A 72,089-nucleotide genomic window follows, 5' to 3' on the forward strand; every position below is an offset into this window, starting at 1 on the left:
AATTCTATCTCTCAACATTGTTGGAGGGCCTTTTTTGGCAATATATATACCACACCAATCACAAATATGGGATTAAACTGGGACAGTATTGTAGCCGACCACAATGTGAACTTTGATTGTGATGACATACTTTTTTTTATATCGAAACTGAGCGTCTCAAGAGCAGCCGGGCCAGACGGTTTACATAATGCTATAATAAAACAAAACAGACATTTATGGTCTACCATATTACATCTCATATTTAGGAATATAATGGCTACAGGCTCCATTCCCCTGAATTGGAAAACATCGATTGTTCTCCCCATATTTAAAAAAGGCGACAGGACTAATCCGGCCTCTTATAGACCTATTGCACTGTTAGATTGCCCGGGGAAAATCTTTGCCCGTATGATATTAGGTGAGTTTAACAAATGGCTAAATCATCTAAGCCACAGAGATTCTTTTCAGACAGGGTTCGTTCCCGGTTTGGGAACAGCTATTAATTTAATCACCCTGAACTCTATTATTCAGCAAAACAAACAGTATCATCAACCGCTATATGTAGCATATGTAGACTTTAGGTCGGCTTTTGATCTTGTTCCCAGGGAATTACTCTTTAAGAAATTGATGGACCTTGGGTGTCCCTGGCATATACTTAAATGGATAATTGAGCTACATACAAATACATCAATTCAGATTCGCATGAATAATGATGGGTTGCTCTCTGACCCTATTGACACCTCGAGGGGTTTGAAACAGGGTTGTCTGTTGGCTTCTGCATTATTTAATTTTTTCCTTTTAGATTTTGGACTTAGTTTCAGGGGGTTGATTATTGACCCACCAAAATTGCTTGGAATAGCCATTAATTGGCTTCTTTATGCCGATGACATGGTTCTTTTGTCTAAAACACCAGCAGGCTTGCGCACTATGTTGAAGGCGCTAGTTACATACGCCAAGAAAAATTATATTAGTATTAACACTACAAAAACACAAGTGATGCAATTTGGTGTCAAAATAAGACAAAAATCATGTAGTTGGCAATTACAAGATACTGATCTTTTGGTTGTAAAATCATATATTTATCTAGGGGTATGTGTGAATAATCATACATTTGACAAACCGTATGAAGATTATCTTCAGCTGAAACATCTCAGTGCAATATCACAAGTCCGGATAATTCGGGCAAAATATTGTAAATTCACTATAAACCCCATGATTATATATTACAGGCAAAAATATATCCCCACAATTCTGTATGGGTCAGAAACAAAAAAATGTCAAGCTTATCATTATTGGACCAAATATGAAAGTGCTTTTTGGAAAAAATCACTCATGTTACCCAATTCAGAATCTATGCCGATTATTAGACATGAAATGGGTTTAATATCAATCTATGCAGTATATAAATGGAAAGTCTGCCAACTATACAGAAAATGTATTATGAAAGATAATACTAATGGGTTACTCACCATTATATCTCAATATCTACTGCTAGCAAATGATAATTTTGCAAAAAAATGGCGAAACTGTGCTAAAAACTTTCTAGATGGGGCTGATATTACTGAAATTTTACTTATTGAAAACCCAAATAAAGCCAAATCTAAACTGTGGAGATCGGATTGGATTAAGACCAGGGAAGCGTGCATGAAAATATCGAAATTCAGTTTGAATCCGTTTGATTTAAAATCACAGGGACTTGTAGAGCAATACCTGAAGCAATCCCCTGGTCCTGGCCACCGATCAGATTTCCTACGCTTTAGATTGAATATATGGCCCACAAGAGAGATATTATACAGATGGAAGAAAATATCAGACCAAAGTTGTCGTTTTTGTAATCAAGAGGTAGAGACGCTAAAACATTTGGTAGTTGAGTGTGTTAGTTTGTTAACAAAGAGAATATTTTACTTCAAACATTTGTTTAATGAGACTGCAGTTATTATGCAGGAGCAATTATGGTTAGTATTGTACACAGGACATTTAAAAAAATCAAGGTATGCAGTTGTAAATTATCTAAATTCCCTGAAAATTAAGATACATGATACAGCAGATGGCTAACCATGTAATTTATACTTAAACAACCGTTATATATGTGAAGTTGAATGAAAGCGAGAGCGATTAATGTAATGATGATCAATATTTTGGTTCATTGATGTATTAATGTACTAATATGTGTAAGAAATTAGAAAATGTTTTTGTTTTTCTTAAAAAAAATTTTTGTAATAAATTTGTTGAGAGGTCGGGTTTAACTGACCAAAACAACAATAAATAAAAAAAAATAAAAAAAAAAGACTGGCTGACTGACAAGGACAAAAAGGTGAAGTGTGAGGTGCTTGAGAAATGGTGTCTCGACCACCAACCTAGGCATTTCAGACAACTCTGTCCAAAGTACTGTAGGGAAACAAAGCACAATGTCACAAAGAATCGCCCCCAAATGTCTCTTTTTTTTTATAAACACTGGGCAAATATTTAGGACTACCACTCAGATCAGCTCGACACAGGGAATTCAATTGAGAGGGTGATGTGAGTTGAAGTTTGACTTTCCCCATGATTCATAGGTAGAAACTTCAAAGCCTAATTGCATGGCTTTGGTACGCATACTGTGGGAAATATATATTAAAAAAAATAAGTAAAAGCAAGGGATACATGAAAACAAAAAATAATAAAAAAGTTATAAAATCTACTGTTCAAAGAACACATGAAAAGTAACAGAGGTGGAGCAGATGAAATCCTAGGAACCAGTAAATGTAGGGGACCCCCAATTTAGGTGGTGTTCACCAAGTTGATGAGGCACGCAATAGGTTTAAACCATGGTCCTCAATTTATCATGGTAAGCCATATATGCATTCAATCATTTTTCCATTACTGCTAGTCAGATCAACAAGCACCAAGCACCTACATTCTACTTGAAAGGATGCCAAAGTCACATTGTCCTCCCCCTAACAATAGACCTGTGACCAGGTCCATTAAATGAAGTTGTGGGTGCTTCATTCTTGTTGAATGGCAAGGAAACAGTGGTGAATTTATGTTCTTGCTGCACTTCTGGGAGCGTGGGGCAGGTGGGCTGAGACCAGTTCTAAGTGCACCAACGAGGAGGCCCAGCAGACACTGAGTACGGAAAGGTCTGCCTGGGCCCGAGCACCGCCCACGCTCAGGTGGAGGTGCAGGCCGTGGGGAGAAGACTCAGCACAGAGAGGACTCAAGGATGTCTAGAGCACATGAGTGTACCCTGACATGAACGTGTAGCGCCGTGCATGTGCGCACACTGCAGGGATTTTTATGGTGTATAGGACAGATCCTACAGGGGAGAGGACAATCGCCCATACTAGTCATAGATATTAGTTCCAGCCCTACGATAGGGAGAGGGGGTTTGGCAGGGACATCTGTAGTAGAATTGAGGAGTGTGTAGATGTCGGCAGACTGGTAGATTAGGAATATTGTGGTGTATTGTGTTGGCCGAGGTGGAATGGCTGGTGCAAGACTGTTGCTGTAAGTAGTACTGATTAGTGGATTGTTGAAGTAGCTTAGTGGCCTAAGGAGGAGGAGGGGCTGGGTATTTATATATTGACAGTAGAGTAGCAGGTAGTTAAAACTGTGTGAGATTGTGGAGATGGCCATGAAGTTTGATAAAGAATAAGTGTGCGGGCCTGTCGAGAGGGCCAATCAGTTTGATAAGAATAATTGAGCGGGCCTGTGGAGAAGGCCATTAAATGTTGTTTTTGTGTGATTGATGTGAATAGAATGTGTGATGGTGTGAGGCGAGGGGAGTGTTGAGTGGGGGTATAAGTGGGTGTTTATTGGGGGTGTTTTGATTAATAGTTGGAATTTGTGCAAGTAACAAATTGCGATTTGCTTTTCATGTATATACAAAATTGGGATGAGAGCTAAATTGCACGAGAATAAGGGGAGGGAACTCTTGACTGTGGTAAGTAAGTCAGAGTGGGTGTTGGGAGTCGGGTGGAGGATTGTGTTCAGTGGGATAATTGCCAAGCCCATGGATCATTTATGAAAAACTTGTCCCAGTAACGAGATAAAATATAACATTATTACTTCCAGTGGGTGCTGGATACCACTTGGCCGTGCTTTCGAGAATGGCCAGGAGAAGGAATGTCTGATGGTGACTCCATAGGAATCATGTTCTCATATTTGTTAGTGACATATAAAGGAGAAAAAAATAAAAAGTAGACAAAACATTCTTGGCCTGTGTAAGCTCTATGAAGAGAAAAACGAGGAACCCACCAAAGAGGTCAGGGAAGGTAATGACACCGGCCATCACACTGTCGCCTCCCTTTTTGCTGTACCCTATGCAGAAGCATGCAGCGCGACACATGAACCTACAACAGGTGTCCCCCAAGTATGGAGAACGCAGAAAAAGGAAAGAGAAAGCCAGAGGCTAGAGTCACTAGTACTGAGATAACACCCACCAGTAATAAGAAGTAATGGCAGACATACAATAAAGGGTGCTGTAGTAGTTAGAAACTGTGCTCAAAGCAGGTGAATGGGTGATAGAGAAGGAGGTCCAGAAAAAGTAGGAGGAGCAAGGGGCGGCAGGAATAACGGATGGCTGGACATCAGGGAAAATGATGCTTACATTAGAGAAAGAAACCCCAGCAGAAGAGGAGGCAAGCTCTGTAGGGTCCGAAGCGGACCCCGAGGACACCAATGAGGAAAGAGAAGCATGGCTGAGAAATGGGATGACGAGCAATGGGACAAAGACAGAGAGAGGGAAAGGGAAGAGGGGAAAAGATGGAAGAAAGAAAGAGAAAGAGAGAGAGGGAGAAAGTAAGGGTGATAGATTGGGGGAGCAGTAGGGATTGGTCCCAGACCCTCTGAAACAGGGTAGGAAAGATGGTGGTTGATAGTACTGCAAAAGGTAGGGCTGTCCCCACCCCATAAACCCAGCTGCCCCTGTAGGAGAAAGGTAGGAGAGGAGCACAGAATGTACAATGGCAGAGCATAGACAGAGATAACCTAATGTATAGCTTGCCATCCATCACAGTGGGAGCAGGCAAATAGATATATACTCTCAAGAAAGAGACAGCAGGGGTTATCCTAGTGATTGGCAACATGAAGAGCCTATTTGCAGCCATAATGGATGAAAAGGGGGATAATATAAGGGAGCAGGCAGAATGGGAGCAGGCAGACAGTAATGGAGTAAAATTGAGTAGAAACATACACTGTGCATCCTTTAACAACTGCTGCAGACACGTATGGACCGTATTAAGGACTATGTACCCAGATACATCAATCATGGGGGCCATTTTAGCATGCAAAATGAAACCAGGCGAGGGCCCCACAGAATACATACAACACACGCAGGATATGTGGACATTAGAGACGTGAGAATCATGGGATGTAAACATACCAATATTCTATCACATACTGGTCTAAGGGCTTCCTTCAGATGTGCAGAAATACCTAGAAAAGGTGGTTGGGATTGAGGCAAATGGATGGCCAGAAATACAGACCACCATAGTACACTTTTGTAAGAAGAAACAGGAAAGAGAGCAGGACACATCAGACAATACAATTAAGGCAGAGCCAGAATGAGCGCAAATGAAATTAGCAAAAATATCCATGGAATGGGCTTTACTTACCAACATTGTCCCAGGACAGTTTGAGGTTGCCCCATTCAGAATAGGGATATCCACAGCAAGAGGGGTGCCAGCAGCAAGGAGTGTATCCCCAACAGGGATCTGATACACTCACTGTTGGGGATACACTCCTTGCTGCTGTATCAGCAACAGGCATATTATCAGCAGGAGGGGTACCACACAAAGATGGGATATTACCAACAGGGTAAAGGATACTAACAGAGAGGGAGGGGGTTTTAGATATGGTGAAGCAAGGCCCCTCATTTGGAGGACCATGTATGTGGGCAGAGGGGACACTTTGCATGAAAGTGTCAAAATGGACAACAGCAGCAGTATGGCCGGGGAGGCACAGGTATATGCTCAACCCATGCAGCCACAGGATCAACCTATGCAAGCATCGCTGCAGCCACCTCAAGCACAAATGCCACCACCACAGGATAAGGCACCCTTCAAACAGACAATGCAACCTGTAGGACCGGAAGTTGCCCTGACACGACAGGTAAACACATAACAGCAGACAACAGTACCACAGAACACCTTACAGGCTCAAAAACAAATATACACACAGGGAGACAGCACATTGCTAGCCCAGAATACTATGCCACATTATACGGGAGTGACGGCTCTTGGAGGTGACCCATTTCCATTTTCAGGACAGGAGCTAAATGCCCAATAGGCCAGCCCATAGAAAATGCATGTGTGTCCTATCCTTTCAATAACTGAAGACCCCGATGAGGAACCTGAGGTAGCAGTGACCATTAGACAAAAAGATTTCTCATTTTTGGTTGACACAGGAGCCACAAGATCCTGTATTGAGGATAGTGTATTTCCCATGTCAGACAAAGTAATGAACACACAGGGATTTTCTGGGGCTGTTGTAACAGTTCCTTTAACGGAAGATGTACCAATCACAATAAGCACACAGCAAATTGTAGCACCCCTATTGTATTCAAAAGACACACCGATCAATATGTTAGGAACTGATATGAATAAACTAAATGTGATCATTTCATTTTCAGAAAAGGGCATAGTATGCTCGAAAGCCAGTATTTTTTTACAAGCAAGTTGTAGCCATCATCCAAGCATTTTGTGCACACAGCACTTTACGTGCAGCACGCCATCCTGAGGTATTCCTTTATGGGGTACAAATATTGTTGGGCTAGGTACCCAGATAGAAATATAAGGTGTTTCGATTGGTCACAAAACTTTTGTTCAGACCAGCCATACAATAAGAGATAGTAATAGCAACAACACTCACAATACATTTGGAAGCATCACTCATGAGGAAGGATATGGTAATATTGTGTGGCACAGATGAAGACAACACAGAGTGACACACAGTCCTCTGCATGACCCAACATTAAGACTAACAGTTTTTCCTGATGAACAACTGTTCTCATAGGGTGAAGAGGAGGGGGATGTGGTATCTCAGATATGCATCCCATGTCAGGCAGACATAGAGGAGAGACAGTTCCCCCACAGGATGCAGATAGTTAACAAGGCATCAATACACGTGCGGTAAGATTTGAAAAAAGTACCAGAGGCACTATGGACCAGTGGCCCCCATGATGCAGGGTTATTGAAGGGAGTAGGGGTGATCCTGCATAAAAGTTCAAGAAGGGGCATTGTTACCCCTAGTTAAACAGTACCCATTATCACGTGAAGCAGACACAGGTATATAAAACACACTCCTCGCACTATGGTAACAGGGCATAAGAAAAATGTAAGAATCCCCATGTAATACAACTATCTACCCTGTCAAGAAATCAAAAGATGGGGCGCAGAGATTTACACAAAATCTCTGCGCCTTGAACAATGTAGTGGAGGCAGAGTTTCCACTCGTACCAAACCCAACCACAATATTAGGCAATATACCCACAGAAGTGACATGCTTCTCAGTCATTGATTTAATGAATGTATTCTTCTCCATCCATTGCATCCGGAGTTACAGTATCTCACCGCGTTCACTTATCATGGGACAAGGTTCCAACATAGTTGGTTACTGCAAGGGTATTGCGAGTCACCTAGTGGGTTCAGATGGACCTAAGCAACTTAAAAATGCACAGCACATTCATTTAGTATGTGGACCACCTCCCACCTCCAGGTGTGCAGCACAACCTAGTACCAGTGCTGACAAAGCATTCCGTGATGTGATACAAGACTATTAATACAAATAGAAGAGTCTGTTTCCGTGACGGGCATGGGAAGGGGCCATTGTTGCAATATAGGGTGGAAGTATTGGTAGGGTTCGAAGAAGATGTAGTGTGTAAAGTAAATACCAGATATTTCACAGTTTGGAATAAACATGTTCATGCTCTAATGTGGATAGATAAGAAAAAACAATCTTTGGACATAAGGAATTCACATGCTTCTCTTTGTGTTTCACTTCCACAGGCTCAATATATTTGACGAGAATCCCGGGTGCTGCAGAGCAGGCCTGCAGTTATCATGGATCTATGGTGGGCTTGTGGGACCTAAGCATATGCTGAGCTCCCTCCAGATTAGGGTGGCACATGTTCCCTCATCAAATTGCACAGCCCTGCCCTGGTGGTGCCCTGATCAGAATGCATTCCATTCAACAATCACCCTGCACTTTGGAATAAAGATTTACACACTAATAAAGTACTGAGCAGGAGGGTGCATACACGACCAGCCCGATCCTTGAACTTGAAGAGAATTCGTAGGGACATCAATTATTGGTTGAAAAAGTTAATAAAGCATCAAATTTGTTGGCGTCACTATTGCTTCCAGTTGGCCAAATGGCAGCCATCATGAAATGGCTTCAAATCATCCGGTATGAAGTACTACAAGTGGCGAACTCAATGGAGAAAGGGCAAAATGCTTTGAGGGAAGAGTTGAGGGCAGTAGGTTAGTTGCCCTTCAGAATAGATACATTTTCGACAGCAGTGAAGGGTGGCATCTGTAAGACAATTGGAAGTAGTTGCTGTACTTTCATTTCTGAAAATGATGCAGCAAACAGAACTTTGATGGAGGCAATTGTGACCATGACAAAGTAAAAGAGCACAGTAACATTTGACAACTGCTCTATAGTTTATTTGCCTGGGTTCCACGTGATTGGTGAACATTTTTAAGAAAACTGTACCAATACTTGTTCTGGTATTAATCACTTTTTGTGCATGCTAATTAAGATTAGGAACTTGAACGGGAAGCAAGGGGAGGGTGGATATATGATGCCACTGAATGTTGACAGGGCTCGGAAAACGACACCATGTGTACGACACACACATACACAAACAGAAATGCCTGAATATGCTCCACCAAGAATGTTCACAGTGCCACCCTTGGATGTAGACAACTAAGAGGCCCCCATGGTAGACTGTTCAGTTGATGGGGAAGTGTGTATGATAATGGGTTGTTCGTCAGAGGAGTATGAGGCTCAAAGGGAGAGTTTGTGTAGGGTAACAAGGGTATGGATGCAGTGCTGGAAACGGGAAAAAAGTAGTTGGGGAACCCACTCAAACTTGGAGGGGTGGGGCCATGGTCCCAGGCCAGGTCACGCAATGCAGTATCTCTTCATAGAACCCAATCCTGGCAATTTTCATAAAAACAAAGAACATTTTGGGAACATAAGTAGTATTGTATTGTATTGTTGTCGTCATTTATATAGTGCCATTTTCCCATTTGTATGGCCTCAATGTGCTTTTTATGGTTGGAATGCCCTCAGGGGCTGATGAACAGGTATGGGAGAGTTCTAAGAGTTTAATTGAAGATGTGTGCATGCATTCTGTCAGTATTAGAATTTAGTAGGGCTGGCTAGGCTCCAGTAAGAACTCCAGAGGTCAGGCACGTGGGTGGGTGTTGTTGGTGGTAGATAGAGTGCTAGTGCAGGAGACTTGATATGTGCCCAGCTAGACCAAACTTTTACATAGGTTGTCGCTGTATACTAACAGTAGAGGTGTTTAGGCATGTCAGGGGTTTCAGTGTGGATGGCTATGCGAGCTGCTAGACCAGATTTGATATAGCTATATCTAAATTGTAGAGTGCATGGATGGGGAGCCGTGCCTGTGGTATGTCTCCACAGAAGTGGTGCAATGTATACATACCTTAGACTCAGATGGATTTTTCTTTGGTGTTGTTTTCCCAGGAGTCTCAAAATTATAAACTTTTCATCCTAGTGCATCTTCTGGCCGGTTAGCATACAACCTTTGGGAAGGAATTGGCTGGTGGCATTCTTTTGGTACAATAAGAAATAAATGAAATTAAATCAATGTTGCCACCTATGGCCTAAGACCAATGGTATCATTCCCACCCCAAAAGGAAAAAAAACATCAAAGTGTGTCTTAGTCCATCTCTATTCCTACAGCCAAAAGCCATCAAAGTGTGCTCTGTGTCCAGTACTGCTGGTTGACTGGCACATCTTCTCTCTACCCCGAGGGAGACCTATGGTTGGGAATTCTGAGTGCTGGGTAAGCTCCTTGATAATTAGGCAGGGTCATCCAGCTGAGTGCGCGACCATAGCTATCCATAGTGGTCCATCTGAATGACCATTCTGGACAGACACCTTTTAGAGGCCACATCTAAGGTGCAATCCGATTTACAGGAATTGTTTGGTAACCAGTTTGCACCAATTATAGAGTTGGTGGTCCTTGCAGGGGCCAAGAGGAGAGACCCGGTGGATGGGGATGAAGTAGGATCGTCTGTGGTGGTAGTGGGGAGCGAGTTGATCACAATGTGCTGCTGTGAACGATGACGCCATTCATGGTGGTTTGGAAGAGTAGGTCTTTTGTTGGGTCAGTCCAGCACTTGAGTAAGAGGGGCAATCAGCATAGAGTGGTAGAGGGTTTCAAGAGGAGAAAGGAAGGAAAAAAGTCAGGTTTTATGGCCTTTCTGAATTCGAGGTGATTGTCAATGCTGCATATTTGAGGGGCAGAGAGTTCAAGATGGTGGGAGCTTGGATGTTGAAGGAGGTTCTGCTCAGTCTGGTGCAGTTATATTGGGGATAACTAGGAGAAATGATGCACTGGATCTGAGTCTCATGGAGGGTAAGTGTGAGTTTGTTCTCGAACAATTCCAGGCGGGTGTTGTGATTGGCATGGTGAGTAATTCCTGTGGCTTAAAGGGTTATGCGTAGCCCATTAGTGAGCCAGTGGAGGACTCGCAGTGTGGGGCTGATGTGTTCTCTCAGAAGGGATGCCAATGAGTAGGTGGGTCACAGCATTTTGGATTCTTTGCAGTTTCCTAAACTGGAACGCTGGTGCACCTAGATAGAGGCAGTTTGTATAGTCTGAGTGGAAGAGGATGCTGGTGAGGGTGGTAGAGTGAGGATAGGTGAGGTGGGGGAAGACACACCTGAGGATGAGTAGGCAGAAGAAGCAGGTTCTGGATGCAGAGTTGATGTGTTGGGAGAGGGATAGATCTATGCGCAACATGCTTCAGAGGTTTAAAACTGAGGTGGAGGTTACCAGAGGGGCAGGGGGACCTAGATAGTAAGGCCAGGGCATAGGTTGTGGAAGGACCACAGTTTTTCTGAAGACTAGGATTTCTGTTTTCCCAGGGTTGAGAATGAGGTGGTTGGTCATCATCCAGTGGTCAATATCGGAGTGACATGATGACAGATCTGGAAGGGTTGAGCCTGGTGTTTGGGGATATTAAGGATGATCTGGGTATCATCTGCATAATTGTAGCAAGTGAGAATGTGTGAGTGAATGAGTGCAGGGAATGGGATGAGATATTGAAGAGGAGGGGATATAGGGATGTGTCCTGTGGGGCCCCTTTCAGCACTGGATGGGTTGCAGAGGTGAAAGGGTGGAGGAGCCTGATTTGAGAGTGATTGCAGATTAAGGAGGAGATCCATGTGAGGCAGACTCTTTGATTCCTAAAGATTGTAGCCTGTCTAAGAGGATGGTGTGGTCAATAGTATTGAAAGTGGCAGATAGGTCAAGGAGAAAGATTACAGCACATCCTTCCGCATCCGTTGTTCTTTTTAAGTCCTCTCAAATCGACACTAGGGAGGATCAGTTCCTCTAAGGGGTCTGAAGCCAGATTGGGCAGGGTTGAGGAGGTTTTTGGCTTTGGTGAAGTGGAAACATTTCTTGTATGCTGTGCAGTCCATGGGTTTGGCCATGAAATGGGTGTTGGAAATGGGGCAAACGTTCTGGGGATGGCATGGGTCATACATAGGTTTTTTGAGGAGGGGTTTGATATAGGAGGGTGTGAAAGCTTCCCGGAAGTTTCCCAATGCAATGGATTGGTTAAGGATTGAACGTGCAATACTGCCTGCACAGGTTGAAGTTAGGATGTTTTTGAGGAGAGTGGGTGGACAAGGGTCCTCAGAGGATCCTGATGGCTGGCTTTGTGCTAGGAGAGAAGGGAACTCCTGATGTGAGATTGAGTCAAAAGAGGTGAAAGTTTGCATCGGGATGGAGTTGGTACAGGGGACGGGAGGTGTGTGTCGAATGTGAGGGGGCATTATTGCTATTTTAAAGATGATGGCTGTATGTGTGACCATAGTGGTGTTGTGAAAATGTTCGGATTTGAATTCAGAGGTTATTCCATGTAGTTCCTTGCTTGGGTTGTGAGTGTTCAAGATTCTTTTCCCATAGAATGCTTTTTTGGTTTTTATGATTTCCGATCTGTAGGCTTGTGTTAGTCTTACCAGGTTGATTTTGTTTAGAGCAGTCTGGTTGGTTCTCCAGGCCCGTTCCAGATGGTTCTTTAGACTTTTCAGAGATTTGAGGGGGGGTGTACCATGTGGGTATGGGGCCAGTTCTCTGAGAGATCCGTTTTGTTGGCATGAGGGGTGTGAGGGCACTGGAGAGCCAGTGTTCAAAGAGTTTGATGGGGGGGCCTTCCTGGAGGGAGAGTACTGGGTGTGAGTTGAGGAGGGAGTTAGCTAGATCGGGGGTGATAACAAAGTTGTTCCAAAGTGGGGTGAGGGTGACACAGGTTGATGGTGGCAAGGCATGGCCACAGGAGGGAGTCAGGGATGAAGATAGTGAGGAGAAGAAGAAGATTGCAGAGTGATTTGTCCATGTTGGGGGCACGGAGGCAGAAGGGATATGATGTTTGTGTCGCTGAAATGTGTTGAGGATGTGGCTTGCATTGTGGGTGGGCAGAGAAATGCATTGTCAGGTTGAACGCTTCTAGGTTATCTGTTAGAATGCAGATCATGGGGCTTGAAGAGGCGTCAAAACAGATTTTTTGTGTTTTGTATGTAGGTTGAAGTAGGTGACACAGCGTCACTAAATGCGTCTGCAAAGTTTTTGTTGTAGCCTGGTGGTCTGTACATGAGTAGGAATCTGTGGGAGGTGGAGGGTGAGAATTGATAAGATAAGAACTGGAATTTGGTGTTTGTGTAGGATTGTGTAGGATGGCTACTTCCCACCTCTTCTTGCTGAACAGCTAGGTTGTAACCAGGGGGAGGGCCTCATGTGCAATCAGTTCATAGTCATCAGGAAACAAGCTCTCTGTGATGAAATACCTCAGAGTGATGGAGGTGGAGGAAGGGACTGTGTGATGGGATGGAGGGTTAGGAGTTTGGGCTGTGCATGGAGGAGGGATCGGGTTGGGTGAATTGGGCATCGTTAAGCATACTGAAGCACCAGTTCATAGATTTGTGTTGCCTGACAAGTGGGAAAAACACCTACATTTGAGATGCAACAGTAAGTAGAAACCACTTTGTTTTCAGATACCTAGGAGTGGTAAAAAACATTGGCCCTCATTACGACCCTGGCGGAAATCGAAAAACGATGGCGGAAATGTAATACCGCCATCGAATACCGCTCGGTGCGATTATGACCCGTCACCGTAAAGTACGATGCCATCAGCGACACCGTAGTGAACGCCAACGCTAACTGCACCAAGTACGCGCACGCGCGCCATGCAAAACCGTAATTACCACCATGGCGCAACGGTACGCGAATGCTGACCCTAGCGGTCATTTACTTAACGCCATCAAGCATGGCGGAAAGTACCATTCCGCCATGGTGAGAATTACGGCATCGTGAACCAACCGTAAATGGCCCTACTGAGTGCCTGTACACCATTCCCTGCCCACATTGCACAACACCTCGTAGGTGCAATGAAGTTACACAATGCAACCAGTGAAATGTACAAGTCACCCATGCATGCCAACGAACAAATGAATGTAGGGGCTCCAAGTGCCTTGTGAGTGGCCATCCATATTTGGCATGTCACCATTGCCGTACTGATGCAGCACAGGCACGTGAAGGTTCAAGTACAGCAATATGAACTGAAACATGAGACAAAACAACAACAGGCCCCCATCGCTTGACACCAGTGTAAGGCAACATTCAAAGCAGTATCCTGAGGGAGACTGCACCAGCCCTGTACCCTTGCCAGTAAACAAACCAACCATCAGCATAAGCATGTACCACACAAGTTGGCAGAGTGACTGAGCAGCCAGGCTCATCTCAAGAGGGGCCAATGGGAGCTGCAGGGCACAGATGGCACGAATACAGAAGCTATTCCAATGGACATGACCTCAGTCTCCCTCCAAGAAACGCACGCAAACACAGGCACCTGTGACCAGCCATTTTCTGATAATCACATCATTCCACCAATCCACCTGGCTGACCGGCATCTGTTACACAAAAGCTAATCCCCCGCCCCTGAGCATGACATCATTAAAACAGTCATAATGGCAGGCCCCATCCCTGACCTTACTGGGCTTCGTAGGCAAACGCGGCCAGTACAGTACCACGCAACTATACTCAGAAGCCGGAACCCAATGCAGATCTCCTCACAATACACCGCTCCACAAATAGGAATATGCTACATTACTTGCAAAGAATAACGCTACACGGTTGAAATCAGAATCAAATTTTAATGCACATCAAATTCACCAAGCCCATACAGCTATTAGGTCATAAACTCCAAAATATTTTTCATTACTGTGGGCTGCATCCGCAATAAATGACCAGCTTCTTCTTGTGTGACGCCCTGTTCCTTCATGGTACACAGGGGCTACATTCACGTTCAAAAAGGCAACATGGAAGCGCCGAGAACCGCAGGGCTGTCCCATTAGGTAGGCACTAGTCCAGCTGAAAGGTTGATATGTAGCTCCTAGCCACTAGTACTGCGTAAGGGCATGTGGCCCATTGGCGATCGTCCCATAAGATCGTAATGGTGCTCCACTGATTAACTCGAAGCAGCAGGTGTCGGGAGTAAAAGCCATCTGCAGGAGTGGCATACAGATGGCAGCGGCAAAAGGGGAGGAGATACCTGTCACCCAAATGAAATGAAAAAGAATAGCATGGGCATCAGAACTTCATTCGTATTACTCACTTCAATGATCACACTAAATCTACAGCCATATGCATGCTAGCCCACTCAAAAGGATTATTTCCACCCAAAAATCACTTGCGAATCATAACTATATAAATCGAGGTGAAAACACTATTACAAACGAGTGTTTGTGTGCATGCGTCTGTTAAGACAGAATCCATTAGATGGGATTAGTAACGTGCATAGACACAAGTGTCTGAAGGCGCGTCGAGACAGGGAGGGTTCAACAAGGGCAGATAGACGATGGTCCCACTATGGCAGCTCTGCATCACATAGCGCAGGGGAAGGGGATAGATTCCGAAAAGCCATGTACATGGCAAACTCTCAATTAAATCATCTGTCCATGCATCCATACATCATTCCCTCATCCCGGTATGAAAACGCCTGATTATTTACTCACATCACATTTGAAATTTCCATTGAGTCTGTGCGTAATGCAGTCTGCAAAATCCACTGTGCTCCAGCCCGGAATTCTAGTGTTGTGAAGTAACATGTATTTGGGAACGTCCTGCCTTATCGTCCACTACGCTATTGCGCATCCCATACTATTCATATCAATCATTGCATTCTCGCCATGGCCCCTGTCCCAAGGACATTAAACAATAGAACGTTATATTTGCAGTCAGACCTGTGGGCGTCTCCTCGCCGCTAGCTGAAAACCGAAAGCGCTGTCCTTCGAATTCCTCATTTGCAACATCACGTCGATAAGGCATCTGTGACCGCTTGAAATCACACATTCATCCATGTAGTGCGGCAGTGTGTGAAAATGGCAACTGGCTTCACTCACAAATGGGACGCCCCGCCCGTCGGTGAACCTCGGTACAGTGCTGCATGAGGGTCCACCGTTAATCGAGTACTACATTCCACTGACCCTTCACAAATTTGTTCGCGACTGCAAAGATAGTATGTGAAACAATGGGACCATAGCAGAATGAACATATAAGCCAATATTTCACTGCCATCGGGATTAAATACATGATTGTAATAGCAAGATGCCATGCGTCACATTGCAGCGTTGTGTGCGGGACGTGCTCGCCCAAAGGGGATTGCAGCTGGCACAGGTGGAATGAATCACCACAGGTGGAGGCTATACAGCCTGAAAACACATAAATTGCACACCCAACCCCCTCCCACAACCACACCCACTCCAAAATGCTACCGGCAGGACTAGCGATGTTGGCCCTGGGGGACCTGATAGCACTGCAAGTACTACAACTTCAAGAAGAAGACGAACACCAACTACTACAACAACCGGCCGCACAGAGGAGACGCAGGAGGAGGAGAAGGGCAAGGCAGGGCCAGCAAGGGCCACCAGCACAGCCACTACCACCACGCAGGCAGCCCGCAATCCCACGCCTCCGAGCTCATCCGTTCAACCTCACTGCTGAGCAGATCCACACCCTCTACCGTTTGGACGGGGACACCATAACCGCCATTGTGAACATGACACACGCTGACCTTGTCAGCATGATAGATAGCCCAACCGCCATCCCACCCCTACTGAAGGTGGTGTCTGTACTCCACTTCCTGGCCACAGGCACCTACCAGCACACAGTCGGACAGTTGCATGGCATTTCACAGCCACTGTTGTCACGGACACTATCGCAAGTGCTCGATGCCCTCCTGAAGCACGCAGACGACTACATCTCTTTACCACGCTCGGAGCAGGAGATTACAAACACAAAAGTGGGATTCCATGCACTGGCCGGCATACCGGGTTGCATTGGTGCCATCGACTGCACCCATGTGGAATTGGTTGTCCCACATGCCATGGAGGCCCAGTACCGCAACCGGAAACAATATCATTCTCTTAATGTACAGATGGTGTGTGACTCCAACAGGATCTTTACACATTGTTGTGCCCGATTTCCTGGATCAACCCATGATTCTATGGTCTTGAGGAACTCTACAATACCACGCTACATGGAGCGACACGCAGGGAACAGATCCTGGCTACTCGGTGAGTCTCATTTCATGCATGATAATGTGGGGTATGTGATGCGGCAATGACCTGGCAGGAAGGGGGGGGGATGCGTACGTAGCAATGTCATTCCACAAACATCCTTTATTGTCCACATACAGGTGATGCCGGGTATCCACTGAAGAGATGGCTCCTTACACCACTCCGGAACCCACAGAACCAGCATGAGGAGGACTACAACCATGCCCACTCACGTACCCGTGTAGTCATTGAACAGGCATTCGGCCTACTGAAGGCTCGTTTCCGCTGCCTCAGCAGGTCTGGCGGGGCACTCCTGTACCACCATGAGAAGGTTGCAAAGATGGTCATGGCATGTGTCATGCTACACAACATGTGCGTACGTAGAAATGTGCCCATGCCCCCTGACGCAGAACTACAAGCACCTGAAGATGGTCATGATGAGGGTGGGGATGTGGCAGTACCTCAAGGAGTCCGCGAGGCACAGGAGGCCCGTGAAATTCGTCATAATATCATAGATTCATGCTTCTAGCACTCACGCCTCGTGGCTGATACATGGACACGGGACTTGTGGCACTGTGTGTGTCTGGAACATGCACAATGTGGACTGTACGCCAATAAAGGCCTCGTACACAAAGATCAATGTCCACACATCTCATTGGATGATTATGTAATGTTTATAGCATATGTGAAATTATATTACACACCCCATCGACCCGCCACCCAAGAAAGCCCAACGTCCCCCCTCCACCCTCCTACCTCCCCCCCGAACACCAGTGTCCAAAGATGCTCATTGTCAGTGGGCAGACGCTATTGCAAGCCCCCTCTCCGGGTATCAGGGGCACCCCTGCCTGTGGAGCGCAGGTTCCTCCCAGATCTACGTTGGGGGCTGCCCTGGACGGAACTTGCAACGGATGATGTCTCTGCCTGCTCACGTCCATGCATGTCCCTAAGGGTTTGTGAGAGCTCAGTGAGCACACGGCGCACAGCGGCAAGTTCACCACATACGTCTTTGGACGTCGCATGCAGTTCCCCCCTCAGGCTCTCGGTGCTTCTCTCCATTTGTACCCTTAGTGTCTCTGTACTTCTCTCCATTTGTGCCCTAAGTGTCTCAGTAGATGTTTCTATGACTGCCTTAGAACCCCCACATTCATCAGCATGCTCCTTGAGGAGCGTGGCCAGTTGCTGCTGTTGCACGATAACCTGGTCGAGGGACTGTTGCCTCTGCTGGGCCATGGCCATTTGCGGTGGTGTCACAGAGGGGCTGATCACCTCATGTTGCCTTGCCACAGGGCTTGTGGGGGATGGCCAGTAGTCGTCTTGTGGGTGCCCCTGCGTGGTATCCTCATGGTGTACGGGATGAAACAAACAGGGGGATTGAGACAGGTCATGGATGGGTCCTACATCGACAGCACCGTTTTCTGTGTCGGAGCATGCTGCCATTAATGCAGTGTCACCTATGGTGCTGCTGCCACCAGAAGCAGTGCCTTCTGTGGCATCCATTGGGGGGACCTGTGGTGCTGCTGTTGTGGGCATGCTGGCTGCTGGGGTGCCTGTTGAAGTCCCCTCCTGTGTGCTGCCACTTGATTTGTGCTGCTGCCGTGTCTTGATCCGTGCAGCTGAGGTGGAGGGTCTTTGGCCGTTGGTCTTGGCCCTCTTTGCAGGTGTGCTGGTAGGGGTGTCCTGGAGCTCGTCGTTTGAATCAGACCCTGTGGTGGAGTAAAGGAGGGCGAGCGTTATTTATGGGTCTGTGGAAATTGGAATGGCAATGTATCACATGCATTGGGGTGGTACCTGAGGGTGATTTGGGTCAGGGCCTTGGAGGTGGTTTCATTTTTGTGTGGATTGAGGATGCAGTTGTTTTGCAGCCTGCAGTTAGGGTGTGCATGCTGCACGTGTAGAGGGTGTTTTTAGGATTTTTAATTATTTATGTATTTAATGTGAGTTTTAAAGTGCGCTATCAGGCCAATGTATGTGGACGTTCTCCTGGACATGTGTTTCTGTTGCACTATGTGGACACATGGTACTTTCACATGATTGGACATTGTGGATTTAGCATTGTTTTATTTGGCCCACCTACCTGATTCTTCGGATGTCTGCACTCCTTTCTCCATCCCTCCGACTCCCTCTATACTCTCCATTCCAATGGTGGAGGCACAGATTTCTTCCCAGGGGGTCAACTTGATGTGTGATTCCGATCCTCCCCCGGTAGCTGTGGCAATGTTACGGTTGGCTGATAGTATGCTCCGTACGCGTATCCGCAAGTCGTCCCATCGCTTTCTGCATTGTTGTGGGTTGCGGGGTGCGGTCCCCACCGCACTTACCCGCTGTGCCACCAGGGCCCATATGGCCTTCTTGTTCGCAAGTGCCGTCCTGGTCATTTGCGTCGAGAAGACGACGGCAGCATTCTCCTGGAGGGTCTCTGTGAGCACGGTGAGTTCCTCATGGGAGAAGTGGACCTGCCGCTTGCGTTCGCACGCTTTTTTAGCAACTTTTCCCATTTTGATTGTTTTAACTAGGGTGGCTTACGGGTTGGGATGTGTCTCAGGGTCGGATTTGTAATGGTTGTGTTGGGATTCTGATTTTGTAGGTGTACGGCGTGCTGTTTCCCGTTCCGGCCCCATGTTTTTACTTCCGTTTCCGTATATTTACGGTCACCGTATTTTGCGATTACCGCTCATTACGGTGACCGCTATGATGGGTGGTGGAATTGCACCTAGGGCGCCGTACGACGGCGGTGAGGGGCGTTTTGGGGACATTTCCGCCATCGCGGACTTTGCACTTCCGCCATGGCGTAATGCTCGTGCCCGATGGGTCGGAATTAGCCGCACTTTACTCCATCGTGCAATGGCGGAAACGCTATTTACGCTATGGCGGTCAGGTCAGTTACTTTCCGCCAGGGTCGTAATGAGGGCCATTGACATTTGCAATACAACATTAAGTAAAAACACCTAGATGTGCGATAACTGGTAAGTGGGGAAAATGCCTATATTTGAGAAACAACAATGAGTAGACAACACTTCGAATTTTCAATTTGAAACATGTCTTATTGTGATTCAGTAAGAAACCCTATTGAGAGAATAATGAAAGTTGGTCTCTGCAGTTTTAATTGGTCATACTACTTGCACTAAGAAAAAATGTCTCTACATTGCAGGACATATATACCAGTCTGGACAGCTACAACAAGTATGTGGGGCTTTCACTTGCCCATGCTGAGTCTACTGAAAGTGTCTATTTGTTGAAACATGGGTTGGAAGATCACCAGCTCATGTGGAGTGAGGTGATGTTCATGGCCTGGCTGCTTGTGTAATGCAAATAAGGCCAAAGCAAGAAATCATAACCTACCGTTTTTCAGAGTCTCTTTTAGCTTGGCCATTCTTTCTTTTAAGGAAGGCATTGATATGAGGTATCTCATCATGACATTCAGTGTAGTTGGTGCAATCATGCACATAATCTCCCAGTTTCACTGGTTCTGCTATGAATCTGAATGTGTTCACCACTAAATACCTGACAATTTTGATAGATCGATTTGATATAATCACTTCATAGCCAGAGGCTCTCTGTGTTGTCAATTTGCTTTTGGGTTTTTCAAGGATCGCAAAAAGCATGTTCAACATAAAATGTAACTGAAGAGCCCATTGCTATGTTTGATGATTTCTCAATTGCAAAAGCTGCTGCAGCCAAAGCTTGCCACATGGCCAATGGCGTTTCATCACTGGATCTAAGGCCCCACCATAAAATGCTAGTGGTGTGTGCCCCATGGTAGTTTGCTGTGCAAGGATAGCCATCATCACTATTCCAATTGAATGGGAAAATAAAAAGAAGTCCTCATTATAATTGGGGATCCATAAATCTGGAGTGGTGTTAATTGCTCACTTCAAGTAATCAAAGGCATATATCATCTCACCTGTCCAGGTTATTTCACTGTTGTCTTTCTGTGCTTCCTTAAGTCCTTTTAAGAGTGGGCTAACATATGTGCTATAATCAAAGACACATGCCCAACAATATTTGCAAAGGCCGAGAAATTGGTGTAACTCTAACTGTCTCTGGCCTGCCTGTTTTCATTATTTCTTCTGCTCTTTCAGATGTTACCTTCCTTCCTTCTTTCGATATCAGCTGACCTATGTATAGAACCTCCTACTGACAATATTGCATTTTCTGTTTATCAACTTTATACCTTTTCTCTTCCAATGCAGTCATCAACGTCACTGAGTCTCTCCTGCACTTTTCCTCTGTGATGCTGCACACCAAGATATCATCTACATATTGTATTACTGTGCTGTCAAGTTGTACATTTCCCAAATCCTTCTGCAGTACTCAGTTAAAGACGAGCATGATTCACAGTATCCTTGGGGCACACAAGAATGTTGCAACTTAATTCTGCGGTATGTGAATGATGTCAAATACTGTGACTCTTCATTCAATGGGATTGAAAAGAAAGCATTATTTAAATCAATCACAGTAAAATGTTTAGCTTTGGATAGTATTTTACACAATATTGTGGCTGGATTTGGCTCCAGTGGAAATTCGGTTTCAAAAATATTATTCAGAGGGCGTACGTCCTGGATAAATCTCCACAACCCCCCATTGCCTTCTTGATTGGGTACAGAACCATGTAAAATGGGGATGCTGAACACACTAATATCCCTTGCTGCTCTAGGGAAGCAATAGCCTCATAGATACCTCGTCAGCTTCCTTTGACATGGGATAATGTTTTTACACGGTTCAACTATCTCCCTTTTTGAGTTTAATCTTGCCTTCCCTATCTCTTTTAATAGACCAACATCATATGGACTGCTGGTTCACAGTGTGCTCGGTTCGTGTGTCAAATCTTCTTGGAGAATGGGCGATACTGTATTCGCTAATGACATTCTCAGGGAATTTCTCTGTTCTAAATATTTACCCAATATTTACCTAAGACTGATGTTAAACATCACTTCATGATCTGAGTGTTTGTCTGTAAACAATTCCTCATCTGTTAGGTCAGTCAGTCTTTGTGCTTCATCAAGCGCTATTACTGTGCACCAATGTACTCCTTTCTGGCCCATCACATGCAAAGTTACTCTGTCTTCCCTTACTATTGCTGCTTCTAGTTCAACTGTAATTATTCCACGTCCGTGGGTGTTTCTGGTCTGAATAAAAACTCTGCGGATAACCTCAATATTGTGTCTCATCTTCAGAGACACCATACCAATAACATGTGCATCCCAAAAAGGGATACTTACAGGTCCAGTAGAACCTCTCTCTGTGCTTTGTGACTGTAAAATGCTGTTATGAATTCTTGTGCATTCACTTAATGGATACCTGAGATAAAACACATTATCCCCTAGTCAGTAAATCATATTATAATGTTTAATTTACTCATCAAGCTTCTTCAAAGTATGTTGAGTGGTGTCTTGTGAAAATATAATAATGGCATAGAAATGTTGTGTTCTCATATGATGATGGGAAAATTGTCTGTAAAACGAACCATAGTTGTCATCCCAGAGAATCCTTGTGCATTCATGGCAATGCCTGACATTAGGACTTCCTTTCTTTTCCACAGGATCAAGTTGTCCCCGTATCTACCAAGAAGGAACATGTTTTATCACCTATGGTCACTCAGACCCTCAGTTCTGCTTGTGGGTCTGGTGTAATCGATAGGAAGTAACACATCAAGTTACTCAATAGGCGAGCCTATTGTGGGTAGATATTCAGTCCTGTGCCAGTGAAAGGATTCCCTCCCACTACTGTCTCACGCCCTATGCTCGAGGTGGGTGTCTGTTGTACTATGTTTGTGCTTCATGGTGTCACTGCATTCTGCTGCGCGTTTTGTTGTACAGGTGCCTGTAGCAAAACAAAAGGGGGAAATGGCTGGCGGTTTAGAATAAATCTTAACTCTTGCATTGCTCTGGGCAACCTTCCAGACCACCGTTCTTCAACTGCCAAGCCATTACAAAAGGGGAAAGGCCATATGAAAAAAAATCAGATGTAACCCTACCTCAAAAGGAGCAGTCCATCACGAGCTGCTTGGTTACATCCCTTTTGCACGAGACCATAAGCATCCCCAAACATGTTTCTGCTTTTTGGGCCTCGTCAGTGAGGAGTAGCTTGCATCTCTAGGCTCAACATGCACAGACCGGCATCTGGGCATCCCCGTCCCACTCGGGGTGCTTATAGCAAAACAAGAGTGGTGATGGCTGGATGGTTTAGAAAAATTCTAAACCTCTGGCATTGCTCTGGGCAACCCTCCAGACCATAGTTCTTTGCCTACCAAGCCAATACAAAAGGGGATCGACCATATGCAAATAAGGCTTGGTTCCACCCCAAAAGGGGCAGACCAGCCCAAACTGCTTAGTCACATCCCTCCTGCATGAGACCACAAGCATCTCCCAACATGTTCCGGCCTTGTTGGGCCTCATCAGTGTGGAGTAGATGGGGTCTCAAGGTTCAGCAGGCACGGACCCACGTCTGGGCATATCCGTCTCACTCTGGGTGACTGTAGCAAAACAAAAAGGGTGATGGCTGGAAGGTTTAGAATACATCTTAACCTCTGCCATTGCTCTGGGAAACCCTCCAGCAATAGTTCTTTTCCTGCCAAGCCATTACAAAAGGGGAAAGACCATATGCAAATCAGGCTTGGTCCCACCCCAAAAGGGGCAGTCCAACCTGAACTGCTTGGTTACATTCCTTCTGCATGAGACCACAAGCATTCCCAAACAGTGATGGCCTTGTTGGGCCTCATCAGCACTGGTACCCGTGTCTGCATGGGTGCTTGCTGCATCTGTGTTTGCCTCTCCTGTTGCATTTGCTGTATTTGTGCCACTGGTTCTGATACTGTGTGGGATCCTGGGCATAATATACTAGTGGTTCTGCAATGTAGGGTGGGGGTATGCTGTAATCCCTCTTGGGTCTGTTGCTTGCCAGTTCTGTTGCATGTCTCCCCTGCTTCTGCATGCTTGTGAAATATGCTCTATTTTCCCAAATGTACTATGCGGTTGGGGCGTCCTCCGGATCTTGGTTGCCCCCCATTAAGCCCTCCTCCTTGCCGAGCTGGAATCCCCGTTCCCTCTGCCTTGGGGTGCATCCCTTGTCCTCTGGGAAAATAATTATACTATATTCTTCCTGCAAAGCTTCTGTTCATTACTGGCTGCACCTGCTGCTCCTCTTGTACATGATAACTTTCTCCCCCACTTGTAAATGCTGCTCCTTCCACTGACAATTTTGACAGTTTCTTCTGAACCAATTTTCCTTCCTCTATCTTTCTTTTCCAAACGTTATTCTTTCTATCTTTCTCTTGTTTTAATAGAAAATGGTGAACAATGGTCAATTGTATTTCTGCCCATGGCTCCGCTTCTATTCCGATAATCTTTCTCAACTGTCTTTGCACTGCTTTGGAAGTCCCTGGCATAAAATATACAAAACAATAGTTATGTTTTTGTCCCAAGGTTTTCTAGTCTCTTGCCACCCTTTCCCCTGAATGTCCTGTATTTAAGCAGTCCGTTCTTCGTCTTCTCTCATTTTACGTGTCTGGTGAGTCTGTGTATTGTACCCTAAATCCTCTATATACATAAGCTCAACAATTGTTAAATGGTGCCCCGTCATGGATAGTATTCTGTGCCGCTACCCCAGGATGCCCTGCTCGCTTCCAAATATAGTTTGATTTTTCTCCTAAAAAAGTAGAAAGCAAGATTTTTATGTCGCCTACTGCTAAGGTCATCCCAGCCGTCATTCTCTCTATTTCATAAATCCATTTGTCAATTCCTGATGTGAGTGATGGCAATGTACAATTTAAATTCTTTTTGTCAATGTGTGGCCACAGGATATATTGTGGTAGTCCTCCCCCTTTCTTCAACAAGGGGAATTGTGTTAGTCCTCTGTCCTGTCTCAATGTGGCCACACCCTTTGCCTTCGTCACAGCATCTGTCGTGCTAATTCTCTATTATCCTGGTACATTTCTCAGCCTATTAATATACATCATTCGCTCTTCTAGAGTGTTTGAACATACCTTCAGGCGCTTTGGATATTCAACGTGTTCTGGTCTCCATATCGGTTCACATAAATCTAAGCAAGCTATCACTCTCTCTCCCTATTTTTTTACTTGTGGCTCATGCCCTCGTGGCTTCCTCTTCCCTGCCCTCTTCATCTTCATTCTCGAACATTGTATCTTCAGTTTCTTCGTATTCTTCGTCCTCCCTATTCTCAAACTCTAGTCTTCCAAGGGGATTTTTCCAAAATGTTCCACTCATTACTTTTTCCAATATATTACTTCCTTCATTTTACAGAGAACCTCCCCGGTTCCCACTTGTGCTGATGCAATCCCTCCTGCTCCTATACAGATTACAAATATCCCTTAGATAGTTTCTTCCTCTTCTCTGTCTGGAAGAGTATGCTAACTAAGAATCTCATAAACTTCCTTTATGGCACCTCTCCCTACTTCTTCCACATCTCGTGGTCTCTCTCTGTCCCTTTCTTACTCCTTTTTCCTTCCTCTGTCTCTTTCTGCATCTCTTTGTTTTCCCCTTCTCCTTTTTTCATGTCATCTCTCCTCCCTTTGTCTTTCGCCACTTGTTCCTTTTTCCCTCTCCCTTTCTTCTTCATTCCTTCTGTCCTTCTCCCTCTCTTCTCTTCTTCGCTCTCTTTCTCTCGCCTCCTGCAGTCTTTTATCTTCTTCTTTCTCTTGTCTTTCTTAAACTTCCCTTTCCTTTTCTTTAGAATCCTCAATGCCCTTTCTGTCCAATTTAAGAATTATTGGTCCTCCTACCCATTCATGTGATACAATCGCTGTCTCATGCCTGTTGCTCTTCCTATCTATGTCTCTCTGTACCTCTTCCTCTTCATAGTCTACGTGTGTGGACATTGGTAGTTGGTTGCTTGTTTTCACTCCATTTATAATGTCTTCACTACTATAAGCAGTGGGCTGATATGTGGGATTTTAAATATGTTTAGTTGGTATAACTCTTGTACGGCTGAGGACAAATCAGTGCTCTAAGGAGGAGAAGGATCCGTGGGCATCATACACCCTTCGTCATGCTGGTTAAGCATTGATTACTTTGTAATTGGCTCCGCCTCCTGTTCGTCAAACATTTTCCCTAGTTCTAATATGCTCAGTCTATTCTGTTATTGTTTTCCCTTATAAGTAGCATGCAAAAAGGTACACATGTGTTGCAGTACTGTCCTCAAATGAGTGCCCTCCTGTGGCCAGCGCATAAACATTTTGCCTGCAATGTCTTTCATCCAGTCAGGGTGCTATTTTGTAATGTTGGCCTTATATTGGGGCAATGATTTGCGCATGTGAATTATCGGAGTGTCTCCTATCATAATAACATCAACATAACTTACTAATAATTAACACAATTGTGAATCTTGCTCCCCTTTTCTGCCTTCACTCACCCTTCCCCAGCAATATACCCCCACAAATCAGCACCTTTGCATCTCTCTCGGACACCACGCCTCCTGCATCACTCAAACCCTTAGAGTGGCACCACAAATACAACGCGTGCTCTGAACAGCCCAACCTCTCTGTTCCTCTCAATCCTGACCAACTGAGGTGCAAATTGTGATGCAGGAGGGGGGGGGGCAAAACCCATGTCTCTTTTTGCAGGTCGAGATGGATCAATGAACAAACCATATATAATTTGAAAAGACTTTCAATGACACAAGCTTAGAGATAGGGGTAAGTCAATTTCCACACTGAAAATTGTTAACTATTTACAGACCTGGGAATTAATGTATTATATATATATATATATATATATATATATATATATATATATATATATATATATATATATATATATATATATATATATATACATTATTTGTTGCAGTAGTGTTGTTAAGGACAATCAGGACTGTTTCTGGTCTTTGGTCTTTAGGATTCAAGTTGTTTACTTTGGATTGAGAATGGCAGTGATGCTGTGGGTGAGTCACCTTACAAAGAATTGTCACTGTGGAGGTGTTAATATTGGTAGCATTGGTTGACTGACACTCATTGAAGGCATGGTTGCATGCTAGCACTATAGGTTTCTAGTAATATGGGTGTTTTATAAGGGACTTAGACAGCAAAGCAGAACAAACCTGCTGGAGGACGTGATTTGTCTCGTGATATGGGGATATGGCTGTTCTCATGAATATCCGACTATGGATACAATGTTTATTTTTTGATTTGAGAATATTAGTGTCAAATCACCATGATGCTCAATAGCTTGTAGCTCTGGAATGCTGAAGGACAAATATGTTTTAATGGATTATTGCAATTCTATTTGATTTCATTCCTGTAATGTTCATTTTCTGTTCTCTTCACGTTTTTGTCCCCTCTCTTTCTCTATTATATCTTGTGATGTTGATGATTGACTGCATTTTTCATGTAATTTGCCTATGTTTGATGCTCCGGGTGTACACTTAGTTATTCATTTAAGTCCTGCCTTGATAAGGACCTTGGTGGTCGAACACATATCGGTAAGGGCAACTTGTGATCTGAATTTGGCAATTAAAGATCTACAATGTTAACAATGACTACTTGATTTATCTCTTATTAATATTGATTGATTTGATGATTCTTTTTCACAATTTATTTCGAAATATGTTATATAAGCGCATTAGATCTTGGCACACATTGTTTGTTAATCAAAACGATGACTACTTGATTTATCTCTTATTAATATTGATTGATGATTCTTTTTCACAATTTATTTCGAAATATGTTATATAAGCGCATTAGATCTTGGCACACATTGTTTGTTAATCAATATACAAAAATGTCTTTCTTAATTTTGGCACAGCTATGTCAAGTGTACATCTACGGATCTGCTGAAGGTCTTCGGCGTTGTGTCTCCCCTATCAGCCTTCTGCCCTCTGCCCTACGGGGCACCCTGAGGGGGCCCAACAGGACTTTTCTCCAAAGGGGGCTCATGTCTACCTCTTTCTGTTGCATGTAATACCGCTCTCCACAGGTTGCCTCTGTATTCATCTGGCCGTGGAGGGGACCCCTCGAAACTCCAACAACACTCAGCCAACCTACCTCTGCTACAATCTGTTAAGACAGACCAAAAAGTCGAAGAAGACAAAGGGCCACGGAAAATCCAGATTTATTTTCAGTCAAATAAAGCAGGGACAGAGTACAATCATTAAACACTCATGCTCTTGCCCCAGCCATTTTACAAACAACAATTTAAGTAGTCTTACTTTGTCCTAAATAAAATGACATCATCACATTTTATCAGTTTACAAAATCCTACAGGAAATGGGGCTTGGTTAGTGGATGTAGCTACATATATACTCTATAGGGTTCAAACATCTAATTGGGTTATACTTGTCTGATGGCTCCTCCTGAGATCACCCCTATATTAATAACGGGTAAACTATGTCATCTCTATAACGGGTAATTGGTTACCACCTTATCTTTATGGGCTGCATAACACCAGAGACTCTGATAGGTTGGCTTTCTGCTAACCAACCTTGGACAATTGACAGACTGTCAAGACGTTAGCCAATGAGGGTGTAGGGGGAGAGAGGTCCATGGATTGCTCTTATAATTACAAATATAGCATCCCTTATTCCTAGGTCATGAGCCAATGTGATCTCTTTATACTTGGCCTTGTGCAACGTCTCGTGTCTGTGTGTACATGTTGGGAGTATGGCAGGTGTTCTATCTGTATTCAATTCCAATGAGTAGACAGTGTTCCCCAATTATGGGTCACATGTGAAGGGACTGTGTTGGCAAAGGATTCATCCTGTATTTATTGAGAATTTAGCTAACATTAATGTAAGTGCCGTGTTTTCTGATGCCACTGGACACACTCTTGAGTTATTCTTCATGGAGCCTTTTGGCTTATAGTTTGACTGCACCTGTCTAACATAGACTGGTTCTGCTCTTAATTAATCTGGGGTTTACTGCTTGTGTCATGAAAATTGCAATTTGTTCATTCTCTCTGCCATTTCTATCCTCTCTTATTTCACTTTAAAGTTGGCTCGGGTTGTAAGATACTGTTTCTCTCTGCATGTATATGCATTTCTGTGTATTTAGCATTTTCAGTTCTCTAGAAGTTTTGGGGCCTCCATCTATTTAAAAGCATGCAGCAGATTCCATTTTGGAGAAGATGTCTACCCCATTACCCCTGTATTTCTATGTTAGTGAGCAGTATTTGCGTGTTTTTCATGTTGCATTCACTTCTATATTGGTTATGTTAGTGTACTTCCTGTCTAGTGGATGCTGTGTTAGTAATCTTGATCTATTAATGTATATAGTTCCTATTGAACGTGTTCTTCATGTTGAGTGCACATTTGCTCTGTGTCGGAATGGATAGACATGTAAGATTATAACATTAGTTGTATTACCTTTGCCATCTTTTGCCTGCACTTTTGGACACATGCTGTCTGCACTTACCCTTACATCTGCCACCTGCGGCCCTCTTTTTTGTTATTGTTTTGATCCAATGTACAGCACTGCCCCTCCCTTTCTCCTGGCCCTTATACCCTCCATCCTCCCCTGCACTTGCGTGATCTCAATGTACCTTGGCCTAGTAAGATCGCTGTTGCTGTCCTCCCTGTGTTCCCCCTTCCTTGACTCATCGCGTCTTGAAACACTTGTGTATAGGCACGTTACAAATGCCATATCATATCATATCTACAGTTTTACTTTTCTCTGTGTCCTGCTGCACCTCCCTGGGATAAGGGTGGTAAGGTTGTCTTAGTAAAGTTTCTCACCTGTGCGGTATTGGCTGGGGGCGGGGCAGAAGCAATGGATGAGGTAGTCATCTGCCTCCCAACACCTGGCTCAGGTAGGCACGGCTTGGATGAACATCAAAATCCTTGTTTAACATCTTCTAGGAGAGGCAATACAGCATGTTTAATTACTCCTTTTTTCATCTGCCTGCACCCAGGTAAAGTATATTGGGTTCAGCCCTGCCCCACTTCTTACTATTATTTATATGTGCCCACTTGCTGGGTTGAACCAGAAGAATGGCCATCAGTACCAGTGCACAGCTGGATATAGGACAACTGGATCTACTTAAATGCATCTAAAACGGAGATTATTTTCCTTGGCTGTCTTGAGGATGTCCCTTTGCCTTTTTCATGAACAATGAACTTTGCCCACCACCAATTATAATTAAATCTCTATTTACAATTTAGGGATAATCTATGACAATGAGTTGTCATTTGAGGCCAAGATCAATAAAGTGGTAAAGGTTTGTCACTTTCATCTTTTTAATTTGTCATGAGTGGCTCCTTTGCTCAGCAAACCTCTGTGATAACTTTTTGCACCGGCGGTAGTTCTCTCTTACACTTCTTACTGCTTTACAAACTACCTACATCTATCTAAAAAATCCTTCTCCAAATTGCAATCAGTATAAAATAGAGGGATTCCAGCTTTCCCGGTCTTGGGAAAGTCAATTATATTTCTAGACTTATAAAAAGTGGTTATTGGTTTTCTATTCAACCCTTAATAGGGATCAAAGTCATCATCCTAGTCTGAAAAATAGGTTATATATATATATGACTGCACTTTGAAACTCCTTATATGGTAATGTAGCACTTCATAAATATTAAAATCCAACAGCACGGTACTTGTAAGTATCTTGAAGCGAGAAACCCTTTTGCATGTGACACATGTACACATCGTAATAATTACATTGAAACATAGTGTGAGGATGTATTCTGATCCACCCCCCACCTTACCTGAAACTAAATGACTCCTCTCAGGCACCAGTTGCCTTCTCCTCAGAGAAACCTAGCTACCAGTCTGAACCTGGTTACTGGTCCTTTACAACAGTCGGTTGCAGCAATGGGTTCTCCCCTGTTTAATATTCCCTGGACATCACACTGCCCCTAAAATAAGAGGTTTATCACTGCAGCCCAGCCAGGCCGTGCAGTGAAACGCCAAGGAAGTTAGGAATATGAACCCCTGCAACACAGAACATAGCTCCACAGAGAAAACATATCAAATAACATATTAGAAACAGGCTCTGGAGGGCCACAAAATGATTAGGTAGGGAAGATAAGACAAGAGCCAAAGTCACTATTATGTACATTATGCAGAAAAAGAGGAAATATTATAAACTTTTGGCATAGATCATGTTTTGCAAACATGTCAAAAGCATTCCATTTTATATGTTTTCATGGACTTCTGGTCTCATTGTGACTCTGTGAATTGACCAAAGTTGTATCCGATTTTAGGGACTATGGGAGCTGATTGGGCCCTTCTATCCACTTTGTACGAGACCCATGAAGAAACCCAAGCAAATATTCAATAGGGCCTGCGAGAGAAATGACAGGTCTTCTCATGTGTATTGAGGATGGGGGGGGGGGTCAGGAAATGTTGTGTAGGGGTCCCTCTTTCATTTACTATTCATTCACTCTGACTTAGGTCTTGCGTGCCCCAGGTGTTGACATTTCCAGTGTTGGTACTGGCCCAGTTCTGGTACTTTTGAACATGGCTGCAGTAAATCTAATGGCCAACACTCAGAATGTGCTACAGAAATTAATTGATGCTTTACGGATTTTATGTGCTTTATGGATTTTATGTGGGATAAAGACCTTGGACAAATGTTTACAAAATCTGACATGATGGCTCAGGGCGTAGAGTGTGAGGATGGAAGAAACCTCTGAAGCATATGTGGGTGGGTAAACAAAAATATAAAGGGTTTTGGGCTATATGTATTTTTGGATCAAGGTGAAGACAGGTGGCTGGCCTTGTTTGACCCTATTAAAAACATAGAGCTGCCATAACACAGTCATTTAATAAACTTTCAAATGTATGAACCACTGAAGAGGGAAAATGGGACGACCCCTTCCCCCGATTCTCGTCCAGACCATGGCCTATGTCGTCACGACTAAAGCACCCACCACGGGGGGAGTTCGACCCGCTCACTGCCGCCCCAGACTTCAAAATCCACCGCAGCCACGCCCTGCACACTCAGGCAAGCTGCGCGTCATCCCAACCTCGGACTGGGACCTCTGGTGGAGCTGACACCAACCATATGGACCAACTCGATTAGACATCAACCATCAATATTGCCATCGTTAGAGATGCCATGACAACATAGCCAGCGGACAAGAACACACGTGCCACCAAGCACATGGACCAGACACACACCAACCCACACGAAGAACATACTCAGTGCTATGATGTAGAGGATCATTCACACTCACATATGCATCGTTGATATTTTTCACATAGGCCAACTACAGCACGGCAGAAACGCAAGACTCCAGAAGAGCTTGTGTATATGTTTGCAGATGCTTCCTTGCTACTAAAACCATGAAGATGTAGCCCTGTATGTGGACCGGTGCATAAGAACACTTGTCGCCCCTCGCAACCCCCCGTATTATGGACCGTACACCGCCACCCATGAGCTAGGCCAAAGTAGGCCGCAAACCAGAGTCCCCAGGCCGGAGCAGCTCAGACGAAGCTGCAAGACGCTGAGATGCAGAACGAACCCTGACGAGAGCCCTACAGCCAAGGCCGCAATGTTGCAATTTACACGCCGCGCTTCCTGCGCCAAGGTTATAGCTGCTACTGCTAAACGCTCCACAGACCCGAGCACAAATCAAATACCCGTAATTCTGCTCCAGCTACGGTCTCCCAACACGTGCCCCGGCTGACCTGATACGATGCCAAGCCCCAAGGACCAGAGAAGCTCTGGGGTCTCACGTCTGGGAAACAGACTGCAGCAAGAAGTGACAAGTTGGACACCGCAGCGATGGGAAAGGGACACCCAACAGCCAATAGTCAGACCTGTCCATTGTCCGCCACTGACACATAGTCATACATTGTTGCCAGCACCAGGTACACCGTGAGCTGGGAACAGCGATGGTCCCAGGCTTGGGGGCTCACAGGTGAACCAATCAGAATATGAGGGGCTAACCACTGATGCCACTATAGTTTAGCCAATCACTAATTTCCCCCTTGTAACAATTCTCATGTAGCAACTATTAGAGACGACCCAAGCGTACCACCTGACCCCTTCTCCACCAATAACCCTTTCTTCTATATGGGTCTATACTGACCCTACCACTCGGGGAGCCAACCCGAGATAGTGTTAGGTTTAGGGGCTAGTTTTCCCAGGTGACGCACATGGTCAGTCATCCAGCTAGAAAAAGGGCCTGTGAGCCCACCATGAATGAAACGTTTCCTGGGTACCTGTGATCCAAAAACCTGTCCCTGTCTGTTTTGTGCAATAAACATCAGTAACTCTTTGCTCTTGTGTGTGCCTCACACTCCTTTGGGACGCGGGAGGAGTTAGGGCCTCCCCAACCCCGGAGGTCCGCGGACAGCCCTGCCGACCCCTGGGAAATTACCCCGACAACTTGGAGGCACTGCTTAGAATGTGAGATAGACCACAGCGAGGTTGCTTGCGTCAAGGTGGCCCGGCCACGCGGCTCCCTCTGCCGTTGCCCCCTTTGGAGGACTGCAGGACCATCGTGGAACTGCGAGACGACCGGACAGCACAATACGGAGATTGGCCGTCGGGAGCCGACTTCAGAAGTATCCCGCCCACGGTTGGCGAGTGTCTAGATGTGGTCCAGACGAGGGCAGGCGGTGAGCTGATTGGGAGGGGTGACCGCAGCCGAGCGGCACTGGCAGGCGAGAGCCCGATGTGTGTATGGAACAGAAAACAAGCAGCGTAATGTTGTGCGGGTGGTGGAAGGCATTGTAAACAGGGTGGCGGGTGGTTTTTGCAATGTGTTCAGAAAAGATTTTAATTGAGCGGCAATCAATGTGTAAGGCGTGGTGGGGATCGGAACAAAGGCCGTCCCCTCTATTGTTACAGGACAAGCTGGGTGGGGCTTCAAGTCCCCACATGTGACTCTCGGATTGCGCTGATTGGTCTAGATCACGGACACCTGTATAAGGGGGTGTGGCATTCTTATGAGTTGGCGTTGTAGATAAATGACTAGATGAGGATTCCTATTGATTGAGTGTTTTAGCTCGGTGAATAGATGACGTATTCCCGCAGGAGGTAGCTAGATTGTTTCTCAGTGCGGAAGATAGTTGGCTGGGTAAGTTCCCCTAGTGAGGGACCGTATCACATGCAAGCCGATGCAATGTGTGCAGTCCAATTGTAATAATGAGGTGATTAATGAATACTCCACTCCAGGCGTGGTGGGAAGACAGCTGTGGGGAGTGTGGGGAATAACATTGTAAAAACTAGTGCGCATTTCCTTTTTTGTTATAACTTTATGTACCGGTAACCCATTGTAGTAGTTGGTGACGTCACCCATAGGGCTTGCATAGGATACCGTGGTATTCTTCAAACGTGAAGGGGGAGAGGTGGCCACGCACATAGAACACCGGCACGTCCTCGGTCAAAGGGGTTGCACTGAGATGCGGTGCGACCAGTGGAAGGGGGAAGAGGAGGATAGCACTGGAAAGGCGGGATGGCTCAAAAGCATGCTGAGCGGGGTGCAAAGCTGCAGGGGGCTTTGCGCGCTACGGGTCGAAGGGGGCCTTAGCTCCGAAAGGAGGAGTGTAAAGGAAGGTGATAATGTTGTAAAGAACAAGAGAGCAGTGGCACCCAGCACAAAAGTTTTATAATAATAACCTTGCCTTCCATTACAGAAGAAAGTCTGAAGTCCCCAAACTACGGGGTCAGGTAACGTCGGTATTGAAAAATTGAACATTTGAAACATTTCTGTGTATTATGGGGCAGGGGCAGGATGCAGAGCCAGCACCCTAACCACACCACTCCAACACATCTACGCAACACTAATACCGCATAGAGATAAAATAGCAAAGTACAATGTCGAATGGACTCAAGGGACGTATAACAAAATTAGGATACCATGGCCGTTCAACAGCAGCTTTGAAATATCCACCCAACATTCATTGCTAGCATATCTGCATAACACATATAAGGGGAAGAAGTTAGCAAGCCACCTAGAAGTTTTCGATCTCTGGAAAATGTTTCAGGGATTTGTGCCAGGTGTACCAGTGATGTTCAGCATGCAGGGGGTAAAGGAGGAGAAGGTGAGCAAGGAGGCCGGGTGCAGCGCACCCCAAGCTCCTCCCAGCGCTGAAGAGAGTGAGGAAGAGGCAGAGGGATCATACCCAGTTGCAGAAGTAACAAAGGAAAGTGAAGGAGACACATCCACAGTTAAAGGAGTGAAGGAAGAAACAGAAGGGATGTATCCAATAAGGGAATTAAGAGAAGCGACACAATCAAAGCTGACGGCAGCTGAAGGGTACTCGAACCCTACCTACAGCCCACCGCCATACGCACCAACCGACCACTACCAAAAGGGGCGGGATGCGGGGAGTGCAGCAGACACAAAACTGGCACAGGTGAGCTCAGGGAGTATAAAAAGGCACAAATAGACTTGGCAAGTATAGGGCCAGACGAATAGATAGCAGCGCAAGTGTTACTGAAACTTCGGGGGACACTAACGGGAGAAGAGGAAGAAGCGGTAAACAGGGTAGGTAAGGAGGAGATGGGACATGCGCAGGGAGGATGCGAGGTACGTACGAGGAAAGAGGGAAGAGTGACATGGGAAGAAGACGCAGTGTTGGAGGTGAAATTAGCAGAACTGAGGGAGGCGTGGAGCGTGTTGATTAGACAGCTCGAGCAGGAGGAGCGGGAGAAAAAGGTGAAGAGGAATGAAGGTAAGGAGGCGTGAGCAGGGCTAAACAAGCAAGAGGAAGAAAGAAGGAAACAGGAAGAGGACTGCATATGGGGGATTGCAGAAAGAGTAGCATGCATGGAGCAGCGGAAGATCAGGAGGAATGAAGAGGAACGAGAAGAAAACGACAGAGAAATGACGCATATGGAAGAGGAAGATTATAGCAGAGAGCACATGGAAGTACGAGGAAGGGAAACTAATAGAGATTATATTGGCAAAGGAGTGCGGGATATGGAGCAACAAGGACAGAGACGCAAGGGCACTAGAACAGGTAAGTGACGCGATAATGAACAAACTACAGAGCAAGAACGGAGTTAGACGATGAAGGAAACAAACAAAGTAATACAGGGCTAAGAGGAACAAGCCAAGCAAATGAGGCTAAGACACATGCGTGTGACAATAAGGGGATAACGATAACACAAGTACAGGGAGACACAGAGAAGACAGGTGAGTACACAGACATAGGGCCTCATTCCGAGTACGGCACTAACCAATGGCGCTATTAACGCATTGGTTGACGCAGTACCCGGACCGGCAGCGCCTTGGTGGATGGCGGAATCACCGCCCCATTCCAAGGTTGGCGGGCGGTAATTCCCCATTCACCAAGGCTCTTCCCCATTCCCAAATGAGCCCCCATAGGGCTCAATGGGAATGGGGAAGATGCAAATAACGGTGACCGTTCATTACGGTCACCGTTATTGGCTTGGTGGCCCCTTTGCGCCCTCGACTTTAACACCTGCTCAAAGCAGGCGTTAAAGGCGAGGGCGCAGAGGGAACTCGGAGTATGGCGGAAAGGGAATACCGCCACCGGTCTCGTTACCGGTGGCCGCTATCCCTTACCGCCATACTCGGAATGAGGCCCATAGACTTAGAAACAGTAACAGTGGGGAGAAAACACCTAAACACAAAATTTAAATTCTCAGACGGATTTTGCAGTGAGGAAGGAGAGGGATCTTGCGGAGGACAGAGTGATGGAAGTGGAGAGGGGCTAAGTAAATTATACAAAACACGCACAGACTGCGGGTCGTCATGGGAGTGTAAACACAAGAAGAAGGGAAGGCAGGATCGGAGGGCAAGAGACAACAAAGAGAAGGGACACAATGGCCACTGACACCACCAGCACAACACACGCACTATGTTAATATGCTTAGAGACCTCCCGGGACGCAGAATGAAGGGATCAGCCACCCCACACAACAAGGATCAGATGGGTCAACAAAGAGGACATAGGGGCATGGGAGATATTCGGCTCACACAACACCTTACTGACTTTCTTGAGGAATTTTCTGACATGGAAGAGGAGAGCGAGAGCATGCACACATCACCACACAGACGCACACAAGGGGAGATAAGAGAATACACACAAATGCCATTACTAGAGAGCGGGGGCAAGGCCACAATATGTTCCATGGAAACATGCAGACAAAGAAAACATTAAATGTAGATTACCATCTTCGAGCGGAGGGGCAGGGAAATGGATATATGAAATAGAGAAGCAAACTGCAGGACAAAAGCTAGCAGTGGGCGATGTGAAGGGGTTGTTTATTTCATACTGGGTGACACAGCAGATGATATTTGGAAGAGGGCGGGATTCCCAGGGGTGACAATCAGTGACACGTCACATGATGGGGCACCATTTCTAAACTGTAGACACGCACTATGGCAGGCACTGAGGGTACAATGCCCTGACACTTCAGACATAGGGGCAATAACGTCACACAAGATGCGTGAGAATGAAGACCCTGTTGATTACATCCAGGAAATTCAGAAGTGGCACCTGGAAACGCGGGAAGCGTGGGACAAAACATTAGCAATTTTTTACCACATACTGATATAGGGACTTCCAGAACCAGTACAAAGGCAGTTAAAAAAATTGGTAGGAATGGAAGCAAAAGTATGGCCAGAGATACAGCTAACAATAGTACACCATTGTAGGCTGTGGCAAGAAAAGATGAAACAGAAAGAGGAAGACCGAAAGGCAGAGGAGGCTAAACTGGTCCAGAAGAAACTGTCAAAATATGCCATGGAAGGTGCGCTAATAACCAGCCCCACCCAGGTGACAGCAGTACCAGCCACACAACTGCCAGCTACTACACAGCAACAACTAGGAGCACCACCACAGCCAGCACAGATTACGACTCAGCAAGTGCCACCACTGCCTCCATAAACAGCCCAACACACATACGCTCCTCTGATGGGGGATGGATACACGCAAGTAGGAAATGGCTACACAAACAACTACAGAGGGAGTGGTGGATTAGCAAGAGGGAGGGGATTTGGACCAGCAGCACCACAGCAAGGGGGAGGGTTAAGAGGGTACAACCAATATGGACAGCAGGGGTACCCAGACAGCACTGGAGGATACCCATGGCAAGCATATGAGCCGCCAACGTGCTGGACATATGGACTAGTAGTACACGTATCATGCACATGCAGGGCAAGACCGGCACAAGCAGGATGGGGAGAGCAAGGGCAACAGGGCTACAGTGGGGTACAACACTACTAACAACAGTCACAGCCACAACAGTTGACAGAAACACAAGCGCAACAAGATGTGCCGCCACAACAGCAGCAGCAAACATACACAACACCCCCTACACAGCAGTATCAACGAGCACAGCAACAAGCACAACAGCAAATGGTAACGACACAACAACAACACATCCAGACAGTACAACAGAGCACACAAATACAGGACAATAAACAACTACCCACGGACACACCAATACATCAGTCGCAACTGCGAAAGGTGACGATACTGGGTCACAACCCATACACATGGAACGGACAATCACTATACCCCCAATAGGACAGCCCACATACGTCCTTGTTGTGTCCCATCCTGTCGGTAACACCTAACCCTGCGGAGGAACCACGCATAGATGTGGCGATAGGTGACAAAATATTTTCTTTCTTAGTTGATACAGGGGCCACTAGATCCTGTATTAGGGAAGGGAAGTTCAACTCGTCAAGAGGTTTACACGTCAGCACCGTGTTGGACATTTATTGTGCTAAGTTGGTGACCATTGTATGGATTGACGGTGAAGAAGCAGGGCGGAAGAGTGTAGATAAGCTGCAAGGAAAGGAAAACATGTAAGTACTTCATTGGGTGTAGCTCCAACTAATTAATGTTTTCTCTCACAAGAGGAAATGCATGTAAATGTCCTTATATTAAAGCCACTTATGTTTTGGGCCTCATTGTGGACCAGAGATACCAATGTGTTGCCTAAACGTATAACTGTACATGATTGTACTCTGTCCCTTAGTTCAAATACATATCTGATTCCTGCGATATTTTAAAGGTGATCTGGCACACCTGGGATTATTCATCATCCTAATTTAAGACCAACACATGCATGAGTTTGCTGGCCTCAAACATTCCTACTAATGACTTGGATTTGAAAGTTAACTCCATCTAAGACAATTGTGAAATTGTGCATCCCCTTAATCAACAGGAAGCTGAAGAGAAATACTCCACTTGGGTCAAAAACAAATGGACAAGATGTCTGCCAGGTAGCTCCCAGTTTGGCCAACGCCCTGTTTCGTCGCCCAAGCATGCTGGAAAAATTGGCAATTATGTTCTTTTAATAGTATTTCAATGATCTGAAATATACCTCGTTACTTCTTTTGCTTATTGTTGCTGCATTCCGATATATCTTGTTTGCCTCGAAAAAGATCAGCTTCGTACAGTAAGAAGGAACACACTGACTAGACATAGTGCCTTGAATGGTAAATAAGAGTAAGTAATATTGGCGTATATGTTTTAATACATGTTGTTCGGAACTCCTGGTTGTTCAGAACTCTTGGTATTTGGAATCGAATACATTGAGTGGTACTTTATGCTGTGTTGCAGCTGTGACTTTAGAGAAATGTGTTCTCTGAAATAAATAATTTCTGACTGAATTTGGGCCTCTGAGATGTCCAAATTATGGCTCTGTCAGGGGTCCCAATATCCTCTCTTACTTTACCAAAATGGATGCGCTTTGCTTTCCTTAAAGGAAGACTTTTAAGCAGGGAATTATTTATACCTCCACCCTTTGACTGGAAGTAAAAAAAAAGGCATAATTCCAATGAGAAATTAAAACTTGTAATCATGAGGGGTTTAACAGATACGGCATACTTGGAACACAGCATGTGGCAAAAACGTAGTGTACCATAGCAAGGCTGATGGTGAAAAGTGGTATTTACAATACCATCTGCTTTCGCCATTGCCATCAAACTCCTGATGAGGGAATTGTGTGGCTAGATCTTCGCCAGAGATAATTCTTGGACAAGGTTCGCATTCGGAACGACATTTTTTGCACTTGCCCTGTTTAATTCTCTTTCGATTTCTTTGCGAATAAGGTGAATTACGTAAATAACATGTGAAAAAGATGACGGCGTTAAAGCCCCATTTTTCAATTCCACGGGGTTCACACTCTCTGTAGTTGATTATGGCCTACATGTCAGCTGTATGTGCAGCGTCTCATGATTTGTAGAGCTGCTATCTCAAGGCTCGGCATCATTTCACCAAATGTCTACCATTTACGAACAACCAAAGTAGGAAAGATCAACCAAACACAACCATTGGCGCTCTTGTTTAATTGCATAGATTTTACAGACAATTCCGAATTGGAAGTTTCAGAAATAAACCTACATTTCAATTTGAGTCACTGTACACAGGAGCATTATTTACAAGTGCGTGTACGTAAATCTATCTATGTATGTATTTGTAAAAGTGTGTTTCTATGTTCGGGGTTGCCTCCAGCACCACAACAGTGAGTTGGTGGGCTGACATTTTGGCAAACGGTTGGTATACCAGTCTGGGGTGTACTGGAGATTGTGAAATTGGACCAACCCCACCCATCGCCCTGCACAGGTGCTTTCAGTACAGGCGATTTTGCGAGATTGCCGATTGTGCGATCGTTGGCTCCAGACTGACAACAGTTGGTGGGCTGACATTTTCACCTGAGGTCAGCATACCAGTGTGGTGTCTACTGGGGATAGTGAAATCTGACCGACGCCACCCATTCGCCCTACACAGGGCGGGGTCCGGCCCTGTTCTATCAGTATAGGTAATTAAGGGAGATTGCAGATTTTGCAACTTTTCCAATAATATGAAGTTAGGACACAAGGTTGACACACCAGTCTGGGGTGTAATCGCAATAGTGTCCAACCCCACCTATTTGCCCTGTACAGGGGTGGAGCAGGGTCCTTCCCTGTGCTATCAGTATAGGCGATTTCGGGAGATTGCTGATTTTTTGCGATTTTTCAATAATAGCAAAGTTAGGACACAATATAACATACACAAGGCTATAGCTATGTCAGCTACAGACCCGTGCAACGCAGGGTGGTACCGCTAGTACCATATACTTGTGTTCCAGGTAAAGGCCAAAGCTGCACAGCTAAAAAAACGTTACTGAAATGTTATAGCAGTACAAGTGCAGTTAGACGTAGGGGAAAGGTGCAAAAAACATAGGGCCTCATTACAGGTGTCGTGGTGTGGTAAAAAGTGGCTGGAAAGTGCTGATAATTCAAGCATTGCTGCATTACTGCATTGTCTTACTACAATTTTGTGGGTTAGGTGGAGGATGTATCTCCCGCCAAAAGCTAGAGCATCCACGTTACCAAATGAAAATCGTTGTAATCACTGCATCAAAATTACCACTAATGGTAATTAACAAAGATTCCACACGGAAACCTATGGGGCCTACTTCATAGGATAAGGGCAGCACCATAAACAACATAGAACTTACATTGCGCGTGCAAAATTTTTGCGCTGTTTTCAGACTCATGGATTCTAAAGTGCAAAGTAACCCACTCTGCAAACAACAACGAGTTGCGCATGGAATCCCAACAACAGGCCCCCTGCACAAACAAAAAAACAGCACCAACAAACAACCTTTGCACCTACCTTTGCACCACCATCCAGAAACGCTGCAAGACAGTGTACTGCCCCCGCAACTCAAGGCAGTAGCCTGGAAAAATCGCATACTGTCCCTCGTATATCAAAGCAGTATCCTGGCTAAACTGTGTATTGTCCTCTGTAAATCAAGGCAGCACCCCAGCGAGACTGCATTCTGTCCCTCATAAATCAAAGCAGCATCCCACCGAAACTGTGGACTGTTCCCTGTACCTCAAGGCAGCACCCCAGTGAAACTGTGTACTGTCCCCCATAACTCAAGGCAGTACCCCTGCGAAACTGTGTACTATTGCCTGCAACTCAAGGCCCACTATGCCCACTCACTTCTGCCCACTACCCCAGGCAGCCCTGTGGTAGTCCTACCTCCTCCCAACAAGCCCACTCACCGCAGCCCTAATCCCCAGGCAGCTCCCTGCAAGCCATGCCTACCACCACTACCCACATTCACCTTTGCCCCAACCCCATGCAGCTCCCTGATAGTCCGCACTACTCCCGCTACCCCCACTCACCTCTGCCCATCACCCCTGCCCATCACCCCTGGCTGCCCCTTCTAGTCAACCATCCTCCCAACACCACCACTGACCACCCACTAAGCCAGGCAGCCCCCTGTTAGTCTGGACTACTCCCTCTACCCCCACTCACCTAAACCCCTTCCCCCTGGCAGCCCCCTGCTAGACCGGCCTACTTCCACTACCCCCACTGACCTCCGCTCACTAACCCAGGAAGCTGCCTGCAAGTCCACCCTCCACCCAACCCCACTCACCTCTGCCCCAACCCTCATGCAGACCCCTGCCAGTTCGGCCTACTTCCACTACCCCCAATCACCTCCACCCCAACCCCAGGCAGCCCCCTGCTAGTCTGCATTACCCCCACTAACCCCACTCACCTCTGCCCCAACCCCTGCTAGTCTGCACTACTCCCACTACCCTCATTCACATCCTCCGATCACCCCTAGCAGCCCCCTGCTAATCCACCATCCTCTCAACAGCCCCACTGACCTCGGCCCACTACCCCTTGCAGCCCCCTACTAGTCTGGCCTACTCCTACTACCCACTTACCTCCGCCCATCACCTCTGGCAGTCGGCTGCTAGGCAGTCCCCTGCTAGTCCACTCTCCTCCCAACACACAGGAGCACCCTGCTAGTCGAGCCCAGTCCCACTACCACCACTCACCTCTGACCACTACCTCAGGCAGCCCCTGCTAGTCCACCCTCATCCCAACACCACCACTGATGGCCGACTGCTACCCCAGGCAACGCTTGCTAGTCTGCACCCCACCAGTCCAATGTGGAACTACAACTTACCTAAACTCCGGTGGCCTGCCACCACCATGCCACATATCCTCTTCCAACACGATCAACTGGGAACAGTGCTGTTGATTGCATGACTAGAGCATCTTCCAATACTCTCTGGTATACTACACTCTGCTGCACATCAACAGGACAACAAACGTGTGCACCACCTGTACTGTGACCACTCCATGTACAGGTGAAATGGTAATGCAATGTGGAATATGCATAGTGCCTGTGTGCCTTTGGAAAGGCCTCAACGCATTGTAAGTGAATGCCCCTGTAGGACAGAAGTCCAAGGAATCACAGATTGGCCTAATTACAAAGAAGGACAGGCTGCATTTCATCCTGTGCTAAATAAGGCAGATAGGTAGGGGTAGCAATGTTCCTGCAGGTGATCAAACCCAAACATGGCTGTGTTTGCGTTCTGCAATGCCTTTCAGAGAGTGTGCGACTCAAGGAGATGGAAAAGGTGTGCAGCTAGAGTGAACAATCAATCATGTGACTCAGCTGCATTCCAGTGGCCGATGTGATGCATGATATGAGAGCAGGTACTGGTTGATTGCAAATGTGTGCGTGTGGGTGTCCATAATGTAGGAGTGACACTGCAATCTACATGAGCGATGTGCTCAGCCCGCCAATCCACAGTACACCAAATCTCACTGGAACACCCACAATTCCAAATACCCACAACAGTGAATGAAGTGTGGGCACATACACATTGACAAGCACGTGCCAAAGGAACACCTAAACATCAGTGGAACAGAAAGGAAACCAATGTACAATAACTCCACCTCCAGTAGCGATTGTGCAGCGGCAAATAGATGACACTAGATACAACACACAACGAAAACATGAGGAACATGTGGCAAAACACAGTGAGTGTCCATCCCCAATGAGAGACTACAAACACTTTCATGAGACATCTCAGACATTACCACAACGATACCCGTATGTGCACCATTACACACACAACAAAAGCCTTAACTCCAACAACACCAACACACTGACACCAAACACACAATGCCCCTGCACATGGAATGGAATCTGATTATAATCAAGGGCCCCCTCAAGCTGTTTGATGGCCCCACTCCAACATGTCAAGCACATACGCACACCTCTGCCAACATACATTATATTAACAACATGACACACTCAGTGAGGCCCCAATTCACATGACTGACACAGAACATATGCACTGGGAGAACATGAAAAAAGTAAATGTGCAAAGAGACTGCAAGAAGCCTGGAATTAACTCAATTAAAACTTGCATTCAAATAGAGCTATATACAATAAAATTATGGGAAGGCTAAAACTGTTCAGGGATAAAAGATTAAAAAAAATTAAACCTAATCTTAATTAACTATATACATTGGCAGCAAGCTACACCTTTCCAATCTCAGACAACGTCTCCACCAGGGCTGAGTCACATTCCACATCCTCTTACCTTAAGCAGGCCTCCGTTGTAACCTGGAAGGCTTGCAGGCTGGCCGCCATCTGCCTCTCCAACTCCTCTGCCGACATACAAGCATCCTCCTGGATGACAGCTTACCTCCTTGCCTGCCTCTGCTCCACATCAGCCCTGGCCACCATCACTGAATCCTCCCTCGCCTGCTGCCTCTCTGCCACCAGCTACGACCGCTAGCAACAGAATACAAAGGACAATGCTTGCAGATCCCCCTTGTGTTCCTCCTGCCTCACCTCTGCCAAATTCCTCCTAAGGGGGGTAAATCCTGTAGAAGTCGGCCTTCTCATGGTCACCATCTTCTGCTGACGGGCAGAGTGCAATCTCTGGAGGTACGCCCTCAGACCTGATGACCGTCATTGGGGGCGTATGGCACCTGCACTGCCCTGAAGTGCCAACTGTCCCTCCACTCCCTGTTCCTTTGTTGGTACCTGAGCAGGCACAGTGACCACCTAATCTACAGTCTCAGGGACTCCCCCCTAGGGCAACAATGAAGGCACAACCAGAAGAGGTGGTGGCGGTGGGACTGGTGAACAGGGGGCTGTTTTGGTATTTGGCCCGGAAGGCTCCCTGGAGGATGACTGGGGCACAGAGGAGGAAGTGGAAGAGGGGGACCATTGCACATGACAGCCCAGAAAGGCCACCCAAGAGCAGTGCTGTTGCCAGCTGGACCAGTAAGTGGCACATCTCATTGAGATGCTGTGCAAGCTCCTGCAAATAAGCTTGTACAGCATCCTGAATCGATGTGGATTGCCTTGTGATGACAGCCAGCAGGGGCAGCACCCGATTCCAGATGGACACATCGGCCAAAAGCGGGGCATCAAACTGGGTGGAAGGCTCCAGGAAGGTGGTCATTGCTGTGGCAGATGGCACACAGACAAGATGTTGTACAGAACCATCCATGGTGGCTGCACATCATCAGGTCCCTGGGCCAGGGGTGCAGTCTGAACACCCTCCTCGATGCCTCCACCTGACCATGTGGGCTAGGCTGCAATGGCCTCCTCCCCCACCTCCACCTCTTTCAAACCTGATGACTTCATAGAATCTTATGCCCTCGATGGCCCCTTTGTGGCAGCACTCTGAGCCACCGCTGCTGAGGTATTGCCGGCCACAATCACCTCCTGGGAGTTAGCCCCAGCAGCCTCACCCAATGGTACATGCACTCCCCCAGCCACGTCGCTTTGAGAAGAGGGGGTGTTACTAATGAGTGGCCGGGGTGTGCGCCTTGGTCTGGAGCCCTGCCCCGGTCCCTGTGTCTCTGCTTAACAGCACAGCTTCCACTCTATTGGCTAGCATGCAGCAACTGTGGGAAAGTGGACAAAGAACATTGACATCAGTCAACAGTGTCAAAGCATGTGTGGCATACACAACATAAACAGTAACATTAAGTCAGCACGGGTCAACCAGCAACAGCCACACACACACACACACACACGCAGCCAGGCAATTTCTATGAATACTGATAAACGAATGTAAGGACAATGACGAGTCACAGTTATGACACATGCACATGCCAACACAGCAGATTGACGTGTGTCCAAAGACACATTGTAGGAAACATGACATGGCACAATAACAATGCCAAAGTGACCCAACTGTAACATGCAGCCAGGTCATTGGTCGAAATTAGGAATTGTCGACCAGGAGTAAAAAGCAGTTCATGGGTATCAGGCATTACACGTTAGGCAGGAGCAAGCACACCGTGCAGAACAAATTCAACTTGTGTGAAGATGCAAACCCTAACATTTTGCACATAATATATTTGTCAATAATCTCTAAATGATTCTGACTTCTGTCCTACAATCTCTATCATACACATTCCCAGAACTACAGGCTTAATATCACATAGCAATGTGTGCCTGTCACCAATTGCTTGGGCAGTCAATCGAAGCTCATGGTAGCTGTTGGTTGCAAACTAACCAGGATCCCCTTGGCTGATACCTTGAGATAAATAGCTCCCAGCACCTGACAATTTTGAACCCTGCAGGACCATGGGAAGTGCACCAGGGCACACATCTTACTAACACCATTGCATGTTTTGCATGGTCACCATGCCTGCATGCATACACATGCAGTTTGGGAAAGGCTACAAACAGGATGGCCAACAGGAGTCACTCATGGGACAGGGAAACCTGGCTGCCATGCCCTACACAGTGGCCCACAAGTGTGGCCACAATGTGCACAACTGTGGCTATGCCATTGACCCAGCATTCCAAAACCATAGAGAGAGGGAAAGGGGCCCCAACTGCCTTATGGAGCCACAATTCCTGGGATACCTTCTGGGGCCCATGTCTAGCCTGGACCTTCAACTGCTGGCCTTGCTCAGCCACTAAACAGCATCCACGCCTGTAGTCACACACCTGCTCTGTTGGCCCGGTACCAGCACAGTGGAGCCCCTCAAGTTCCCATGCCACGTGTCCATCACACAGGGAGACACCTACCACAGAGTACAATGCATGCACACATTGGGGTCCATGGAGGCTGGTTGCAGATAAATGTGCGGCATAGCTGGGCCAGCTGTCAATCAGGTCATCAGGAAGGCCTGACCCACCCACATGGGTAGCTATGCCTGACCAAAGGAACTGGCCGAAGGAACATATGGACGGGTGGCCATGTGGCAATGCCAGCAATAACAGTGCCATCCAGGGTCTGGCCTTCAGTCACCAACACAGTGCCAGGGTCTGCAAGTTGTAGAACACTGCCTATGGGTTGAGCCCCATTAAAAAGACTTGTGACCTCTGACAGTGCCACTTCACGCCACTTGCCCTGTGCCCACAGCTGTATGAATAAATGGCACAGTGCACTGTGGACTTCCCACATCAATCAATGTGACTGAGGGACTCCTGGACATGTATTGAAGATCCACACAAGCAAAATCCCCTAATGTTGCATTCTGCCATCTCTGATCTCAACAAGCTCAACATATTTGTGCAGGGGCATGCACCACATGGGCACACACCCACTGTCTGTAGTCCAGGCCCTGTGTCCATGCCACCATCCCCGTACTCTCACATGACCACCAGGGAACTGCAGGACAACTCTGCCGCAGCAATGTTTGGAGGGGAGAGACTCCCATGCAAGGTGGCACTCCCTGCAGGGGAATGCCATCCATACTACACTGTCAGAATGCAGGTGGTTCATAGATGCCTGTCTCAATAACCATGGCTGAACAAGTAGTCCAACCCAAGATTAACCAAGTATTGAAATGCATCTATGGATTGCAAGGAGCCAAATGGACAGGCTGACCTGCTGTCGTGGTGCAAGTCATCAAGGGTCATTTGACGGCCATGCACCCTCCTTGGCCACAAAAGTACTTGCCCAGTTAGAAGACAATCCCCAACAGGCAAATCTCTGTTGGAACATTACGTGGTGAATGGCCCTTTTCTGTCGTGGGGGATGTGCGGAGCCTGATTTTGTCAGCAGGAAACAAGAGGAGGGCAGACAGGACTGTTACACCATGTCAACAGCAGGCCAGAGTAAGGCGACTATGCTGACTTGTAAACTGTGTACCCTGGGTGACAGAGGAGGAGAACTGTCCAAAAGTGATATTCCTCCTCCTGTACACAACTGGAGTACATACCAGAATGTAGTACATCTGGACCTCCAGAGCCGGCCAGCCCACTGGGACTACCATGCATACCCAATGTACACCATCACATGACCAGGCATTTCGAAGGATCACGATGGGCACATGCAGACCATGGACCAGGCCCCATGGCAAAGTCTACCACCTCTGCAGTGTGGTCCCGGGAGTCAAAACACAAATGCACGAGTGGTCAGTGAGACCTTTGGTAGGTGGCCAACCACTGAATGCATAGATGCATAGCTGGTCTAGGGTACTGCAGGGAACACATTGATGTCAAGACACTGGGCCTGACCATGACTTTGGCGGTAACCCTTAAACCCGGCGGTAGTGCTAATACCGCCGGATTTAAGGGTCTGCCAAATCAGGACTTTGGCGGATTTCGCCCCAGCTCTTAGCTGGGGGAAATCCGCAGAAAATGTGCGCTATTACTGCCGGCGGGAAATCCGCCGGCGGTGAGAGCACGAATTATCCCCATTGAGCCCAATGGGGAATGGGGCATTCCCAAATGGGCTCAATGGGGAATGGGGAATTACTTTACCGCCGAACTCGTGATCCGGCGCTATTAGCGCCGGGGAGTTCGGTGGTAGGGCTATTACCACCGGCAGTAATACCGCCGGCGGTAACGCCCAAGTCGTGATCAGGCCCACTGAGTTGTATGAGTTGTATATTGTATCTTGTATCCCACAAGCCAGTCATGATTTGGTTACGCACAGCATGGCCATGCGAACACCTGCTTGGACATGAGTCCTCCCAATTACATGTAGCAACATGCATCCTTGACGCAGTGACCTGCCTGTAAGCAGGAAAGACGTACAGACACACATTGTAGAGGTACAAGTGCGTATGCTGTTGCCCCGAGGACAAACATTTGGCATGATCACACGTCAACACTGTCTTCATATGCAGTGTGATGACAGACCACATCACTGTCCCTGTGAGGTCAATATACCAACATGACATTTACTGACATCCGTACGCAAGTGCCACTCTCAGGTGAAAAGTGTGGATGCCTTTACTTGGAAATGTGCAAACCATAGAGGTGTCCTGCATGCATGTCCCTCACATGGCCACAACATAGCAATCTGGCATTCATACTTTCCGAGCACTTGTTCCAACAACACACATTGCATGTGCACGAGTGCCCCAAGTCACTAAGAACCAACAGTACACATATCAATGCATGTCCAATCAACAGATGTCTGCCATCACACATGTCCAGAATTGGCAGAAGGCTGCCTGCTTCTGTGGATCACTGCAAAACACATGCTGCATACAGATGGGAGTACCTGCAATCATGCATGCACAAAACACATACACTGTAGATCAGTGCACCACATGGGTACTCACCAGCAGCTTCCAGACATCCTTGACACTCACAGATCTGGGCTGGAGAGCCATGCAGAACATCTCAAGGACCCACAGCTGGGTGGATGATATCCTGTGGCAGCCCGCACGGTGCACCCCTGCGGTGGCACCTACATTGAAGGCTGCCACCGCCTTGGTATGGCTCTGGGTCATAAGATTCTTCCAGCGCTTCTAGATGGTCTTCACGGAATGGACTACCACCCCCTCCGCATTAATGTGGTTACATCCTTCAGATCCGAGCTGAGTCGCTGGGTTGAAGAGGGCATCATAATTCTCCAGGATCCGATCCACTGGTATGCTTGGTGGCGTGGAGGATGGAGCAGACATGGCAACCACTGAGGTTGGTGTGGGTTAACTGGGTCCTGTAAATGAGCTGTGGAGCTGTGGTGGTGGAATTGAGAGGTGGGAGTTACAAGGCAGCAGATGAGGTGGTCACAGGAATTTACAGGCCAGTTACAGGAGCATGGGCAATGGGGGGACAGCAGGCCCTCCAAGGCAGTGCTGGTGGGCAGAAGGCCCTTAGACTTGACCAGGCAGCAGCAGATGGTAAGGTTGGAGGTGGTACATGGCAGGAGGAGACACATTTAACAGCAGTAGGAAGGCATGTGTTGCATTGGAGGCAACAGATATCAGAATAAGTGGTCTTAGTGCATATGTTACGCATAGGTTATGTGCTGAGTGCTGCACACAGCACACTTATGCAGCACATGGCAGTGACAGGATATTTAAGAGGTGCAATGCGCAATTACCAGTTGTGAACAAGAAGGTACAGAGACAGAGGTCTAACTATCGCTGACACAAATTTGGAGGTGATTTGCAAGCCTTTGCCTTCATGTTATGTGTAATGCATTTTTCATTTTGGGGTGCACCTACGTATCGCGTACCACTTTTTTTGGTTTTGGGGTGCCCAAACAGTATCATATACGCATTTTCTTATGTTGGGAGGACCTCTATGTATCACACACCTCTCTTTTTGTTTTTTGTGGTGTCCATACGGTATTGTGTACACATTTATTTATGTTGGGAGGCCCTCTAGGTATCGCATACTGCTATTTTGGGTTTTGGGGTGACTTACAGGACCACTAATCTACATAGTCTATCACAAAGCCTGCATTTTGTTTTGTGTGATCTATTTTTGTGGGTTCTTTTCACTTTGCCTGCACCATGAATGAAAAGGCTCAGAAAGGCAGAGGATGGGGACAGTGATGTGGTGAGGACACATGTGCAGAAATGGGAGGACGAGCCCTGGAGAACTCTCTTTCTTTTTAGATATGCAAAGGGTTACCAGTAGGACTCTTTGCATTTTGACATAGAAAACTAAATATTTTTACCAATCAAAAATGTGTTTAGTGAAGTTAAAGAATAGGGAAATCTCCCCATGCTATCCATGTTAGTTAGGCCGCCCAGCAGTCCCCTAGATGTCGGTTACCAGTCATTTGGTTGAAAGACAAATGGTCGAATTTTTTTTTTTTTTGTATTTTCATTTTTTTTGGGGGGGGTCCCCCCCAGCCCCCTTCTTTTTCTAAAAAACCCTTTTTTTCCCTAAACAAAAACCTAAAAAATATATATATAAATTAAAAAAAATTCGACCATTTGGCTTTCAACCAAATTCCATCGACCATTTGTCTTTTGGCCAAACGTCTTTCGACCAAATGACTGGACAGCACATCTAGGGGAAGCTGGACTAAGGGACATACAAGTCTTTCTTGAGGGACAGATATAGTTTAGCAATTGGGCTCTTTTTTTATACATTGTTGGGCTTAATATATAGTTTAGCAATTGATCTCTTTTTTATACATTGTTGGGCTTAATATAAATGTACACCCTGTGTGTGGATGAACCCCGAATTCGGAGTGGGGCAAGGCAATATAATAATTATTGACCTGTTGTGTATTAGAGGACAGATGTGCCTCAGCCCCAGGAGGACCTGGTGAGCCTCAGGCCACAGTCACCTGGACAGGGACATGGCCGAAGGTCTAAAGGTGGTCCCACACCACCAAGGGCCACTAGGGCCAGGAAGGGACACACTTCAGAACAGGAAGAGGCACCAGTACATGATCAGGCACAGGTGAAGGAGGAGGGGCCAGTAAGGACGAAGCACCTCACTGATGAGGAGCTTGAAATCCTCACGGTGTATGCAATGGAGCACTCTATTGGGACCTCTACCACTCAGCTGGCAGCAACCGTACTCGTGCACAGCGAAAGAGGATGTGGCATAAACGCCTGTGGTGTGGAGAGGGTCACTGCTAAAGAGGTCCACAAGTGAATGGATGCCCTCCTTCGAAGGACTAAGGGTAAGCTCAGTGTCAACCTAGCCTCTGCCCAGGCCACTGGAGAGGGCATCAGAGGAGGAGGAGCTGACTCCATTCGAATAGGTTGCAAGTGGACTGATGAGCAGTGAGCATGGCATGGGAGGCATGGACACCTACGTTGACACATCTGATGAGTGGCATTTGTCATATTTGTTAACCATTTTGTATGAAATGCTCATATACGTGTTGTAGTTACAGTTGGCTGCAGTTGGCAGCCATCCAGGGGCCTTGCATGATTGGTACTGTGTATACTTCTGTCACATGACCTGCCTTCAGGGAGAAGGTTGTGTGCTTTATGCGCATGGTACATGTTGGTGTCACGGTGCACATCACTGTCTGCTGGCTTTCACTGCTGTACCAGTCACAATCTGTGATGTATTTGTGTCTTTAGGCGTCTCATCATTGGATGTAGATGTCATGAGAGTCTCAATGCAATACCAGATCGTTATCCCTAATTTTCGGGAAGTTTCTACTCATGACCTTCTTCTGTATATTTTGTTTCTTTATAGATACCAATGGAAGTACACATTCCAGATTAACCAAACAATTATCCGACCACAGACATGGTGTAACTCCAGACAGTGTAACTGAGATGTTCCTCGCCATCACCCAGTCCAGGGAGTTCCCCTTACAATGTGTTGGTTCTCTTACTAGCGATTGGAAACCAAAATCCTTAAACAATTGTTCCAGGCTAGTAGCTTCATGGTCTAATGTGTTTCCCAACATCTATTAAAATCTCCTGGCACAATGGTGGAGCTGAAAGGTTTATCCATGTCTGCTAGAATAGTCGAATTTTCTTCATAAAAGGATAGGACATCCTTAAGGGGGCGGTAAAGTAGGAGGTTATTTACACAATTATTTGGGGTGGGTGTTACTTTTACCCAAACTGCTTCACAATCCATAACTGAAACTGGTATTTGAAAAAAAAAACATACTCTGGTTGGGTAAAATCGACACTTTGCCTCCTATTTTAAATTATCTATTCTGGCTTATAAATGTATAATATTTTGGTGTGGCCAGTTCAATATTTGGGACACTCGATGCTTTCATCCATGTTTCAGAAAGACACATAGGGCCTGATTCACAGAACATTTTCCTATGGCATTGCACCATTATAAAACACTTCCATGAATCAAGCCCACAATGTCAATGTTGTGATCCATTATATGGTCTTTGATGTTTATGGCCTGCTTGTCCATTGATCAGGTATTGAGAAGAACTAATTTAACTTTTCCCGTTTTCCCATCATCCTCGCAAAAGGTCACGTTATCAATGATTAATAAAACTAAAAGGCACCTTCTAAAAGTGTACCAGTAAACAGACTGGCCCTCATTACGACCCTTGCGGAATAGGAAAAACGATGGCGGAAAGGTAATACCGCCATCGAATAGCGCCCGTTGCGATCATGACCCGTCACCGTAAAGTACGATGCCATTAGCGACACCGCAGTGAACGGCAACGCTAACTGCACCAAGTACGCGCACGCGCGCCTTGCAAAACCGTAATTACCTCCATGTCGCAACGGTACGCGAATTCCGACCCTAGCGTACATGTACTTTACGCCATCAAGCATGGCGGAAAGTACCATTCTGCCATGGTGAGAAATACGGCATCGCGAACCAACCGTAAATGGCCCTACTGAGTGCCTGTACTCCACTCCCTGCCCACATTGCACAACTCCTCGTAGGCGCAATGCAGTCACACCATGCAACCAGTGAAATGCACAAGTCACCCAAGCATGCCAACGAACAAATGCATGCAGGGGCCCCAAGTGCCCTGTGAGTGGCCACCCACAATTGGCAACACACCATTGCCGTACCGATGCAGCACAGGCATCTGAAGGTGCAAGTACACCAAAATGAACTGAAGATACCATCATGACACAAAACAACAACTGTCCCCCATCGCCTGCCACCAGTGCAAATCAACATCCAAAGCAGCAACCTGAGGGAGACTGCACCAGCCCTGTACACATGCCAGTAGTCAAACCGACCATCAGCATAAGCAGGTACCACACAACTGTACCCAGGAGCCGGAACCCAATGCAGAACACCTCACAGAACATCGCGCCACAAAACCGAATATGCCACATTACTAGCAAAGAATAACGCCACACGGTTAACATCTGAATACAAATTTAATGCACATCGAAATCACCAAGGCCATACAGCCATTACAACAGGAACTCACAAATGATCAGCATTACTGTGGGCTGCATCCGCAAAAAATGACCAGCTACCCCAAGTGTGACGCCCTGTACCCTCATGGCACACAGGGGCAACATCAACCTCCAAAAAGGCAACATGGAAGCGCCTAGGACCGCAGGGCCGTCCCATGAGGTAGGCACTAGTCCAGCTGGAAGCTAGGTATGCTGCACCTAGCCACAAGTACTGCGTAAGGGCATGTGGGCCATTGGCGATCGTCCCATAAGATCGTAATGGTGCTCCACTGATTAACTCGAAGATGCAGGTGTCGACTGTAGAAGCCATCTGCAGGAGTGGCGTACAGATGGCAGCGGCAGTAGGGGAGGAGATACCTGTCACCCAAAAGAAAAAAGAAGATAGAATGGGCATCCGAACTTCTTATGTATCACTCACATCATTCAACACACCAAACCTACAACCACATGCATGTTAGCCCACTCATAAGGACCAATTGCACCCAAAAACCACTAGCGAATCATAACGACCCAAATCGATGTGAATACTCCATTACAAACGAGTGTCTGTGTGCATGCGCCTGTCAGAACAGGATGCATCAGATGGGATCATCAACGTGCATAGACACAAGTGATTGAAGGCGCGTCGAGACAGGGAGGGTACAACAAGGGCAGACAGACGATCGTCCCACCATGGCAGCCTTGCATCACATAGCGCAGGGGAAGGGGATACATTCCAAATAGCCATGTACATGGCAGACTCCCATTTAAATTAACTGTCCATGCATCCATTCATCAATCCCTCATCCCGTTATGAAGACGCCTGAATATTCACTCACATCACATTCGAAATTTCCATTGAGTCTGTGCGTAATGCAGCCTTCAAAATCCACTGTGCTCCTGGCCGGATTCCCTGTGTAGTGAAGTCACATGTATTTGGGAACGTCCTGCCTTATCGTCCACTACGCTATAGCGCATCCCATTCAAATCATATCATTCATTGCATTCCCGTCATGGGCCCTGTCCCAAGGACATTCAACAATAGAACGTTACTTTTCCAGTCAGACCTGTGGGCGTCTCCACGCCACTAGTCGAAAACCGAAAGCGCAGCCCTTCGAATTCCTAATTTGCAACATCACGTTCAAAAGGCAGCTGTGAACGCTTGCATCCACAAATACATCTATGCAGTGCGGCTGTGTGTGAAAATGGTAACTGGCCACAATCACTGATGGGACTCCCCGCCGTCGGTTAACGTCGGTGCAGTGCTGCATGAGGGTCCACCGCTGATCGGGCACTACATTCCACCGACCCTTCAGAAGTCTGCTCGCAAATGCAAATGTAGTATGTGCAACAATGTGACCATAGCAGAATTAGCGTATAAACCAATATTCCACTGCCATCGGGATAAAGAACATGAATCCAAATGCAAGATGCCATGCGTCTAATTGCAGCGTCGTGTGCGGGACGTGCTCGCACGAAAGGCATTGAAGCTGACACAGGTGGAATGAATCACCACAGGTGAAGGCAATACAGCCTGTAAACACATAAATTGCACACCCAACCCCCTCCCACAACCACACCCACTCCAGAATGCTACCGGCAGGACTAGCGATTTTGGGCCTGGGGAACCTGATTGCACTGCAAGTACTCCAACTTGAAGAAGAAGACGAACGCCAACTACTACAACAAGCGGACGCACAGAGGAGACGCAGGAGGAGGAGGAGGAGGGCAAGGCATTGCCAGCAAGCCCCACCAGCACAGCCACTACCACCACGCAGGCAGCCCGCAATCCCACGCCTCCGAGCTAATCCGTTCAACCTCACAGCTGAGCAGATCCACACCCTCTACCGTTTGGACCGGGACACCATAACCGCCATTGTCGACATGACACACGCTGACCTTGTCAGCATGATAGATAGCCCAACCGCCATCCCACCCCTACTGAAGGTGGTGTCTGTACTACACTTCCTGGCCACAGGCACCTACCAGCACACAGTCGGACAGTTGCATGGCATTTCACAGCCACTATTCTCACGGACACTATTCCAAGTACTTGATGCCCTCCTGAAGCACTCAGACGACTACATCACTTTACCACGCACGGAGCAAGAGCTTACAAACACAAAAGTGGGATTCCATGCACTTGGCGGCATACCGGGTTGCATTGGTGCCATCGACTGCACCCATGTGGAATTGGTTGTCCCACATGCCATGGAGGCCCAGTACCGCAACCGGAAGCAATATCATTCTATCAATGTACAAATGGTGTGTGACTCCAACAGGATCTTCACACATTGTTCTGCCCGATTTCCAGGATCAACACATGATTCTATGGTCTTGCGGAACTCTAGAATACCACGCTACATGGAGCGACACGCAGGGCGCCGATCCTGGCTACTTGGTGAGTCTCATTAAATGCATGTTTATGTGGGGTAGGTGATGCGTGAGTGACCTGGCAGGAAGGGGGGGGATGCGTACGTAGTAATGACATTCCACAAACATCCTTTGTTGTCCACATGCAGGTGATGGCGGGTATCCACTGAAGAGATGGCTCCTTACACCAATCCGGAACCCACGGGACCAGCATGAGGAGGACTACAACCATGCCCACTCACGTACCCGTGTGGTCATAGAACAGGCATTCGGCCTACTGAAGGGTCGTTTCTGCTGCCTCAGCAGGTCTGGCGGGGCACTCCTGTACCGCCATGAGAAGGTGGCAAAGATGGTCATGGCATGTGTCATGCTACACAACATGTGCGTACGTAGGAATGTGGCCATGCCCCCCGACGCAGAACTGCTAGCACCTGAAGATGGTCAAGATGAGGGTGGGGATGTGGCAGCACCTCAAGGGGTCCACGAGGCACAGGAGGCCCATGAGATCCGTCAAAATCTCATAGATGTATGCTTCTAGCACTCACGCCTGGTGGCTGTTACCTGGACACGGGACTTGTGGCGCTGTGTGTGTCTGGAACATGCACAATGTGGACTGTACGCCAAGATAGGCCTCGTACACAGAGATCAATGTCCACGCTACTCATTTGATGGATGTGAAGATTTGTATTGCAGATGTGAAATGACATTACACACCCAATCGTCCCACCACCCGATGAAGCACAACACACCCCCTCCACCCTCCTACCCCCCCCCCACACACCAGTGTCCAATGGCGCTCAATGTCAGAGGGCTGACGCTATTGCAAGCCCCCTTTCCAGGTTTCAGGGGCACCCCTGCCTGTGGAGCGGCGGGTCCTCCCAGATCTACGTTGGGGGCTGCCCTGGACGGAACTTGCAACGGATGATGTCTCTGCCTGCTCACGTCCATGCATGTCCCTGAGGGTTTGTGAGAGCTCAGTGAGCACACGGCGCACTGCGGCAAGTTCACCACATACGTCTTTGGACGTCGCATGCAGTTCCCCCCTCAGGCTCTCGGTGCTTCTCTGCATTTCTGCCCTCAGGCTCTCGGTACTTCTCTCCATTTCTGCCCTAAGTGTCTCAGTAGAGGTTTCAATGGCTGCCTTGGTACCCCCACATTCAGCAGCATGCTCCTTGAGGAGCGTGGCCAGTTGCTGCTGTTGCTCTACCATCTGCTCGAGTGACTGTTGCCTCTGCTGGGCCATGCCCATTTGCGGTGGTGTCACAGAGGGGCTGGACGCCTCATGTTGCCTTGCAACAGGCCTTGTGGGGGTTGGCCAGTCGTCGTCTTGTGGGTGCCCCTGCGTGGTTTCCTCATGGTGTACGGGATGGAACAAACAGGGGGATTGTGACAGGTCATGGCTGTGTCCTGCTTCGACAGCACCGTTTTCTGTGTCGGAGCATGCTGGCATGTATGCAGTGTCACCTGGGGTGCTGCTGCCACCAGAAGCAGTGCCTTCTGTGGCATCCATTGGGGGTACCTGTGGTGCTGGTGTTGTGGACATGCTGGCTGCTGGGGTGCCTGTTGGAGTCCCCTCCAGTGTGCTGCCACTCGATTTGTGCAGCTGCCGTGTCTTGATCCGTGCAGCTGAGGTGGAGGGTCTTTGGCCGTTGGTCTTGGCCCTCTTTGCAGGTGTGCTGGTAGGGGTGTCCTGGAGCTCGTCGTTGGAATCGGACCCTGTGGTGGAGTAAAGGAGGGCGAGCGTTATTCATGGGTCTGTGGTATTGGAATGGCAATTGCATCACATGCATTGGGGTGGTACCTGGGGGTGATTTGGGTCAGGGCCTTGGGGGTGGTCTCATTCCTGTGTGGATTGGGGATGCAGTTATTTTGCTGTCTGCAGTTAGGGTGTGCATGGTGCACATGTTGAGTCTGTTTGTTGGATTTTTAATTATTTATTTCTTTAATCTGGCTTTTAAGGGTCGCTGTCATGGCAATGTATGTGGTCGTTCTCCTGGACATGTGTTTCTGTTGCACTATGGGGACACGTGGTACTTCACATGGTTGGTAAATGCGGATTTGGCATAGTTTAATTTGGGCCACCTACCTGATTCTTCTGATGTCTGCACTCCTTTCTCCATCCCTCCGACTCCCTCTATGCTCTCCATTCCAATGGTGGAGGCACAGATTTCTTCCCAGGGGGTCAACTTGATGGGTGATTCCGATCCTCCCCCGGTAGCTGTGGCAATGTTCCGGTTGGCAGAGAGTATGCTCCGGACGCGTATCCGTAGGTCGTCCCATCGCTTTGTGCATTGCTGTGGGTTGCGGGGTGCGGTCCCCACCGCACTTACCCGCTGTGCCACCAGGGCCCATATAGCCTTCTTGTTCGCTAGTGCCGTCCTGGTCATTTGCGTGGAGAAGACGACGGCAGCATTCTCCTGGAGGGTCTCAGTGAGCACGGTGAGTTCCTCGTGGGAGAAGTGGACCTGCCGCTTGCGGTCGCACGCTTTTTTTGCTACTTTGCCCATGTTTATTATTTTAACTGGGGTGGCTAACGGGTTGGGATGTGTCTCAGGGTCGGATTTTTAATGGTTGTGTTGGGATTCTCTTTTATAGGTGTGCGGCGTGCAGTTTCCCGTTCCGGCCCCATGTTTTTACTTCCGTTTCCGTATATTTATGGTGACCGTATTTTGCGCTGACCGCTCATTACGGTGTCCGCTTGGATGGGTGGCGGAATTGCACCTAGGGCGAAGTACGACGGCGGTAAGGGGCGTTTTGGGGTCATTTCCGCCATCGCGGACTTTGCACTTCCGCCATGGCGTGATGCTCGTGCCCGATGGGTCGGAATTGGCCGCACTTTCCTCCGTCGTGCCGTGGCGGAAACGCTATTTACGCTATGGCGGTCATGTCAGTCACTTTCCGCCAGGGTCGTAATGAGGGCCACTGTCAATTTGCTCTGAGGAATAGCACTCACCCTAAAGTAAAGAAACATGAAGTAAAATCAGAGTTCCTTGTATGTAAAAAGCTCATGCAATCTATCAGTACATGTCGTAGTGTGCACAGAGACAGATCAGTGAACAATATCATTTCCCAAGATATCCTGAACAAATGCTTATACCTAATATTCTCAGGGTTTCCTAAACAACTGTGTTGTACCACCATTTAAATTAAGGGTAGTAAACTGGAAACTGACACAGCCCACTCTAGAGGTCAAAGCTTAAAGGAATTGAGGGTAGGGCCCTGGATAACCAGGGGTGATAGCCCACCATCTGGTGCCACTGGGTAGACCATAGCTGTCAAGTTACCTTGTTCCATATGGTACACCTGAAGGCTGTCCAGTTGGTTTAATTTCATGCACTGAATGTCTATGCAAGATGAAAATGTGATTTAGTTTTAATGCTGTGGATGGGAGCCAAGTGTGCACTTTTTGCAGGTTATTTCATGGTACTCAGGTGAGCACAGGGAATGGTGACATTGGTTGCAGGGATGTGATCACTGTGTGCATGGTTTTCAGTGTGTTGGCCTGAGGTGAGCAGGTCCAGCTGCATAGGGGCCGCTATTCATGTTTGCATGAGCTGGTTGAATGCACCCTGTCCCTCTGCACTTTGCCCTGCTAAGGTGATGTGTAGTGCTCGTGGCTGAGGATGATGTCACTCCTGCAGTTCTATTGGCATGGCACGCTATGTGACAACATTGTTCAGGACACAAAATGGCACAATGATCTTGCATACTTCTGGTGGGACATATAGCAATACGGTGCCAGAGTGGTCAAGGGAGCGATAGCGTGACCTGAGCACCCCAAATGTGCACTCTACTATGCCCTTAGTAGCTATGTGTGCTGTGTTATACCTTACCTCAGCTGGGGTGGCAAGATTTCTGAATGGCATGAGCAGGAATGGTGAGAGTGGGTAGGCACTGACCCCTGCAAATATGGAAATGGTTGCTCTTAGCATTGATTGTCATGGTCTGTTATTCTGTGTGTCATGTGATTGCTTGCATGTGCGTGATAGTTGATACCAATGAGCTAGGTGTTGCCAAAGGTTTCTGAGGTGACTGGCAGTAAATTAAGATATCTATCATGTGTGCTTCCGAGGAAATTGGTATTCACATGCATGATGATTCCCTTTGCATTGCAGCTGACCTGTACATTGATTGAATGTCAATGCTTGTGGTACATATGCTTGGTCGCTCGGGGAGGCTGTAGCGCAACATGGGAAGTGTGCTATCGCATAACACTCCTGGCACACTTGCTGCCTTGCCTGCTGTGTGTGTGGCATGTATATGTGCCTACGCACACGTTGTCGGAATTGAAACAATATTATGCCTCCTATCGTAACAATTGTATGTGTATTGGCCTACGCCAAGTTGTCTAAACATCATATGCGAACAAACTCCACGGCAAGGTCTTGACCTTAGAGAAAGTAATGCAAGTAGCCATCTTGGATTAAGCCGCCATTTTAGGTTCTCTTGTTATATGGAAGTCACCCTGAACATCAAAATGGAGGCCAAATGACATTCTGAGTAAGATTCTGGCCGTTGTGACCTCCGTACACATGAATAATTAATATGCCTGCAGGCCACTTGTCGGGGTCACGAACTGAGGCCTTGTCCTACCGTTGACCTATGTGTAAATGTACAACTATATCAGCGAAACTATTCAAAATGCATATATTACAGGATTGACCTGGCAAAGAACCCATAGGCCCGGCTCATAGAATGGTTAACCCGCGAGAGGGTTGGCCAAGGGCTGGACAAATTGTATAAAAGACCCAGGTATTTCAATGTGCTCTCTCTCTCACTAACACATCGAACCCTCGTTGAAGTTCGTTATGTTACTCTGAGAGCCGAATAGCTATCCGTTTGCCAATTGACTTTGGTAACTGTTGTAGCTTTTAAATAAAGCACTTGTATGTTCTTTGTAACCTGTGTTGGTGTATTTCCTTTTGGGCTTCCTGGCCTCATATTATTTTTCTGTTTCCACAGTTGGTGCCCGAATAGGGACCTTCAAGATTGATGCCGGATCATTGAAGGTTGACGCAGACTATCGAACCGGGATCGGACGGTGTGATACTGCGGGCCCGACCGAACGAGACGCAATACCTCGGCAGCGCTGCACGATCCGATCCTTAGACGATAGTCGTGTGGTCTGACACGGCATCTTGACGAGGGCCAATTTTTGAGGCGGGCAGATTTGTCGAAACCATCAAACACAAGGTAAAATTCGTTAGGTAGGTTCTTTGGTAAACCGTACGGTCCTCCTTAGGTTTGGTCAGGTGCAGTCGTGACCCGGCTCTTAATTTAACCCTGACAATTTGAATTTGGCGTATTGTTTCTGCAGACACAATTATTGACCAGGTAACACCAGTTTTTTTGTGAAATGCCTGGGAAATTGTCTAGCTGCTTCAGGGCTCTGTTCCGCAGCGATCGACAATCTTTGGAATTTAGCTGGCCGGCACCACAGGAGGGGTCACCCGCATGTACTATGTACTGTAAGTATGGCATTGGAAGTATAGTATTTAATGATATTTGGCACAGACAAACCAGACATGCCTCTGAATTTCAGTGGCCAATCAATGGTAGTTTCGATATCCCCCGTACTGAATACCTAGAATCGGTCTTGCTAAAAAAGAAGGCCAGACCTGCAGCATTTGATGTTTTGCAAAACTGGAAAAAAGAAGCGTTGCAGCAGCTTAAAAGTAGGGATAAACATGCACGCCGTCATAAAACAAATGCCGAAAAGGCGTTGTTATATGATAAGGAAAAACATTCAGAGTCAGTCAAAAATATGGATAGGGCTTTCTCACTAGGTATCCAGAAAATGTATCCCTCTAAAGATTTCCATGTTTCAGATGAATTTATTGAAAAGTTGTTAAACGTACGCAGGCCTGGTGCCTCTGCGCCACCTCCGTATGATCCTCTCCCGGGTGCTCTGCCCATTCCTGCTGTTATTCCTGCTGTTATTCCTGTTCCCCCTGTACAACCTACTGTTCCTATTCCTCTAGTTGTTGTTCCTCCACCTATCCCGCCACCCCTTCCTCTTGCACCGATAGTTGCACCCCCATTGCATTTGCCCGCACCTCTGCTCCCGAGTGGTCCTGAACTGACTGAAGTTGATCGGGGTGCGGGGTCAAAGATTGTCACTTGAAATACTGTTTCTGCAGGCAAGAAATGGGAATTATTTGCATGGGCTAAGCACTGTATGGAGAGAGGTGATCAAGCTAACGTTTTTTCCACATTATCAAATATGGACAATTTTCCCTCGAAAAATGTTTTTATCGAAGGTTTGGGGACTCATTTATGTGTAATGTGGGGTAGATTACATAATACGGATCTCCCACAAGGGGTGAGGGATCTAAATACTTTAGCGCTTTCGAGGGACACAGAGGAGAAAGTATATGGTCATGTTGAGAGATTGTTTGAGTATAGGAGGGACTTTGAAAAATTACGGGATGAGGATGGTGAAGACGACAGTATGTATGTACAGAAACGGTTCCTTCCGTGTCGTAGATCGGCATCTGAGGAAGTACAAATTTGTACCAAAGATGCGATTCGATGGATCTCGGATTCATCGATACCGCCGGATGAAGTATATAACACGTATAGTCAGTATACAGTAGAAATGCAGAGGAAGGTGATTCAGGTAATGGTACAGTACCTGCAGGATGAATGTGTAAGGAAGAAGGTTAGTTGTCCTATAGAGTTATTGGGTATTTGTAAGAGGGCCTTTTCGCCCGACACTTCTTCAGCTGCCTTAGCGCTCGAGCTGGCTCTGTTGCTTAGTAAGCGGTCAGAGTTACCTATATCTCAGTTGCCTATGAGAGAGATTCCTCTGACATTTGTCCCAAAGGTTGAGATTCCCGCTAACGCTGGGACTGGTGCACCCGCTGTGGACATCCCTGCGCATTATGTATTGCAATTTGTTCACGTCCCGTTTTCACGACAGGAAGTGAACAGTATTAGACAATCAATTCCCGATATCAGGAAAAACCCGACAGGGTTTTACAAAGAGATAGGCCCTCATTACAACTGAGGTGCTAAGTGCACCAATTTTACCACCATGGTGTAAACTACGTTTACACCATGGTGGATGGCGGATTTACCGCCCCATTACAAGGTGAGTGGGGCGGTAAATCCCCATTTCCCATTTTCCCTTCCCCATTCCCATTTTTGCCCCATAGGGCATAATGGGAGTGGGGAAGGCGCTAATTACGGCACCGTAAATTACGGTGCCGTAATTAGCACCAAGGTGCCTTAGCACCATGGAACTTAACGCCTGCAAAAAGCAGGCGTTAAGGTGGGAATCAGGCGTTAAGGGTTAACGGTGGCGTTAACCCTTAACGCCTGAGTTGTAATGAGGGCCATAGAGTCCGTTTTGCAGTCCTCTGTGTTCACCTTAAGTGATACTGACTTGCTATTCCCTGTACTCCTGCCCGTAGATTAATGGAAGCATGTTCGAACAATAGATGACGTACCACGGTTGGGAGATACGTGGGCTAACATGATTAGGATTGATGGGGAAAGACCAGCTGGTGAGAAGCCACCTCAGGTAATACTTACTTTGCCTGATAGGATTGTCGCAAAATTGAAAACCATAATTCCTGAGAAAAGAATTATTTGGGACAAGCTTACGGCCTGTGTTCAAGGAAAAACTGAAGGTGCCACTGAGTTCTTTAATAGATTTGAACAGGTATTCTCTGACTTCAGTGGACAGGACTTGGGCACAGAGTCTTGGAAAAGGTTGTTTGTGGACAAATTTGTACGTGGATTGTTGCCCGACATCCAGTCACAGATTATGTCCTCTGAGAGCGCTTGGCAGGCGAAATCCCAATCTGAAGTTTTGCACATGGCTCAGTATTATGAGAACCGTGTTAATAATGAAAAAGAGAAAATAGAGAAGAGGAAAGGAGATTTGAAGACTAAAGTATTGTTACCACAAATTGTTAGAAATCCCAGAGGAGGTACTTCACACACCAGAGGTCAGTATGTCCCGAAAGGAAAGGCTCCTTTGGCTCCTGTGAATGTTAATCAATGTGCCTATTGCCGTCAGGAAGGTCATTGGCGAGCACAGTGCCCCGTCCTTCGTCAAAGGTCAAACAATGCATTTGGGAGTATGGGTAGACGACCTAGAGGTCGGCCGGGAGCGGGGGGCCCTGATAGAGGTCAGTTCTCTCAAGATCCTCAGCAACCTTTTTCACGGGAAAATCAGATTTCGAGTGTGGACACGAGAAACATATTTGATCACCCTTCTGCTGCCTACCTTTCTGAAGATCTTCCTTCCGATGACATTTTATTTCGTTAGGACTGCCCGAAGCAGGGTTTGGAACCTTCACCTATTCCCGTTAATCAGAAAGGTCCCTACGTTGAATTGTTAGTGGGGAATAGGAAACATCAGTTTTTGATAGACACTGGAGCACAGAAGTGCTCCATTGATCATTCCCGGGTTCCAAACATTCCACTGTCAGGGCAAACAAATGTTTCTGTAGGGTTTTCTGGTATACCAATTGCTTGTCCGGTTTCTTCGCCGGTGTCTGTTTCTTTGGGTCCCTTTATGGACCATTGTCCCTTCCTTCTGACTTCGAACTGTGGAGAGAATTTGCTGGGGTTACATTTGTTGAAGAAATTGAATGCAGTAATTCATTGTTCCTCTGACGGAGTACGACTGACGGTTTCACCAAAGCAACTTCCCACTTCCCGGTTTCTGACTCAACCATTGCCTCCTGAGCTTAGCGTTGTTCCGGAATGTTTGTGGGCGGTTGACGACAATGATGTCGGGGTGCTACAGATCGAACCCGTTAAAATAGTTTTGAAACATGGAGTTAAACTACCACGCATTCCGCAATATAAAATATCAGTTGAGGGCGAGCGTGCTCTGAAGTGCATTGTCTCCGATTTTGTGCATCGGGGAGTGATTGAAGAGATTGCAGGTGGTTTATGTAACAGCCCGATTTTGCCTGTATACAAGAAAGGCGACAATGCAATCCCATACCGTTTTATAATTGATCTACGTGCTATTAACAAAGTTGTCGCCCCACAATTTCCAATAGTGCCTGATGTAACAACGATACTAACAATGATCCCTGCTACAGCTACGCACTTTAGTGTTGTGGATCTAAAGAATGCTTTCTTTAGTATTCCTATACACAAGGAGAGTAGATATTTGTTCGCGTTCACCTTGGGAGGACGTTCGTTCACATTTACTCATGCACATCAAGGGTATACTGAAAGTCCAAGCATTTATAGTAGAGCTTTGAAAGAGCAGCTTGATACCCTTGAATTGCCACCTACTGGTACACTGCTTCAGTATGTCGATGACTTGCTTTTGGCTGCAGATTCTGAAAGTGCTTGTAAAGAAGGCACTGTATTGTTGCTTATTCATCTGTCTGAAAACGGTCATAAAGCTTCGCTCAAAAAATTTCAATATTGTTGTCAGGAGGTCGCCTATTTAGGCTACCTCCTGTCAAAGGAGGGGAGAAGATGGACACCTGAAAGAATAAAACTCATTTCTGGCATGTCTGTTCCAAATACACAGAAGGAAGTCAGAGCCTTAATAGGTATGGCTTCTTACTGTAGGTTGTGGATCCCGAACTTTTCACTAGTGATAAAACCGATGTTGGCTTTGACAAAGAAGGGCATTTCTTTGCCGCTGCCATGGAAATAGGAACATCAATGATCATTTGAGCTTCTCAAAACCGCGTTATGCTCTGCACTGGTTCTGGGTACTCCAAATTATGACAAGGCCTTTGTGTTGTTTGTGCATGAATGTGATGGATGTGCTTTGGCTGTGTTAACACAGGAACACGGAGGGAAGTATAGGCCGTGTGGCTACTACTCTTCCGCCCTTGATCCTGTCGCATGGGCTTTGCCAAGATGTTTGCGAGCTGTTGCTGCTGCTGCTGCGTCTGTAAAACAGAGTGAGGGAATGGTCCTAGGCCATGATTTAATTTTGATGGTACCTCACTCTGTAGATGTTCTATTGAATAAAACCCAAACGCAACACCTCACCTCTGCACGACTGACGAGGTATGAATTAATTCTGTTTGCCCCTCACATTCAAATTAAGAGGTGTTGTGTTCTTAATCCGGCTGAACTCCTACCTTTCCCGCAAAATACTGTTTGCGGTGATGAAGAATTACATGACTGCCTGTATACCACTGAACAGGAAACGAAGGGCAGGATAGACCTTATAGATACTCCTTTGGGCAATGCAGAAGGGGAGCTGTTTTGTGATGACCCCTGCTTCAAACTCCCCGATGGTACATCTACAGCTGCTTACGCAGTTACTACGTTGAGTATGGTTGTTGAAACTAAGAGAATTCCGCATAACTCCGCGCAGGCCGCAGAGATTATAGCGTTGACCCGAGCTTGTGAACTCTCCAAAGGGCATATAGTAAACATATGTACTAATAGCCAGTACGCCTTTGGGGTGGCTCACAACTTTGGGAGGCTCTGGTCGGAAAGAGGGTTCCTAACCTCACATGGGACCAAGATTCAGCATGGTCCCCTGATAGTGCAATTGCTCTCGGCACTCTCACTCCCTAGTCAGTTAGCGATCATGAAATGTGCAGCACATCGTAAGGTCATAGATGATGTGGGAAAAGGGAACGCTTTTGCTGACCAGATAGCCAGGCAAACGGCCACAGACCTTAGCGCAGACATGTATGCTCTAAGGGAAACAAAAGATGCCTATGTAATGGATGAGGGTATCGGGTCTGTGCGAGATATCCAAACTGATGCTACAATAGAAGAGTCTAAAAAGTGGGCCGAAGGAATGGGGAAACTAGATGACGATGGGTGTTGGGTGGATACATCTGAAGGGAAATGGTTGCTCCCTGATTCATATGTGCTGGCAATGGTTACGATGGCACACGGTCCTACGCATGTGTGTGCTCAGCAGATCACGAAAATGTTAGAACAAGTCTGGGTGAATGATAAAATTTTGAAGATTGCACAGCGACATGTTCAGAATTGTATGATTTGCTTACAGCACAATTTGGGGAAGGGGACAGTAACTCCAAGGGGTAGTTTTGGGCCCCCTTCTGTCCCCTTCGAGGTCATCCACTTTGATTTTATTGAGATGGAACGGTGTAACAATCTAAAATATGTTCCTGTGATTATTTGTGCTTTTAGTAAATGGGTCGAGGCTTTCCCCGTTAAGGATGCTACTGCCATGACCACTGCAAAGACTATGGTAAAAGAATTCTTTCCACGATTTGGGCTTCCAAGGGTAATTTGGTCGGACAACGGGCCCCATTTTGTTGCAGCAGTAATTTTGCAGATATGCACAGCGTTACACATTGAAAAACGATTTCACTCAGCTAGGCATCCTCAAAGTGCTGGGTTAGTAGAGAGACATAACGGTATCCTAAAGAATAAGCTTGCCAAAACATGTGCCGGCACCAAACTGAAATGGCCAGATGCCTTACCTATTGTATTGTTAGCCATGCATACCACACCTCAAACTAAGACTGGGCTCTCTCCATTTGAGGTAGTGATGGGGAGACCTGCTAACATTTGGGGCCTTCCAAAGCCCAAAACCTTGAGGGAGGTTGAAAATGTATTGCTTGTAGACTACTGTAACCAATTGACTAAAAATCTGTATCTCATTTATCATCAGGTTCAATCAGCTTTACCTTACGGTTTACGGGCCCAGGACACGATATTCAGCCTGGAAGTTGGGTCCTAGTGAAGGCCTACGAAAGGTCTTCCTGTCTCGCGCCTCACTGGAGGGGACCCTACCAGGTGCTGTTGGTCACCCAAACAGCAGTGCGGGTAGCTGGAAAGAAGCATTGGATCCACGTGACGCATGTCAAGAAACTTCCTCACCCGACGCCACACGTTACAGAAGAAGCAGAACCCCTCGCTGAGGCTACCATCTCTGATCCTGGAGTAGCAAACAGCGCTGTGAGTGTGTCAGAGAATTTCTCTGAGCCCGTGGAGCTTGGGGAACAGTCCATTTCATCTCCGCACTCTTTGAAAAGGTCACTTCCGGAAAACAACGTTTCAAGTTCTGCGACTTCCGTCGCTCCCGATACGTTGTTTCCCTCAGGAAGTGACGTTACCTTATTTCCGGATCAAACAGTACTGGGTACCACCAGGTACGACCTTCGACGAATAAAATAGAACTACGGCACGGGTTTTTCCTGTGCATCTGGAAAGAAGAAGTGATTGAAAGTTTTCTCTTCTAAAAGAAAGTTCCTTTTGAACAAAAGGAAAAAAGGGATTCTGCTGGCTAGGGTTGGGGAAGGACTAAGAAGTTACGCGACCGTAGTGTCGCCAGCAACGAACATTGGGGTCATCGATTGAGAAACTACGATGCCTGCCACCTCCACTGCTGCTGCTCGCATTGGACCTGTAAATAAGGGGGTGACCAACTCGGACAACGAACAATGTGCCTGGGCCCCGAAAAAGTATTGCTGCGTTGTGTTAATAGTAATAGGAATTTGTATAATTACCGCTGTGGGACTTTGGTACTTTGAAGAAATTTACCCTCTAAAACCTTTACTGCCAATTGAAATTGTACCTACTGCCTTGACTCCCTCTGTACACCTTCATACTTTGTCATCTAGAGACTCCCAGCATAGACGAAAGTACCATAATAACACTTTAATGATAATAATGAATTCAACGCATGCCATTTTTAATAAGAGTAATTGCAGGATTTGCACCCATTTAACACAACATGGGAACAAGGGGCTAGGATGGTATATTCACCCTTTACCTTTAACGACTGCTTGCTATGCCTCTCTCAGAGCACTATTCTTTGGCCGTTGGAATGATAGCATCTCAGGGAACTTTGATGGAACTAATTTAAATGATTTTGAGAAACGTGAATTGACTCCCCTGGGATGCTCGCTTTTTGCAAATAGAAGTAAACCTAATGTTGCTTCTATTAGGCCATCTGACAAACTATCTCTTCCTTTTCAAACTCTAATTTCCTTTAAAATGGCTCCGATAGGCAATAAGGACGCTGTGCCTCCTTCCTACTCTATTAATCATAGCCCCGATTCAGTCCCCTTTTGTGTACAAAGAAATGGCACTCGGTCAATGGGAGATTTTGAAGGTTGTGTCAACATGGTAAATTTGACCGGGGAGAACAGGCCTCTGTATGTAGGGGGGCCTGTCTATTTCGTTTGTGGTAATTCAGCATTTCCTTGGTTGCCCAAGGATTGGCAGGGAACCTGTTATTTAGGAATCCTGTTACCTGGGGTATTCATAGCTAGTACATTGGAAGTCTCTAAGGCTCGCCCACGTCGGGACGAGAACGGAGATACCCCTGGGCAAGTATTGGGAGATATAGCGAAATCAGTTGTGCCATTTTGGGGACAGATAGCAAATTCTGAAAATATTAGGGGACTAGCAAGGGTACTGGAGAGAACCATCAATCGGACCACGGATATACTCTACAATGTGACACTAGAACAAAAAGCAATAAGATTGGCAGCGCTCCAAAAGCGGATGGCATTAGATGTCATCCTGGCAGAACGTGGTGGAGTATGCAAATTAGTGGGGTCCGCTTGCTGTGTTTTTGTACCAGATTCCTCACCAACAATTTTCAAAGCAATACAGAGCTTGCACATCCTTAGTTCTGAAGAGCATGTTCCTGTGGGAGATTGGAATATCAGCGCTTGGTTCTGGGATTCTCTACGATCCTGGGGTTGGAAGGTGCTTTCTGTTATACTGGTTATTTTGGGAATCCTGCTATTCCTTTGTTGCTGTTTCCAATGTCTACCTAGTATATGTGCAATGCTAGGGGGATGTTGTGCTCAGGCAGTGAGCGCAAAAGGGCACAAAATGTATGCCCCAGATACAGCATCTAAAGAGTTTGTGTTACAAGAGGTTCTGATGAACGACCTAATGGCTATAGACATTACAGACAATGATTCAGGATGTATGGACGACAATGCATGGAGCTATTTACAGAGGTATTAGAAATGATATTAGCACTTGGCATAGGCCAAAAGGAGGGTTTGTCGGAATTGAAACAATATTATGCCTCCTATCGTAAAAATTGTATGTGTAGTGGCCTACGCCAAGTTGTCTAAACATCGTATGCGAACAAACTCCATGGCAAGGTCTTGACCTTAGAGAAAGTAATGCAAGTCGCCATCTGGGATTAAGCCGCCATTTTAGGTTGTCTTGTTATATGGAAGTCACCCTGAACATCAAAATGGAGTCCAAATGACATTCTGAGTAAGATTCCTGCCGTTGTGACCTCCGTACACATTAATAATTAATATGCCTGCAGGCCACTTGTCGGGGTCACGAACTGAGACCTTTTCCTACCGTTGACCTATTTGTAAATGTACAACTATATCAGCGAAGCTAATCAAAATGCATATATTACAGGATTGACCTGGCAAAGAACCCATAGGCCCGGCTCATAGAATGGTTAACCCGCGAGAGGGTTGGCCAAGGGCTGGACAAATTGTATAAAAGACCCAGGTATTTCAATGTGCTCTCTCTCTCTCACTAACGCATCAAACCCTCGTTGAAGTTCGTTATGTTACTCTGAGAGCCGAATAGCTATCCGTTTGTCAATTGACTTTGGTAACTGTTGTAGCTTTTAAATAAAGCACTTGTATGTTCTTTGTAACCTGTGTTGGTGCGTTTCCTTTTGGGCTTCAAGGCCTCATATTATTTGTCTGTTTCCACAACGTGATGTAATGCAACGCAATACCTGGTGTTTGCACCAGCATTGCGTGTCCTGTAATATAACCCCAACACTGTAAGAGGTGTGCTGGAATGACCCTGTAGTCAACAAAATGTAGGGCTGTTAGCACCTTCTACATGGGTGTGAGTGCATGGGAGCAGATGGTGGGTGATGCAAGGTCTACCTCCCACTCCCTGGTGGAATCAGAAAAATACAATATTAAGGTTGTTACACCAAGCAAAGGAAAATACACCGACACGGGCTTGTAAAGATTCCCAGAATCTTTATTACAAAACTGAACAGTATTGAACAAAGTACACAAATAGCTATTTGGCCGTCAATACATCACAGAGACCACCAGCAGGGTTCAATGTGAGCAGTGAGCAGAATTTGCTAGCTGGACATCAGCGTATTTATACAGTTTGTTATAATGATAATGATAATGATTTACATATTGCTTTAATACAGATCAAACAAATGTTTCGCATGTCGTATTTGGATAGCATTATTGTTCTTGTCTACTTGTAGGTTAACATTGCTAATTCAAGTAATCCCCTGATCCCGAGGTCAACAAAGGACAAGGTCTACATGACCCTAACATGTAGCCTGAAGGCAGGTTGGACATTAACCCTCCTACAGAGGTTGAAGAGGTTAAGGCAAGAACAAGAGCACACAAGACGGCCATTTTAGACTACAGGGTGACTTTGTACAATAAACTAAAATGGCGGTTCTAACCTAAAATGGAGGCTCGATTCACTTGAGGTCACGACCTTGTAATACGGATTTCCTCGCAAAGCGACTGGGCATAGGCCAACATATATAATGAGGACGAAACAATATTATATCAGTTCTAACAAACCCTCCTTTTGGCCTATGTGAAGAGCTAAACTACCTTCTATCACTTTGCGACTAACTCCACACTTCAACATCTATACATCCCGAATCATTGTCTGACATATCTATTGCCATTAGATCTGACACCAGAGTTTCTTTTAACACATACTCTTTGGAAACCTTCTCTGGGGAGTATATTTTATGCCCTAATACACTTGTTGCTTGCGCGCAACATCCCCCTAATACTGAGCATATACCAGGGAGACACTGTATACAACAGCAAAGAAACAGAAAACTTCCCAACATAATCTGCAGGGCCGAAAACAACTTCCATCCCCATGACCATAGAAGGTCCCAAAACCATGCACTAAGTTCCCAGTTTCCCTCAGGAACATGTACTTCTGAACTAAGAACATGTAGATTTTGGATAGCCCTAAAGATCGTCGGAGAGGAGTCTGGTGCGTAAACGCAGCAAGCGGACCCCACTAATTTACATACTCCTCCACGCTCGGCCAGAATGACATCTAATGCCATCCGGTTCTGAAGAGCCACTAATCTTATCACTTTCTGTTCTAACGTCATATTATAGAGTATGTCAGTGGTCCAATTGATGGTTCTCTCCAATACTCTCGCTAGTCCCCTGATATCTTCTGAATTTGTAATTTGTTCCAAAAAATGGCACAAAGGATTTCATGATATCTCCTAGATTTTGCGCTGGGGTATCCCCTTTCACACCTCGTCGTGGACGAGTTTTCGAAACATCTGCAGTACTGGCAATAAATACCCCAGGTAGTAGAATCCC

Source organism: Ambystoma mexicanum, chromosome 1p, assembly GCF_040938575.1.
Source record: "Ambystoma mexicanum isolate Mex_15411 chromosome 1p, UKY_AmexF1_1, whole genome shotgun sequence".
Taxonomy (NCBI): domain Eukaryota; kingdom Metazoa; phylum Chordata; class Amphibia; order Caudata; family Ambystomatidae; genus Ambystoma; species Ambystoma mexicanum.